This window comes from Odontesthes bonariensis, chromosome 3, assembly GCF_027942865.1.
Source record: "Odontesthes bonariensis isolate fOdoBon6 chromosome 3, fOdoBon6.hap1, whole genome shotgun sequence".
Taxonomy (NCBI): Eukaryota; Metazoa; Chordata; class Actinopteri; order Atheriniformes; family Atherinopsidae; genus Odontesthes; species Odontesthes bonariensis.
Window position 1 is genome coordinate 29,135,729 of NC_134508.1, and position 60,948 is coordinate 29,196,676.

General features: G+C 39.3%; 1 protein-coding gene across 1 annotated transcript; it reads left to right on the forward strand.

Moving 5' to 3' along the window:
- The first annotated feature begins 8,525 nt into the window (after positions 1-8,525).
- On the forward strand, positions 8,526-60,742 carry nxph4 (neurexophilin 4). Its single transcript, XM_075462209.1, has 2 exons — positions 8,526-8,981; positions 59,356-60,742. Exons 1-2 carry the CDS (start codon positions 8,928-8,930, stop codon positions 60,157-60,159), a joined length of 858 nt encoding a protein of 285 aa, XP_075318324.1. The 5' UTR covers positions 8,526-8,927; the 3' UTR covers positions 60,160-60,742.
- Positions 60,743-60,948: the final 206 nt, after the last annotated feature.

The window sequence follows — 60,948 nt, forward strand, 5'->3', positions numbered from 1 at the left end:
TTCCCTGGCTTTTAACCCAGCATGAGACTCTGTTTCTAGTGTTGTTTTATTGTTTTTATTATTTTAATATTGTTGTTGTTTTTACATTGTTTTTGTGTTTTAAGCCTTCTTTTATTTTGTGTTGTACAGCATTTTGTTTCAGCCACAGCTGTGTTAAAAGGCTATATAATAAAGTTGATGATGATGATGATGATAAAAATACTGCAGTCCAAAAAATATGGCAGGGTTCCAGTTTCATCAAGCACAGTCGCTGCTTTGTCATTTTCTCTGTTTTCATCCCTTCCTCCTTCCTTTGTTTCACCAACCCAGAACACTGCAAAATATAAAATCATCACAGAAAATTTTAATTAAATCTATTGATTTGTGTCAATAGACACAATTTTCACTGATTTTCCTCTATATTTTGTGAAACTGTCCCATTTTGACCATTGCTTCTCTTTTGATGGGCTTAAAAGTCCACATTCTGAGGTCAGAGAAGGTGGGGATGCCATTGCATACCCAACTAGGTCAATAGGCCAAGGTTAGGTATCAAAAACAAGGTGGACAAGATTAGGAAAACATTATGGTTTGCATTCAAACTGAACCTGTAACAATGTACTGCATCAAAATATCCTCTTCCTTTATTACTGGCTGCGAGTCTCATCCCCCTGGCAAAACACACAACACATGCATACGACAGTACCACGGCTTTGAAAGTTGTGCAAGATGGGACAACAAAAATAAAGATTTAATCTCTATCACCACAAGCATGAAGCTGTCTGTTCAGTGAAAACTTTACATTTTACCATTAGACGGGGCTGGTTTCACCCACTGCTGCTCCTCTGCCTACTTGGTCCATCTTTACCTTATTTTAGTCTCTTATTTTGGTCCATCCACTTTCTGTTTATTCTTCCCTTGGTTCTAATCCTTTATTGCTTTTTTCTTCTAAATCATACTCAGTGGATTGTCTTTCTCCTCCTGCTATAAGCTCAATCCATCAGAAACCATCCATCCATTTTCTATACCCGCTGAATCTGTCGCTCGGGTCGCGCGGGGGGGGGACTAGAACTTATCCCAGCGGTCCATCAGAAAGCATTAATGCTAAAATGTGTACTTTATTTCTCCTTAGTCTTCACTGCAATTTGATCTGTTTAGTGGTATACGCCTGTTAATTTGTTTGCAAACACAGAGGTGATAAACACTAGGGGCCTATGATGAAACTTTCCCCCTGACATTTTCGGAGGCAGAAGAGAAATGATGTGAGGATGATATTTGTGAAAGTAGATGCACTCAGCTCTTCCTCAGAGCATGTTCATTCATTTACGTTAACCATGCAGCAACTGAGTGACTCGGAATAGGAGTGTCGCTGCTAAGTGGAACAGAGATGGGGAGCAGCTGGTCGAAATTCAGATGCCACTTCCAATGTGGATCAGAAATTGTGCTCACACAGGTAAACCCTCTCCAGCGATAGGGGGGGAAATTAGGGGAAACAGGAGAACAGAGCTTGCTGTGGTCATACAAATCACAGACAGTAGATTGAATGGAGGGCAGTGATGGAAATAGGAAACAGTCACATTCTTTAAGACCTGCTGTTTTTGATGGACAGGGTTTTATGGTCTACTGAAGATGAAGCAATGGGTGTAACACGCTGATTTACAGCAGCAAGAATATTGACAGAAGCCAAAAAAATAACTTACTCTGAATGGGTTTTAAGTCACAGTGAAATATTTTATTCTTTATGATTCAGGAATTTCGCATTAAGTAGTAGAAGTTTGTCTGGCACAGTAATGTTTTTGGTAGCAAACTGTTTAACAAAATACTTTAACTTGTTATTACATTTATATGCAACCCAGTCACCAGAGTAAATGTTTACCAGACATTTATTTAGCAGCTTTCGCAGCTGCCAACAAGCGAGAGGTATAGGAAACACCCTGGACAGGTTGTTAGTTCATTGGACTGTGGGAGGAGGCTGGAGTATGTGGAGATAAGCCACACATGGTCTATTGTATCACACATTGTATAACACCACTGGCTGAGAGCATGTTTTAGTTACCTACACGGGTTTGATTGCTGTGAAGTATATTAGTCTGTGAAACTAGAGAAGCAGAAAGGAATACCAGCATGGATGTACTGAGGTCAGCAACAAAATGTATTTTAGCCAGATGCAGAAATCAATATGTGTACACCATGTCTCAAATATTTGCTCCTCCTGTATCTTGCAGCAGGCAGCCCTTTCCAAATGTAACTTCTTCTCTTTTTCTACCTACAGTAATTCCCAGCCACCACACCGGAGCACATGTGTCGTTGGAGTACAAAAACTTTGTAATCAATTTTTTCTTTGTGTTACTGTGGGACTATTCATAATCTCAACACATTACTTTGTATCCCTTTGATGCAAACTTGTATGTGTGTCAGACAGCAAGGTAAAGTGGTGAAAACATTTGAAATATAGCTTTCATCTAAACCGACAGATGTTTTTACATGTTACCCTTTTTTATGTGCCTAAAATGAGTTTTGCTGCTGACGTTGTTCATAAGGCTGTGCTTCTAAAAACCAGATGATGTGCCAACTGTGAACTATTGTAAATGACTGATTATTGTACTCAAAGTCATACTATTTCTATGTGAAAGGAAACATTTACTTTACAATATTAGCTTCACTGTTTGTTGAATTGCCTGTTAGCCCAGCTGGAGGTATGTTTTGACAAAACCCAGCTTGGGTGCTCCTGCTCTCTGTAAACTATTGCTCTTTGTTAGGCCCCTTCACGATTTTGCTGCAACAAATCTAATTCCAGAGAGCCAGGTTCAACTTTTGTTTGGTCTTAGATGATCAATCATGATTCCAAAAACTGGTCGCCTACCTGCTTTGCTTTGGTATTTTCATCTCCTTATGCTTCAATGCAGTATTGCCAACTTTTTCTAATATAATGTACCAAAGGTCTACTCAAGAAGCGGCTAAATATCACTGAATGATAACATATGCTAAGTAGTATTTTGATTACATTGTTGTGTCACTTATACATTCTGCTTTGTTCCAGCCTTTCACATCTGTTTGCTTCTCTCCTGAATTCCCAGTAAAGCTGCTCATTCACATAGATTTCTGTTTTTGCTGTCAGGATGCAAGTCTAAAATGGTGGCTGAAATGCTCTCCATTAAGACTTGGTGTTCTGCCACAGGTGCATTGCTGCTCCTTCCAAACAAAAAAATCCCCCCCAAAAAATCCTGATTTTGTTTGCACAGTGTCTCACAAAACTGCTTATGCGCTTCAGTTAAAGACAGCATCTGTGGAGTGATTTCGGTTTTATTTACATGGAACATGATCACTCAGTGAGAAAGTTAGAAAAGGGAGAAAGTCTTTCTCTTTATGATAGATGTAGATCCAGCGCTCTGTATAAAATAAAATAATATAAAAATAACTGCATCAGATCGGATTATTGCGCAGATGATCCCTCACTTTAAAAGTTCTGCCAGTCTGTTTCAAAACTTGGTTCAATAATCAACATGTTTTCTCCTCTAACACCTTCCCTCTTTTCCGTGTTGTATATTCAGTCAAATCAACCGTTGCCGCACATTTTTTAGCTGTCCCGCATTTTCATAGAACCAATGTTACTCGCAGCAACTTTGAAGCAATGTGTGAAATACATCTCCAAATTGGGCTTTTAAACTGCAAACTGACGTAGGCAAATCTTTTGCCCACATAGGCCTAGGTCACTTGTGTAAGCCCCGTAAGCTCTGGGTCAATCTGAGGTTTAAGGTTTTAAAATTAGTTAGGTTTTAGCAAATAAACTGCTTGGTTATGTTTCGGCAAAGATAATTGTTTAGCTTAGATTAAACCTTTCAAAACCCTGGATGTTCCTGACTGACAAAGTTGTCAGTAATCTTAGGTGGGAGGGACCAGGCTCTTTCGCTTGAGAATCACTAATGTTATGCTTATCTGTTAACCATGAATACCGGCAATTTATTCTGCCAACAAGATAGGCTACAAGATATTCATCTCATAAACCATATTTAAATTTCTACCTAAATTATGTTTAAGGACAATATTTTCAGTATGAGGAAAAGTTGTTCATTGTGCACGATAAAGAGTTTGAAATGAATAACTTTGACACTGACTTTGGGGTTTGCACCCTCAACCCTGTGTGTGCTTACTGCTTAAATTTAAGTGACAAAAACTTTGTTTTCCCTAACTTTTGGGAAAGACTGTATGTTCCTAAACTTAACCGAGAATTTACACTATGACTGCCAGAGGGTATTGCTGGAAAAACTGAATATGTTTACAATAAATATTTGCAGATATGCCCATTAAGAACATTTTGCAACTTGTCAGATATGTTTAATAAAAGCTTCTCCACAATATAGTGATAAAGCATAGGCCATGTATTTCTCAAAATATATGGTTTTCCTAATTATTTGATATAAATATCATCTTTAAAGCAGGTATACTCTAGCTTTTACACTATTCTGATGACTTAAAGGAGAAGTTTGTGTTTTTTAAACCTGGACCTTATTTCTGGCATAAAATACGTTCATCTACTCACCGATAACAGTTTGGTGAAAGTCGACGTCCTTCGGAAGATATTTAGATCACTCGAGATCTGCGTATATCCATATAACGGGAGAGAACAGGGCATAGACGGTACAGTCTCAAAATAAGGCATTATCTGTCTTTATTTCACCAATACTTTAAGCTGAATGAATGAATGAACGCGTACTATTGCACTGTTAGCTCATAGCTGCCGTGTTGTTGTTATTGTGGGCTATCGGGGGCTTATGAGGGCTTTCTACACACGTGTCTAGACGCTGACTTTCACTGAAATGTTCTCGGTGAGTAGATGAATGTATTTTATGCCAGAAATAAGGTCCATGTTTGAAAAAAAATGTACTTTTCCTTTAAACTACTTGAGGAATGGAAATGTGATCTTTCACAGTGATTTTTTTCAACAATTTTCCACACTAGTTTAGATGCTGTGGTGCTTTACATATTTCTGCTGGTAATTCTGGCGTGTTTTAGTAGCCGGCTTTATGACTAACCATGCCAGCAGGAATAATGTCTACATGTGTCAGCATCTGACGGCTTTCCAAAGACTTGAAATCCAGACTAGTTGAAGAGGAGATGCTGAGGATGTATGGTGGGAGCAAAAGGGAGAGAAAGAAGAAGACCATTTCATTAATTTGTCAGGAATGTGAGATCACTGACAAATAAATTATACAAGCTTGTAGTGCTTAACCACAAATATCAAGATGTTTTACTGAGACATTGTTGCAGGAACATAATGCGAACTCCATCGCCTTATTACTCGGATCTCAAACTATATTCTCAGACAGAGACTGCAGACAGAGCTGTAAAATTAAAGGAGAAGGGATTGAAGTGCTCATTAACAACAGATGGTGTAATCCTGAACATGTCATTGAGAAGGAGTGTCTATTCACACCAGATATCAAACCGTTGGCAATGGGTTTCTGTCCATGTTGTTTACTGGGAAAAAGCTGTATTTGGTGTCATCACCTCAATTGAAAACAAGCAACAAACACACTACTCCAATGCATTTGTGGTGATCTCTGGAGATTTCAACTCTTAGCAACATTCCAAAAGTTTGTCAACTGATTTGTATTTAGCATTATTTATTTGTTCAATTTTTCCTCAGTAATTCATACTGCCATGATAAAATTTCCCTTTGGGGATTAATATAGTATTATTCAATTTCATTCAATTTGCACAGTTTAATTTTCAGGTGTCACTTCCTGTAGAATTGATCTGCGGTATTAATGTGCCCTGGAGTTCAGTCTCTCCGTGTATCTTGCCACATTCTTTCTAAAAGGGATGTCATATGATAGGTCAGTGTCTAAAATGATCCTGATCTCTATGAATCTTTTTCTAACTGCATTTCCTCCCTCGTGAAATCAGGGAGCTCAGTGGTTGAATCCTCTCTCTGTTTGCCCAAGTGTGCAGTGACTCTGTGGCTCACATGGAGGCAGTGCTGTGTCATCCACACAGTGATGAGAGCCATTGAAACACCACAAAGAGCCCGCACTACTGAGCAGACTGGTCAGACTGATAACTGACTGATGATGTACAGTCTACAGATTCGCACATAATCACACAACTGCTCATTTTACAGAGACACCCCTCTTTACCACTTCTGAGCCTCAGCATGATGTGCACTTTGTTTGGCAGTGCCAGAAGCTGGCCTTGTCATGTCTGAGTACAGCACACACCACAGTTGAGGAGAGGTGTTCTAAATCTAAGAAAGAAAGTGTAGTTATCCCAGTGTTTTGATATACCGACTAATGTCACTGTGGTCAGGACCAAAAAATGTCACCTGTTGTTACGGAACAGATATATTTACAACATGGTAGACAGAAAGAGAGGGGAACCTTGGAGAGTCAGGCGGTTTATCTGGGACAAAGACAAGAAACTACAAGAGCTGGTGGAAAGAATATGTACTGTCAAGTGTGCTGTAAATGTTTGGTAAGCTATGAGCAGAGAAGTAGATTGAGGAAAAACAAGAAAAGTGTTCAAAAGTGACATTTGACAGTCAAGAGCATACACAGAAAGTCAAGACAGTCATTTTGCCTCAACAGACACACAATCATTGACAGCATTATATGATGCTACACATACAGACAGACTAATAATCCAGCAGACACATATTTATTTCAACACAAACATGCACAATAGGCAGGAAAACACTGTGCATCCCAGGTCAATTCATTTTGAGGGTGGCAGACAGCAGCTGGTACTGGCTGTGTGAGAGAGAGAGAGAGAGAGAGAGAGAGAGGGAGAGAGAGAGAGAGAGAGAGATCAGGGGCCACACTGCCCCAAAATATCCATGCAACATTAATATTTCAAAATTGTTTTCTGGGAATTTACAGTCTGTGTAGCCTGTGCTGATGGCCTCCATCACACAACATCACAGTCATTCAACAGTAGCAAACAAGCTTTGTTTTTTGTGGAAATTAGTGCTTCCTTTCCATTAACTGCGGTTAGGGTAGAGACATTAAGACATGTCTCAGAATATTTTCTCTCTTTAATCTCAAGGGCACAATGTAGAATTTTCCCAGACATAAATGTAAATGAACTAATTTAGTGTGATTATATTTTTGTCGTGATGTTCAAGGTTACCGAACAAGAACAAAAGAGAAAGAAAGAAAATTAAACTTGTCTAACGGTGAAGTGATACAAAGTCAACATGTACCTTACAAGGTTATGTGCCGAACCTTTGGAGAACATTGACCGACTCTAAATGTTTCTTGTAGCCATCTATTAGCTTCTTGCACCTGTCTGGTGGTAGTATCTGCCACCCCTTTATTTCCACTCCTTCGTGCTTTTTAAAGGACTCTCTTTTGCACTGAAGGATTTCAGTTCTTTCCAAGGTTCTATTTTTTTCTTGAACAGGATGTAGGTCAGGTCTCATTACTGACCATTTTAAATCAGTCCAGCTATCCTTTGCAGCCATTTTCTGTGCTGTTGAATGAGTGTTTGGGCTTGTTGTTTTCCGTTACCAAGATAATATATTCTCCTCTCAAATAATTTAGTAATAATCCGATTTTGGGAGCTTTCCCCCTTTAACTCAGCTTTCTGTGCATTCAATTTTTTTTATAAAGTTCAAAAGCCTTTTGTCCACATTAAAGGGAGTTTTTTTTCTTGCCCACAACCTCTGATGAGTCTGAAGAGCATCATTTGTGGTGTTTCTTTCTCTTGTCTATGACATCACCATGAAACATATTTGCATTATGACTACATGAGCAGAGTGGGACTACTGGGACAGGGGTCTTAAAGAGACAGGAGCTAAAACAGTCTGTTTCCAACATAAGGGGATGAAAAATATGCTTAAGGAATGTGCAATATGAGAAAAATAATATTTTATAACACCGAAGCATGTAAATGTCTTTTATAGTAAAATTTCATAGTAGAATTCTTACTCTAAACAAAGATTATGTGGGCTCTTGTACTATTGATGTCCTTCCCAGAGAGGTCTACTTTGTTTTCCACTGACCATAGAACATGATGTCGGAAGATCTTGTGTTTTTCAGCTACAACAACCATTTTTGCAGTTTTCTCACATTAAATATTATAATCTCAAGCCATATCCAATATGAATTATTCCCCATAAACTTGCGGTACAAAAAAGTAAATATGATACAAAGATAGTATGAAATTAATATAGCTGATGGCGAGTAATGCGTGAAATTCAAAAGAAAGAAATGAATACAATGATTTCCCAGAATCAAATAAGATATTCATAAATATATATAAATATTTGTTTTGTGCATCAAAACAAAAATATTTTCGACTATGACACATGGCAAAGAAAGGAAGGTAACCCTTACAAAAACATTCTCAAGCTTGGACATCATATTAGATTATAACAGTATCAAAATATCATACTCGCAGTATTCTCACTGGTTGCATCGAGAAATGTAAATTGTCACCTCATTATCTGAACACTTACTCCACTGAGTGATCAGCATGCAGTTGTGGTTTATGTGGTTTCCAGTAAGCGAGAAGCTGTGCGCCGTGACGCGCGCATGGACAAAGAGGAGAGGTAGAAAGAGGGGGTGTACCACAAATCCTCTTTCTCAAAATCAGCCAGTCAGTAACCCAAATTACAAGCAGCGCTCGTTATCTTCAAACAATCCACCTCCCAAACTGACTTGGTCTCCGTGCGAACTTCTAGCTGACGCTCCAGCATGACCAGCGGAGGAAAACACCATGGATGCGCCACATGAGGCGGACAGGAGAAACTGAAACCACCGCTCAAAGTTTGACCGCATAGACCGCTGTGACACTTAAAGCAAACACGCAACTTTTACTGTGTTTTCTGCTTCTCTGACACTTTTCGCACATCGCCTGCCACTTGGAATTGCTTGGATTCCGCGGTGTGTCTTTGTATGTGCTACCGGAGAGACGTATAGTTTTTCGGGGTGGTCCGCTATTTGGAAGGTGACATGCAGGTGCTCGGTTGGACCATAGTTCTCCTCTGCCAGTGGATCCTACAGAAGGTGAGATACAATTATTAATCGAGGGGGTGGGGTGTATATATATATACACATATATTTATATTCATCTGCTGAGGTTTTAGGTGCAGCTTTTGTGGAGACACCTGCCTTGTCCTTAAGGATTTCAATATTCAAGAAATAATCCTAAAAGTCATTTGGTTTCACAAAAAGATTATATGAGAAATTACATCAAACACGATCAGTGGGAATAATTTGTTTTGACAGAGCCGTTTTCTAATTGTATACAAACCCTGCTCGCTGGAACTTGGTCCAAAGTTGGTATATCTTCACAGCAGATGTTAAGACATTAACAAACTACAACAGTCTTGTTTTTGTAGCATAAATTTGATTTAATTGCCCAGTCCAAATGCGTAGATTTCTGCAGCCTGAGCGTTTCCCTTGTATTCCCAGTTAACCAGCCCTTCTTATCCATTTATCTATTTGCGCTCCCAGCAACTTCCTCTGATTTTTCTTCAGAAGTTAAACACGCCCGTGGCTTGTTTTATTATCTCGTCATCGCTATGGTGAAGAGTTTGTGCGCTCATATGGCTGTTGATGCTATGCGTGGTTAATTTGCGCGCGTGAGGACGCACACGCGCATGGCTATTTCCGATTTATATTAGAGTTGCCTTAAAACCCTCACATGAACTGTGATGATGCTTGACCTCCACAAATATGAGGATTCCGACACAGCACAACAGAGTACAATAGAAAGGCTAACTATCCCAGCAGATACACTCTGTTCAGTGTTTCTTTGACCTGAGTAAAATCAAAAAGATTAAAATTGGTCTGTTCACCAGATTCCTCATTGTCACCTCAAAGTTCGGTATTTCCCTCTTGTTTCCTGCTTCTTTCCATCTCTACCAATTTAGAGCTGTCTGCCACTTTTTTTTTTTTAAATCAGTCACTTATTGTACCTGGATGTATTGCTATATTTTACTGACTTTTTAATCCGCTACTTACTAAAGGCTTAAACTGCAGCCCGAGATGTAAAACAAGTCTTATTAACATAAAAATGTCTCTTGATTCAAGTGACAAAGTGAAGCATTACAGACTGTAATGAGCTGCGGGTTCGGGGAACCTTCACTACCAACAGTTCTGCTTGGTGCACACAGGCAGTAGATGCCATTCTCATATAAAAGAAGGGGGGGGGGGTAACTGCAATGTTATGTGTGTGATGTTTTAAAAACAGTGTTGGCTTGTGGCAGATTGGGGTTAGCTTGTTTTGTGACAGGTAATAACATGTACGCCTCTCTTGAAGATTGAATGCAAATCACTCCCCCAGCCGAGCAGGACTGCTCATCCGCATGAAAGTGCAACTTGGGTTCAAGCGTTAGGATTGACTCCATATTAGATTATATTGGCCGTGCATCTCAGTAATGTGCCAGCTGAAACCGTGATGGAGCTATTTTCTTAAGAGATGAAGGAGGACAGACTTGTTGGTTTTTATCGACCCCCGTGGTGTAGATGACACAGTTATTTTGGCTGTGATTATAGGACAAATTGCATCCTTGGGAGAAATATTAACTTGAGTGATTAAGAAGGATGCTGTAAAGAAGTGAAAGCAAGTGGAAAAAATGGGTAAACAGAGGAGGCAGGAGGGAGAGAAAAGAAAAGGCTACATTTAATCTAATTTGATCATCTCTGAACTAAACTCATCCATAATGGTCATTTAGAGTAACATAGAGGCCTGTTTTCATGCACGTGTTTCTAAGGAAATACAGGGGGACAGAGGGGAAATTAAAAAGGAAAACCTACTGATTGTTTTACAATTGTCTTTAAAATTGACATTTTTTTAATCTATTTGGTGGGTTTCTTACATTCATAAGTAATTAAACAGCTGCTTTCCTTCATGTATTTGCATGTTGCGTTTTTTTCCACCGTGTGCTTTGAAATGATATCTACAGTAACAGCACTACAGAAGAAGAAAAGATGTGTGAAAGCTTCTTCGCTCTTTTATGCTCCCAGTAGAAACAATAGCATTAGCCAGCATCTCAACCTGACAAAATCCTCTTATCTCCTTTCATAAAACAACTAGCTGTATACCCCAGGGATATTACAGCAACTGAGTCACTTTAATTTCATTGTATATAGCCCTACTTCCTTTGCAATCAGGTCTCATATATTCTGCATAGCTTTGCATTTCAGCATTCTCTGTGTCTTGATAAAATACAGCCGACTTTGTTTCCATGCATGCCTCATGTCCCTGCCCACATGTTATGCACTAATGCACGCCATTATGAAGGGGGAAAAATTTGGGCTAGCAGTAAAAAACAGGATCAGATGTTTTGAGCGAGGTTGGTTGGTGGTTTCCCTCCAACTTGTTGCCTTTTTGTCCATCCATCTGTCCATCTGTGAATCATTTTAACTGTCAAACAGCCCTGTTTCAACAAGCATTAGGCGCCATGCTCTGTAATCTGTGCAAATTATATTCTCTATTCACTGATTAGATGTGTAATCTGTTGAATCATGATGACAAAAGCAATCACATTACTGCTATATCTGTTGTCTGAAATTGCTCTCGGATATCAAAGACTTCTTAAACCTAAAAAAAGCACAGATTCATACAGTATTTTAATCAATTCTGACATAGTTTGCTGGAGGTTAAGCAACAATCCATTTAATTAAATTGTTCCCCCTTTCTTTGCCACAAGCTCCCATTTTTGACAAACCATTACTTGTGAAATGACTCATCCTTCGCTTTGTGCAGTGAATTGTTTCATTTGAGGCTTTGTATTAACCTTAAAGAAAGAGACTTCAATGTAAATAAGTAAAGATGGTGCAACTTTTCTACAACTGTATCAAAAAATACTCAGGTACAAATCCAGGCGGGTGAGAAGTTAAAGGAAAAACCTTGGTAAGGTGATGAGCCACCACATGCCACCAGAATGGCTTCTGTGATGTTAATTCTTTAAATTTGTCACTCCCATGTCAAACACTGGCTATTGCTATTTAAAGAGTTAACCCTAACCATAAAGAGAATGAAATTGGACTGGAAATGTATTGGTGCATTAAAACATTGAAAACATGAAAGAAGAAGCATTGATTAAATTCTGGATGATTGCTTCAGAACAATGAAACAAATACTGATTAATATTGCCAAAATTCAATTACCAACAAGGCATGCACCCTTTTTTGACTGACAGTTTGACTGCACCCAAACTAATGAGAAAGAAAGCATTATATCTGAACTTCCTGATAAGATAATGGTATTACTTCTACAGCACAAGAGAAGAGAAACCTAGAGCATATTTGGGAGTTTGTAAAGAGCTGCTGTTCTCACCGTTGTGTATGTTTGTTTTTTTTCCTGCTTGAGTGACATCTTTATGCTTCAGGTGCAGGTAATAAAGATGTTACTGGGTCAAACATTCAGCTACTAAATATGCATAATAAATTCATATCAAATGTTTCAACAGTGGAAAAATATTCAGATATTTCCTGAGAAACTCGTGAAAATATATCAAGTTTCTCCCCTGAATGCATTACTTAACTGTATGTGTTGTTCTTAGCAAGAAAAAATAGTCCCTGGTGCAAATTTCTGTCATGTATCAGAATGTTGTCACATCATTACCGATGCATTAATGTGTAGGAAGAATTTTACTGCTATAGCTGCTTAATTGGAAGCTACTCTAACCCAAACTATTTTATAGACATTCAGATTATTTTAACCTATTCATCTTATCTGCATCCTTTTTTAAATTGTGAAAAATGTTGGAGGGAGCATCCTACCACGGGTCTACTTCGCGGGACACCTTTCTTTTATTGAGTGGAAAATTAGATCAAAATTAGATCAACATATTTTACTGGAGAAACACAGTGCAGCTAACCCTGACCTGAAGCTTAGGAGAAGTTGTTTCTTCATGTAATCGTAACTTGTAACTACAGCTGCAATACAAATGAAATGTAGTAAGAGGTCCAACGTTGGCTTTCATGACTATGCCCTTTCTGTCTGGAGTTTGCTCGTTCTCACATTGGCTACATGGGTTTTCTCCAGGTACTTTACCTGGTAGGTAAAACCATGCTAGGTTAACTGTTGATTTCTAAATGAACTGTAGATGTTATATCTGTTTCCAATGGATGCATTTCTGTGACAGAAATGTGGATTTTTGTCACTGGGGGGTCAGAATTGTTCTTTCAAAGCTACAGACAGGACAGTAGAGAAATGTTCTAGTTTTGAAGGTACAGTATTTGCGTCCTATGGGGTACAAGTAGTGTCAAAGCACATCTACCATTTTAGGATCCTTCATGTGCTCTGGTTTCTTAACTTGTCAGAGTTGATTATTTCAAGTTTTGTATTCAGTGCTGTTTCATATTATGATCTTGTCTGGTCCTAAAGGCAAGTGAATTTGCATTCAAACATTTTTATAGCTTAATTAGCTACAGCTTTATGTTTTCTGTCATTTACAGTGCATAGGAAACAGTGGTGGTACACATGTGTGTTTGGTGTGTCTTCCCACCTGTCTCATTATTCTGTTCTTCTGCAACCTTGCAGTTTAAGAGCACTTTTGTAAAAATCACATGTTTTAAAAGATGTGAGAAGTATATAAGATTGAGGGCAAAAAAGGAAGGATAAATCTATCAATGATGTCAATTACTTACTTACTGCCAGCTTCTTTTCAGCCTGTCTGAAACAGATGTGTCTCATGTTTAAATGCGGACATATATCACACTTCTTCGAGCAGAACAGAAACACCTGGAAAAACTGGGGGCTGAAGTGTTTTTTTAGTGTCTCATGTGAAACTGGCTTTTGGGATTCATTTTAGTGAAGGTGTCACTAAAGGATTTTAAATTAAGATCCAAATTAGAATTTTGTTGTACACTGGACCTCCTGACATGTCAAAAACACGTTTCACTGCGCTTTGGAATGTGAGCTCCTATTGCAGGATGTACTGTTTTGCACTAAAGAGGATTTCAAGTTTCCTACTCCTTACATTTAGGAGTAGGCCTGCAACCCCATTTCCAAAGATGTAAATTAAAAACTAAATGCAATGATTAGGAAATCCTTCAAATCTAAATCCTTTAAAATAACACTAATCCTACATACAAATACATAATAATACTAATCCTAGTGTAAGAGTGGTTCAGGCAGTAGGAGACATCCGTTTCACACATGGATTAGTTCAATCCTTAACCCCACCAACAATCCTTGGAATGCTTGAGAAGACTGCACAGAGGTCTGACCCTCCCACCATCAATATGTGATCTTTACAAAAAAATGCATTCAAATGTGGACAGAAATTAATGTTGTTTCATTGCATAAGTTTAACAATAAGCTTCATCATTTATATATTTTTTTGGATAAGTCAATGAAAGCCAGCGCAATGCAGAACATTTTGTAGATTTTTTATTTTATTTTTTTATTTGTTTGATTGAACTCTTTTTGTCCCTCTTTTTTTTTAGGAGATTAGGAATCCTTTTTTTAGGAAATAACTAAAGAAAAAAATATTTTTTCAACCTTAGACCTTAAAGGATAAGACCGTTTTTTTGACATTGGGCCCTTGATTTCACATTATAACATGATGTTCTACTCACCCCTGCGTGTTGTTGAACATTTGGAGCTGTTCCGAAGATATTCGCGAGGCGTCTGGCTGCTCTCTTGAGATATTCGGCCATGAAACGGTTTCCTATGGGCAAGCTTATACAGGCACAAACAATGCTGTTTATAATTTATTAATTACTGTACACTAGCACTGATAACGTGGAGGTGCGTCGCTTACTTAAAAAAATACGGGTTACTAATTTTGAATTTTAGCCGAATGAATAAATAGGCAGCAGGTCTGTGGGCTGTCTGTGGCAGTAGCACGACGAGGACGTCAGTAACACCCACTTTACGACAAAAAAATCAAAATTACAATAACCCGGATTTTTTTAAGTAAGCGACGCACCTCCACGTTATCAGTGCTAGTGTAGAGTAATTAATAAATTATAAACAGCATAGTTTGTGCCTGTATAAGCTTGCCCATAGGAAACCGTTTCATGGCCGAATATCTCAAGAGAGCAGCCAGACGCCTCGCGAATATCTTCGGAACAGCTCCAAATGTTCAACAACAAGCAGGGGTGAGTAGAACATCATGTTATAATGTGAAATCAAGGGCCCAATGTCAAAAAACCGATCTTATCCTTTAAGGCTGCTAAAGAATAACCACAAGAACAGGACTTGGCTAATGGTCATAAATCTTAAATTATCTTAATGACATCTGAAATATAACATAAAAAACATATTTAAGCAATGATGTTGTCTTTTATGTATTTCTCCTGCTCTGAAAACTATTTAAGAGAAGCATGCATAGGTCTTGAAACTAACTTTAAAAGCACAAATGAATTAACTTCTAGCGTCAGCAATTGTACAAGCTCCTGTAAAACAGAAGTTTCGTTAGCTCAGTAGAATAGTTTCTTTCACAGCTAATTGCTGTAAGAACTTAAAGGTTTTTGCATGAAATAAAGATATTTTTTCCATTTAGTTAGACAAAGTTGCCTCCAGCTGTCAGAAGAGTCTTACTTTGATTTGGACTGATTGAGTTGTGAATACCAGATGGTGTGTTTTCACTGAAGTGCAAATAATGCAGGCAACTGGTGGAAGCTTTGACTTTGGAAATGAAAAATAAAGGGTAAATAAATAAGAAAAGGGGAGTAAATCTGAAAAGCTGAGGCACACACGTCTGATAAACATCTCCTCTCATCTGAGTCTGTCAGAAAGCTCAACTTGAATTCAAATGGTAAACAGTTTATAGTATCATCACAGCAATCAGATACAGCTAAATGTGCTTCTACTTGGTGGCTGTTTGAAAAAAATGTTTTCTCTCATGTGAAAGAGGTAAATGAGACAGACGGATTTAGCAACAACTTGTATCTTGTTGGATACTTATAAACCTATAGGAAAGATCTTGCCATAGTATATGGTTATGTACTATAAAAAGTAGCCAGTAACTATGGATGACAAATACATGTGATGAATATATTTCTACTTAGATTATAGGGAAGAAGACAATGTGCAGAATTTTACATTGTGTTTCCTTATTTGAAAAACAGTATTATAAAGAAATCTAGAGGTGAAATTGGAAGGTTTAATGACAGTCATAAAGAATATGAATAATAAGATTGCAACCATTTTGGCAAAAAATAGATAAATAGATAAAGATGGGACTTGAGGCGGGGTATTGAAGTGGAAAATGCAGTGGAAGCAAACACAACTAGGTGACTGGTATTCCAACAGTCACTGCACAGAGCGAGCTTTAACGTTATGACCTGCTGCTGAAGAAGAAATTTCTTGAACTTCAGATAAAATGCGGCCAAACAGAGAAGCAGAACACTGGGCTCCACATCAGACCATGCGACCCAGGTTTCACTGCCAGGATGATCTGGAAAAGAAGGCCTGTGGACAGCTGTTGCTTGAGCCCCACAAGGGTCTCATGTCTCATGGCCTGAGCCGCCCTCCACCCTCCGACGCAGATCTATGAGAAACTGCCAACTTTTAGTCGTGGAGAAAGAAGAATTTTTTCCTTGGGCTTACATTGATCAACAGCAAATGGCATACCTGATTGAAAAATGTTTTGATTGCTCTGTTATCTATATGTTTTTCTCCCAGTTCCTTTTTTTATTTCTTTTGTTTCCTGTGTATCATCCATTTGCTCCCTCCGTCTCTGCTCTGCTCTGTACAGAGGGAAAGGAGGATGAGGGCAGAGCGGACAAAGCACATATGGAGGTCCAGGTCAAGACCACCTGATCTTTCTTGAACTAACTTCTACCCACACTACAGAACACACACTCACACAGCATTTTAATGCATCCCTGCCCACCTCAATGGATAGGCTGCCACTACTACAATAGTCCTGTGTATGAGTCACCAAGTCTTGTTGAGTGACTGTGGAAAATTGCTCCCTGAGAGGAGCTGGTGGGGGTGGAAAGGGAAATGTAAGAGGAGACAATAACACTGGAAAAGGAATCTGTTTCTTGTAATGTGTTTGCGCTAATGATATCTGACACAGACGTGCATGTATTCAGTGCATGTTGACATGAATTATCCCCGAGCACAAGCATAAACCCGTTAACAGCTGAGTGATAAAATTAAAGAACGTAGCCTCCTGATTACTTTCCATTGTCATGATCAAGGTGGGTTAGACAAAGAGCTTATTTATCACACAATTACCAAATGGGTACATTGGCAGAGAGAAGAAAATGAACACTAAGCGGAAGTCGTTAAAGTGACACTACAAATGGGCGTGTCGTGGCCCTGTACACTGTGACAAGAGGACAAACATCAATCACTGCACACAGTACTGAGCAGAGGAGAAAGGTAAGAGGGAGCTCCACCACTTCATCCATCTCACTTCCATAATATCAACTTTGATTTTGAGGTAAAACCAATATGTTTGAATTTTGTTGTTTTAAACTATTGAGCTTCATTTATTTAACACAAAAGTTCCTTTTTGATACAAACTGGCCTTGACATATGATGCCTGGCCATGAGATTTGCGAACTTCTTCGAATTATTAAAGGACAGTTCAAGATTTAGATTGATCATTTGCAATTTGTACGCTTTAATGTGAAGATCTAGTATGACTTTTGTTTTTAAGCCATGCAAAAAAATTATATACCACACTTGTGTACACTATATATCTATATATATATAGGTTTGTGTTCCCCATTGGACATATTCTAAAGACTTCCATTTCTTCACCTTACCTCAAGAACTGTCACAAGGCTGGCATATCCTGTTTTAAAAAGCCATCCCAACTTTTTGATTTATTTTTTAATTATTACGAATTGCACACAAATTCATGTCTGTCCCAAGAAGGTTTATAATCCCATTGATGAGCTTTTGGCTTTTAATAATCAAGTCTTACATGTTGACATACTAAAATAAAATGGTGAACATGGCACATATCATACCAATATCAACTATCAGAATGTTCTCGTTTTTTATTGTGTAGCACCAGCTTTTAAGTACTTTGCTATGTTGAGCCTCACAGAACTGTGACCACAAATATGAAAATCTTTTTTTCCATCTATTTTTATTTCCTAGTATAGCAACGAGGCTGAGACACTGTCAGATCTCACCTACATGAACATTTTTGCAAAAAAAAACAAGAATAATGTTACTTTGTTGAAAAATTTGAAAACTAAGTGATAAAAAAAATAATGTGACTCAGTGAAACGGCAGCACTGTCATGTCAGGACACTGTATTAGCTTCATGTCCTCGTTTCTTACTTATTTTCTTACTCCTCTTCTTCTCTTAATGCCAATGTAAAAAACATGCTAAGATCATTCACAAATATTGCCAGCTTTCATTTTCGACAAGTGTATATTAAAACTTTATGATGTGTGAAGAAGGAGTTTTATCATAAAGTTATTTAACTATAGAGTTAACAAGAACTTACAAAAGATGAATATATGCATTTTGCCACTTGATGTGCATACATCTAGTGATTTTTATATTCAAGAAACCCATCTATGACAGAGGAGGACAGCATGAACGAATTCATTTTTTTTGTGGGAAGTATGCGTTAGTGGGGTGTGTTGTTTGTTTTACTTGGAAATGTTTTCTGTTGTTTATCTGCATGATTCTCCACAAGGGTTTCACTGTGGTTGTTGTCCTCTTTTGCATGAATTAATAAAATAAAGAGACAGAGGGAGGTTGTGGGTGAAAGTGGTCAGCCCTACTTTGGATTGGGCTACTCCTATTGCTCCACTTTGAGAGGTCCCCAGTCATCTTTGTGATGTGAGCAGTGTGTTAATCTAACTCTCCCTCTCTTTTTCCTGGCTGCGTGGAGCACAGTCGAGCTTTGGAAATAGATCACATCAGAGGGGACGCTTGGCTCCCGATGACGGGCACCATGTTTGTTTTATACATCCATGATGAGTAGCTCAGCTCTCTGCGGGGGCCACCAGTTATGGCATAACACCGCTGCCCGTGGTCAATGTGCTGCCTAGTCTCAGCTCCCCTGGGAGAAAACACATGCAGTGTTTTACACTTTTGCTATTTGATACAGTGGTGTGCACGTGTGTTTACTGATGCGAGAGACATGCATTTGATCTCACACAGAGTAGTGAAACGTCAGAAATCTTAAGAAGATAGCAGATTGTAAACGGTATGTGATTCTACTGAAGTGTTGTGGTTTTTGTACAAAAATACCAGTGCAATTACCTGTAAGTACACTCAGCAAGCGCTTTAAGAAAACCCATCTTAAGCAGTACAATACAACAGCTCAGCAACACTTAATAAAGCTTATAGTATTGTTAGCTTTTGTTGACAGAAAGGGGATAATTGTATGTCCTAAAATTTTTCCACACATAGCCACTGTTGTTTGGCAATGTTTGGCAGCCCATCTCATGATTAATAGTGACACACCTGGGGGAGATACATAGAACAGGATTTGTGCATGTAATGAAATATTAAAGTGTAATCCCAGTGACACCTAATATCATAACTCATGATGCAGATGGCGGAAAGTGCTCAGGGTCAGCTCAGTGTGATGACCCTGCCCCACGTGGGAGTGTGGTGAAGGGATTGGTTTTTATCCTTTTTTAATATCTCAAGCACAGCTTGTAATGCATTAATTCAGACAAGCATTGAATTTATTGGAAAACTAAGGCAGTGTGAAATAGGGGGAAAAAAGACCCCGGATCACTGCTAGATTGGTGGCCCTTTTGGTAAGCCTCAGTATGCACTGAAGCTTGGAACACACTATCTTAATAAATAAAAGATTCGGTGTAAATCCACTGGACATAGAATATCTAGGATTTATTGTGTATGTGTGTGTGTTTAAAAAAACATGCAATAATGGAGTCTTGTTTGTATTTCTTTTAGTCCAGGCAGGATTTCAGGAGCTCCATTTATACTGATGCATTATTGAGATGAAAGAAGGACAATATCCTTGTATGTTATGTTTTTGCGTTTGTTTCCAGTGGATTGTTTTCCTAAGGCAAAACATTCTTTATATATTGTTTCCTGGATCCAAGCTTAATGGAGAGTGGTGAGGAGTTCTCCGCAGAGATCCGAGCACTCTGCAGAACCATTTGGTCACAGATCCCTTGCTCATCTCTCGGTCTATTTCCCTGTCTTTCTCTGTGGCTGGCTTTCATCTTACACCTCCCTCACCTGCCACCTGCCTGTCAAAACCTTCACAATCAAGCCTCTATCTTTCACTCTGCAGCTCCATTTCTCCTCTCGCAGGCTTCCCCACTTTAATTTTAGTCGTGTCCACCTTGCAAGTGCGTCCGATTAAAATGTGTCCTTGTAAGAAAGAAAAAATCTAAAGAGAATTTCGTAGTTTCATTTTCTGTTTTTTTTCGTGCTCTTGGTTGATAGTTTGATAGTAAATAGATTTATTTTTTTTTGTCCTCTCCTGGTGGTTTCTGGCTTCAGTCACCATGTTTCTCTCTGGGTGTTTCTGAATCAAGACATGGCAGTTCTTGTTGCTGAATTATATAAAATCTCTGCTTGATTTTTGGTTAATTAACTCAAGCAACGAAGAAACAGAGGGGATGGGGAGATTGATGGCAATGGGGAAGAAATCATGTGTATGGAGGTGGCGAGGGGAGACTCTCCCTCCTTTAACCTGGTCCAAGTTGGCCCAAAGGAGGCTACTGAGACACGAGTCTAGGTCAGGCCTATGAAGGCGAGGAGAGCACAGCAAACTGAACTTGGGGCTGTGTGGGCAGAAGACAAGATCAGAAAATCCTCTCACATCTTAACTGCCCTCACACTGGCAAATTTGATTATGTGCTTCGTGCACGGCTTAACTGTCAGCATGACTTAGAGGTCCTTCACAAGCATTTTGTGTATTTTTGACAATATAAGAATGATTTCTACAGACTGTGGCAATCAGTGAATATCTTACGTGTCTGTAGCATTAAAGTTATCCCTTATTTCCACCGGATGTGGTTGTACTTTGTTCCAGCTTCCAAAGCTGTCTTGTTCTATTTAAAATAGGGAGCATTTCAGAAGCAGAGCACATGCCTTGTCTAGAGTGACCATAATCAACTTTGGCCACTATGTTGGAGTTGCAGTACATATCGACTAAAAGTGGAATCAAGAACCAAAGACCAGAGTTTTTCTAACCATTTTTCTCTTTTTTTTTCACTTCCCACTCACTGTTTACCTTCAGTTTGACTTGTACCTTTGATTAGAATTTAGCCATCTAAACCCTCTGGTTAGGTAAATGTGCTAAAAAATACTTGGTCAGGGTTAGGATTCTAGGGAAAGTATGGCTTACCTTAAAAAACAGTCAGCATGATTGAGGCTTGACTGGGTCATTTAACTGGACCATTGTCTTTGTACCTGTATACACGCATAGGAGCAGAATCGTGTTATTGACTGAAGTTTGTCCAACGCCGCAACATTGTGGACCGTATGAGTAATAGGTTGAATATATTCTACTACTTCTAACTTTCTTTTTAGGAGATCATCATTCATATAAGTATAGTCGAGCTCTCTGCCCGCACGATGTCTTTAAGTTACTTGGATGGTGATTTTGTCAGATAACACTGATTATGAAATCAGGTCTAAATCAAGTCTAAATTAGAGCAATGTAACAGTCTTTAAGTTACCACAAGTTGAGATATTGTCTTAATGGGCTGATCTTCAATCATTATTTCTTACGTATTTAGACATCTGATAAAAAAGAAACAGAATATATGTTTGAGAGCTGCTTTTTAGGGATTTGGCCATATTTGAAATTCATTTCTTAATACACAATTCATGTCTACACAAATAAGAATTTTGTTCCATGCCTCCTTTCCATTATACCATGAGATTGGCCTGCACATCTCCAGTAGATCTACTGCAAGAGGCATTCTGCTTAATTGCACTATGAACAAAGTAAGCAGGCATATTACTATTACTACTGTTATTTTCAGGCCACAACTTATGAACTTATGCTTCCACTAAATGGAGCATCGCGTTAGTTCTGGCAGACCACGTAGTCAACGCGCCCTTTGCCTATTGGCTGACGCCGACCCAACCCCTATGGCTCCACAACCAGCTGCGCTCAATGGGTAATCAGCTCCTGCTCGCAATTGGATGCTGGCATTTGGGGCACTTCATTTAAACTTGGTTTGCTGTCACTGCTTTTTTTTGCTTTCTGCTTGCACCCACCACCTTCCCTGCTCCACCGATTTTTCATTGCCAACAATATCATACTGTTGTTCATTGTTGCTTGCTCTGTTCTAGAGGGTTTGTTGCCTTTACAGCAAATGGAAGGCACTCCACTTGAGGATGCTGCTGTTCCCTGTCTGGCTTCCATGGAGCTCATGGAAAAGTTGGGAACTTCCTCCGAACAGAGCCATACCGCCAAACATAATTGTATGCATTCAGAATAAGCTTCTGAAATTCATCTCTGTTTCTCGTCTCATTTTGACGAGAGTGGTTCTGACAGAAATATCATTCAGTTTTAGATGTCTTGAATTTACTTTTTGGGTGAGTTTTTATTTTGCTGTCAGCATTTGAAATTATTTCATGCAGCTTACTTTCTTATTGCTTAGCTGTTTAAAGGTATAGATAATGTTGGTGTTGTCTTGTAAATAGAGATTTTTATTTAAATAAAAAATTATTATTATTTATAATTATATAAAAAAGAAAAGCCTTTTTAAGCCAGGCTGTCTTTGTCAGATACATAACTACTTTTGTCTTTTGTGTGAGCAAATTCTCACTTTGTGTTGTTCTGAAAAGCCACATGTTTAATGTCAGGATGGATGTATGGGTATCAGACTTTATGGGTATGCTTTTAAGTTAGTTTTAAGTAATCAATGTTCCTCCCCGGAGTGGGAATATAATCAGGAAGCTCATATGTTTGAATCGCTCTGGTACTTTGAAGACAAAAAAATTATAATGTTATCTCTGTATTCACCTCATATTAATCCATGGTCCACATTAAGACCCTGTTTTCAGAATTGTTTTCAAAATGGTGCTTGAAAGCTGACAAATTATTGGCCAATAATGAGCTGATATCACTGTAGCTTTAATTTAACTTTTCTCTTTTAAAATGTTTTACTCCACTCAGTCAGAGGATATATATGTATATATACTGTATGTGTGTTTTTAAAAACACTTTCTTAGTTTCCTGGTGAAATAACTACAGATAGAATCACATTTCTGAAGCCTCAATTCACTCTGCTCAGCAGATGTCACCCTCCCCTAAGCAAATACTTGGACCAGACCCCAAACTGCATGTAGCAACATGACCAGTCAGTGACAGTGACATAATGTGGCACCTAGAGAACCAGACAGACAGACAATGAGGGATAGGAGGTGATAGATAAGGAGAGAAATGAAGAAACATTCGCACATGTCCCACCAGTGAGAAGCCGGACACCTCTCAGCATGGGGCCGTCCTTCAGTATGTTCAGCTGAAGAGAGTGTGAAGAATGTAATGGAGCTCATAGAATGAGGGCAGAGCAGTATATTCCTTGAAGAACCAACCTGGAGATTGCTGAGCATACTCTTCTTTCTGCCCTTATGACCCTGAGCAGAGAGGCTACCATGACCTTAACAATAAACTTTCTGTGTATGGACACTGATGAGATGCAGGAAGACTTTCCAACTACAGTTTTAGGATGAAGTCACAGGGATCAATAAACTCATCCTATATTGAATGCAGGACTTTAGACGTCATAATTTATTATAGAATGATTCCTGTAACAAACTTTCCAGTTATGAGCAAATTACCTTAATTTGTTTGATTTAATTCCATTTAATTTATTTTGCAACATTTCACAACAGAAGTCATCCAACAGCAATTTATAGAGAAAACAAGTTGTTGTATGGTGACAGTATGGATTGATATTTAACTTTTAGCCCCTGAAATCAGGTAAAATGCCACAGGTTGTGTGTCTGCACGTAAGAAACATTATTATCAGATGTGCTGTGCTGTTTTACAATTAAGGAGGCAATTTTATACGATGTGTTCGTGGTCTATTTAGAGAGAAGTTATTTGAGAGTATTTATCTATTCAATCCGGAAAAAATCCCTTTCTTTATCTGATGAAAAGCTACTTCCCTCTATCTAAAATAACAAGAATGTGCATATACAAAGTAATATTAAGAACAACAACCAACACTTTTATATAAACAATAACTTACAAACAAAGTAAAGCCTCACTTAGTCAATTAGTAAAAACTTTGTAAAGATGATTAACTGTAAACACTTTCTTGAGTCTAAACTTGAGCCAGTATTGATTGTTCCTTGAATTTGTGTGCACAGTTTCCTTGAAAATAAAATTCATGAATACATGTAAAATACTGCCTGTTAGTAAGTATTATGTAGACTAGATTTTGGATTTTGAATTAGCTGATACAACGGTTCAGTATTTATTTTCCCCAACATTATAATAGGAATAAAATCAATTAAAACAACAACAATATAAAACATCCTAACATATTATGCAATCAGTCAGAGACTGCTAAAAAACTGTAAGGTCAACAATTTTGGTTGAACAAAATCTTGAACAAATTCTCTACTGTAACTCTACCATTTTTGAGAAAACCAGAATCAAGCATGACACCCATTATTCTTTTGGATCATAGTAGTAGTAGAGCAAAAACTCCCCTCTGTCCTTCTGCATCTCTTCACTGCCTCTTCTGAGTAACAAGTTGTATTAAATCACCACATTTCTGAATTGCTTTGTTGCCTGACATCATAAAAAATATAAATGGGAACAGTTTTATTGGGATTTCAGCTGTGTTGAAATTTGAGCTCAAAAAGTGCAAGATGATAACACCAATTTGAAGCAATAAAGCAGAGATGATGATAATGGTGGATGATAATGACATAAATTTAGTAATCGGTCCATTACGTTATCTGATGACATCAGTGACATGACAGAGTATTAAAGCTGTTGTGTCAAAACCATAAACAAAGACTGATGGGTTATTGTTTGAGTCACGCTTTGGATTTATCGTGACTTCAGTGATTTTCCAACTTCTCTTCTGCCATGATTGATTGATGTTTTTAACTGAAATTTAGTTTTAGACAATGTAACAAGCTCCATGTCCTTGTTACATTGTACACATCTGATGGATGTCTTTAGTTTTGTGATGACATTATGTTAGCACACTTAACATGACATCATGACATCTTTGATTATTACCTTGGTCTTCTGAGCTGTGTCTTCCTATTGATGTTGGATTAGTAGAAAGGTGTTCACTTTGGTATGTTGTCAATTAAACTGTTGTCTATGACCATTTGATTCTTTTAAGACAATGAATGAATAGACTAATTCTGTTGCCACCAGATAAAAAGCTTTTTCACAAGGCATTGCAAACCTTTTCGTACTTCTGTTGTAGAGTCTTTATCCTCAGCTAGCGTTTCCTCTCACGTCGTTTAATATTTTCTCACATTATCCTGTCCCAAAAAAAAACTCCTAAAAAAAGATCTGCTTCGCTTCGAGGGAATATGTGTTCCCACCATATCTTTCCTCAATATTAGTTGTATTTTTCTGCTTCCTTAATATTGTAACTTTAACCCACATCTGGCCAACATAGTAGCTTGTGTAACAAACATTCCCCAAAATGAAGGACATTATCAGCAGTGCATGTTTGAAGTGAATGAGTTATTAGGGACCTCACAGCAAGGAGGTTCCCCATTGGGGCCTTTCTGTGTTGCTGTGTTCTCCCCGTGCATATGTGGGTTCTCTCTGGATACTCCGACTTCCTCCTAGATCTCATCATCCTCCCAGACCATCCTCATCAGACCTGTAGTTAGTGGAACAATTAGAATGCGAATGAAGTGGCTGCTGCTTAAAATGATGATTGATGAAGATTTTCAACACATTCTCATTACCAACTCATCACACAATGAAGTTTGGTAAAAAAGAAAAACTAAAAACAACTTTCATGGGAGTTTTAAATGCTTTTTACCCTTTTATTGTCACTTTTGGACACAAAGGGAATAGCAAAATATTGCCAGCTATCCTTTTGCAGTGGTAACCGATGCACCATCTGCGTCAACAGGAGACATAACGCTAGTGTTCAGTTATCAGTATCTCGTACTGCACAAAGAGGTCAGAGGAGAGGAGGGGAATAAACAAAAGACTCAAAAGACTCCCAAGCATGGGACTTTTTCTCCAGACCAGCCTTGGAATTGCTGCTTTTCACGTCCTTTCTTTTATACCTTCCGTCTTTATTTCGACTTCTGTGGCTCTTTGGCTATTTTTGTAGTGCCCTGAAAGTATTTGATAAAGGTTAGAAAAACATTATGGTTATGTATTGAAATTTGTATTGAAATACATTGTATTGCAGGGAGCTTCACCATCACTTTTCAAGCTGCTGGGGCACCGCTTCTGTTGTATTACCAATTCAAAAGATATTTCATGTTCAAAAATGTTGCTTTCGGGGTTCCCTGTGTGATGAAAAAAGACGCAGCATGCTCCTGGCCAGCTTGTCAGTATGTGATGAGTTGGGAGTGAAAATTGGTTGCAAAATTTTGCTTTTGTCTCTGTTTGAGATGCTTTGCCTGCACATTTGGGGGAAAACAACTGTAATGATATCACTTTCCAGGGCTGTGAGAAAAGTTGCATGCTTGCCTTACTATTTAACAGACCAGGGAAAATGATTCATGAGAGCGAATGCCTCTGGTTTGTCATAACAAGTGGCTTGCAAAGCAATAAGACAAGTATGTATATTTAGAGTATATTCACAATTACCTTTACCTGTGTACATATATAACTTGTATTGTTGTGTTTGTATTTTTACATGAAATGGAGATTTGTTTTTTATTTATACATTTTCTTTTATGAATAGTGATGTGTAGAAGGCATTTTTTAGAGAACAAAGGAGCAAAAGAAGTATTTAAGTCTGCCTGCATACATGTGTACTAGAACCTGGTTTCACTCTATCTCTAGTCACCCCTGTTCCCACCTTCTCTACCTTCGAGGTTATCCTCACTCTTCTTGTTTTCTGGGTAGTCATTTCCTTTATATTTTTCTCTGTCACTCTGTGTGGTGGGATATTTTTGTGCAGTCTAGATAAGAAGGCCAGGGTGATCTCACGTCTTGCTACATCAGGCAGCAGAGTATTGAGAGGGCAGCTTTGTGTCCCTATGGCCTGCTGAGCCACATAAATCAAACACACACACAAGGACAGAAAGAAAGAGATTAAAAAGATATCTGTGAGAGATTGACCACTCTGTTACCTTGTAAAACAGAATGGCCAAAAAACATACTACTATATATATATTTTTATATGAGTCTAGCGTCAAAAATGCCTGTCTGAGACCTTGAATGAGTAAACCCTGACTTCGGGAGTGACACCCGTCCAAAATTTATGCCGTAACATAACATAATTCTTGTGATCGACTTCAGGGCTTAACCTTAAAGTAATATTGAAAATGACAAGTCCACAAATTGTGCTCCCTCATAATTGCATGCCTCAAGGTTTATCACATCTAACAGAATCTCATCAGACAAAGCAATTTCTGTTTAACTGGATGTGCTTTATGTGGAGATTGCCACATTTACTAAATGGAGATTAGAATGAGATTTACAAATGAATGTTGTTGATAAATGTTTTGTAATTTTTAATCCACAAGGTCAGTCCTTCCTAAAGGCCTCACTACAATGCTCATCTTATTTTTCTACATTTTTTTACATTTTCATATTAGAAACACCACTGCATGCAGTTATTATCTTTCATCGGGCTTACATTACAAGGAGCATTTACATTTATTGTGTCCTCTTTTATAAAATGAGTTTTAAACCTTGTTGTAACCATTGTGCTTCAGCACCACAACACCTCTGATGTCTTTGTGCACATTTCCTCCACAATGATTTCTATTTTGGTAAGAATTGATTTTTTTATCTGTGACAACAAATGTTCTTTGTTGAGATATCATCCCACCCTCCCATTTTCATTTACTACATCTGATGTAGCAAGGATTAGATTCCGTTACCAAATGGTTTAGTTGATGATTTCATTCTAGTTCTTCACTGAGATATCAGACTCCACTGTCTCCTTTTCATTTACACCTCCAATGCTGTAGAAATTTCACTCTGTTGTCAAATAATGTCTTGTTTAGTAGATCAAAGAGATGTCTGTTGCGATGGATGGAGTGGTGGCAGTTCTTTAAGTTGACAAAAAAAAAATTCTGTGTGTTTATCCAACTTTGAAGTTGTGGTGTACTTGTTACTCATAATTCATATTCATATTAATTTGGTTTTCATGTTTTTTTTCTTCGCTCTTTCCTCGCTCTTCCTCTGTGTCATTAACAAACTTGACATTGTTGTTGCGTATAAAGTATTATTCAAAGCATAGTAGAGAGTTTTAATAAAGAAATCTTGTCGGAGGAACTCTGAAAGAACCTTTTTTTTTTTAGTTTTTTCTACATGGTGTTGCTATCTAAATTACAGAACAAATAGAAACAGCTACATTGCAGAGGCTGTCATTTATTTTTAAGAATGTAAGATAATCATAACTGATCATATAAAACACTAATAATTATGATGATGATGATTTTTCCTTCTGCCAATATTGAGCTTTGTCATGTGTTCGGAGAGCATTTACTTGATTTTTTTCAAAGAGTTTTTCTAATCAGAGCCCAGAACCACACACCTCTGTTTTTCTTCTTTTTATATTTAGTTTGGCAAAGGCTTTTGGGATGATCATTGTCATAGCTTAAATGTATTGTGAATTAACAAGTGACTTGACGTGGACTGTAAAGATACCTCACGCTCACTTTAGGTTTCCCTTACCGTCTAATTGGGATGTTCCAGTGAGGATGTAAGCAGCTTTAGCAAGACCACAAACAAATATATAAATAAAGAGTGAGCTGCTGGCTGTATTGACTTGAGTCTGTATTGAATGGAGTGTTTTTTGGGTTAATTGGCCACTTGACTCTAAACCAACTGTAATGAGAAAATCTGAAAATCTCAGTCCCTTCTGACTGAGTCGCTGCTGGAAAAAGTGATAGTTATGAGACAATTGAGATAGTGTCAACATTTTGAAGACGATGTGATGGGTAGGATTCACATAGTTGGGTTAAGAAGAGGAGAACGATATGTCTTCGTTTTGACTGAACAGATTTCTCTTTGTGGCATAAAATGCCTTTACTGATATACTTTTTCTGAAATACTTAGTATTTTATGTGACATGGATCTGTGCTTGATTACATTTAAGTATCAAATCGTTTCACTCATTTGTATTTATGGGGCGGCTACAATTGCTAGTTAAGTATCAGATTAGAATTTAAAAAACCTACAATAGCAAAGCATAATCAGTTAAATTACCCTCCTGTAGATAAGATGAGTTGAATTAGGCCCTTCTCAGCCACATACTGCTCACATAATTCATCAGAAATAATGATCCAAACTGTTAATTTAATTTCACTTGCATGATGGGTGCATTTAATCACCATTTTGATTAAGTACTTAAAGTTTTTTGTCTGCTTTCAAATCTTTGTTGCATCTATCTTTCCCTTATTTTCCTACTTTCAAGCAAAGAAAAATACACTTTTGGATGCCATTTTTTAGCCCTAGCCTTAGGAAATTCATCCCCAACAGATGGGTGAAATGAAGCATATCGGTGTCAAATATCTCAATACCCAAGCAAACAAAACTGCATCATTGTTTTCAATTAAAAATGAAATCTCAAACGCAACTGTGCATAAATGTGACAGAATTTCCACAAAGGCTGCAATATACCAAACAGACAAATGGATATCTATGATATAAGTGTCTCCCTTTTCCAGGCTGGGTGCGGTAAGAGCAAATCCAATTGCTAGAAGTTAGTGTTTGCTTTGCTGAAAGCTTCAGAGTGGAAGACATATAATGCCATTACTGATTTAGTCAGCAGTGGGGGTTGTCAGGAAGGATGGAGGGAAGGCAGGGGGGTGCAAAGAAAAAAAAAACTCACTAAAATTAAAAAATGCCACAAAATGAAATAAAGATGAGTGCTCCACTGAGCCAGAAACTGAATAGAAAAGACAATCCTGTGAAATATACATGGCTGGCAGCAGAGCTGAGCAGAATGCTAAGCTCCAAGCTCTACCTGTAACCCTCAATACGGGCCCTGATCGTGAGCCTGTTGATCACCTAAAAAACATTTAGAGATCACACCAACGGTTGTGATCTGTCCAATGGAGATGTTTCCTCATCACCTAGGCAACAAGAGACATGAAGACATGGAAGGGAAGAGACCATCTCCCATATTTAATAAGACTGATGTTATTTTTCCCTGTCTGTAATGCTTTTATTATTGCAGATCGGCTTAGCGTGTGAAAGGTATTGATTGTGAGCCAGAGCACCAGCTGGGACAAAGGGAGGCAGAGAGGGGAGGTGTGGGTTGTTAATAGCAGGTGATTTGTATTTGTTTAAAAAGAAAAAAACATCTTCTCTCCCTGCCATGTGAGATGTTATTTTCCACCACTTTACTCAAACGAGGAGAGTGTGTTTATGTATTTGAATAAATCAAAGCAGTCGTGTTTCACTCCCTGAAAAGCTACCTCTGGAAGACATTTTTCTAACAAGACCTGTCATGCAGACAATCTAACAGTAAGAGAAGGTGTATGGAACTTGTGATAATATAACCAGTAAAAACTACATCTGTCTAGGAGAGGCAGCCTTAGAAAGAAAGAAAAAAGAAAAGGGGGACACTTTTATTCTGTTTTGATCCAATTCTGATAATGTTAACACTTTAATTATACTTAATTGAGAGATGCCTGTTGTCTTGCTTGTATTCAGTACCACTTAAGCTTAATTTCCTAAAGTGAGATACTTAATTGTATTATCTTCTTCGGCAAACCCTAAAGAAAAATTCCCAGAAGCAAAGATATATGGAGATGATGTGTGAGGGATTGTTTTCATGTTCCTATTCTAAGCCTCGCAGTGGGGAAACAGGACTAATGATTCTTCCTAACCTTAATACTGAGCAGTCAAGGTCAGCCCTCCTCTGACGTATCGTGGGCAAGGTGTCCTGAACGCTGAGGAGTACTGCTGGATTGAGTTTGTTGCAGGTGTTGTTTCCTGTGACTTTGCCGCAGAATTTATTACTGTTCCTCCTGAAGGAATACAAAAAGCTACAATCACAGAACAAGCAATTCATCCAGCGGTGCAGCTTCGAGGGAACCAGCAGCACTTATTCCACAAGCCAATTTGTCACTGTTTCCCCAAGTTATGCATTGATTATTTCACACTTATGCTGATAAAGAACTAGAGTGACAAGTTTTGTGAAACTTAGCGGGGCAGTTTTTGTGTTACCGTGGTGATGACAAATAAACCAACAAAGGTCACTGAAATCTTACGCTAAAGCTTGATTTTAAGTTGACGACTTAAAGCGAAACAAATAAAGGATCCAAGATCTTACAAGAGGCAGATACAGGCTAAACCTCAGGAATAGTGTAATTCAGCATCATTCAAATCACTAGATAATAGATAAACTAGTGTAGAAAGGCACTCTTTCATGGTTCCAATCTCAGCAAAGGCCAGTTATCTCCCACATATGACCAGGAAAATGTTTTATCTATTTTGGACAACTTTTTCAGAATTAGTGCTGCCCTCAAAACACGGTCTTACCTAACTTCAGCCACAACAGCATCAGCCGTTATTTTGCAGATGACTGATTTTCATGCAGAGGAGCTCTCTCCATTTTCCTCTTGTGAATGTCCACTGCGTCTGTTGAATTTTTTTTTCCGAAGGGGTCTGTTTCCAGCTAGAACAATCCATATGTAGCTAGTGATACTAAGCTGCCAAGTTTATTGGCTTTAAAACTAATCTTTAAAGGAAACCTGTTGCATGCACATTTCTTTTTTGCGACTTTTCAAAAGATCGCTTTAGATTTGCTTTAATATTTTGAATGGAAACCCAATTATTTTATTTTCAGTTGTTGGTTGATTAAGTTTAGATACAAAACAATATGGTATTGTTTACAGAATACTTAGAGTTGGTCAAATATATTTGTTTTAGGAAAGCTGAGGATACCTGGAAAACACCTGGAAAACTCGATTTCTGTCCTCTTCTGGATTAGTACATTTTTAGATTTTTCAACAAAGTGCTCAGATTATACCAACATATGTTTCAGGATTTGTCACCTTTGAAAACCAAAACCACTGGACACCCAAAAAGTTATGAAAACAACTTCACAAAAAAAAACAACTTTACAGTTAATAGAGGACACCGTCTTATAATGTGCCTCCACCACATAATGCAGAGTTAATAGTTCATGCTCATTTCACAAATATCTATGTGACCAGATGGATGGGTATTGACTTTCTCTTAGAGATACTAATGTTGGTCAGTAAATGTGAGAAATTAACAAGTTGGCAGGAGTGGTTGCCACTGGCCTATTGAAGGCAGATAATTTGGTCTTCAGAGATTTGTTCGTCAGCACACTCATCAAATGATAACAGTCTTAAATCTGGACAAAACTTTGGTTGAAAGATAGAATTATTTTAGAGTTTAACCTGTAATTTAATGACATTTGATAGCTTAGATTCATTAATGTTCTTCATGTTCTTGTATTGGCAGGTTTACAAGAAAAGGGAAACTACCATCTTCCACATGGTTTAATCTTATGCCAGAATATGAATATGCATATAATGCTAACTCCTCTGAAGCAAAAAAGCAGGTTGTGTTTGCACATCATTTCTGGAGTGGTTCTCTCACCTTGGTCTTGAAAGAGCAAAAAGAGCAGAGAAAGGAAGCCAGTGCAGACGAAGATGCAACCGTGGGGAAGGCTAAATGTTGACTGGCGGGAGGGAGAGTCAGGCTGTCTCACTTGCTTGGATCATTAATTTGTGTTCTAATTAGCAGGAATGCCACAGTTGGAATGTGACGCCTGCATAAGGACGATGGGAGTGTGTGTGTGTGTGTCTGTGACCTGCCCGGGCTCCAAGTCTCCTGGCTTGTTAGAAATGACAGATTGACGCTTTCCTGCACCCCCCACCCAACTCCTCTACCCAACCCACCCATCTGCTCTGGGTAGATGCCAGATCTTTCGACCTGTCTTGTGTTTGTGCCATTTGGGTTTTTGTGTGTACGCATTTCAGTCAGTTCAGTTTTGTCATTATTTGACTGGTTGGACCAGCAGGGGAGAGTAAAACAATTCCAGTCATGCTTTAGTTACATCCATCATTTTTGCTGCTGTGAATCCCAAGGCCAAACTGTCTTTTTGTCCTGTTTTGCCTTTTAAGTGCATATTGTTCGAACGGATGTTCTGCCACACACAGCCCGTCACAGGCATCTTTCAGTTAATCATTCCCCATCTTTGCTAAAGATGGGGAATATTACAAGTCCTTGGATGTAAACAAGAGAGTGAGAGCTGAGCGAAAGATTAACTCACATCCCTCTCAGTTCTATGAGAGAGCTGGAATTGACGGCGTAGGTCACTGTTCATTTCCTGTGTTTTCCCATTCATTGTGAATAAATCGCTCCAGCCAAGCTTTTCATCAGCTGTCCCCTGATTTTTAAAGACCCAGACGGTGCAGTGAGCCTTTGGCTCCGCAGGGCCTGAAAAAATTCATTTAGATTGTGCCAATATCCAATCTTCTACTACGTTTCTTTTGGATATATCTTTAAGGAAGAAACCAGAAAAATGTATCAGTGTTCCTATCCTTTGGTCAGTGACATCACATTTATTAAGGCTGTGTTTGTCTGCTCTGGGGTGTTTTCAGTGTGTCTGTGTGTTAGCTATTCCAGTGAAGCATCTAGCCCAGGGACAGAGGAGTTCTGGTCCTCACTGTAATTGAACCACAGATCCTGCCAGACTGTTTGTCACATGTCTCGCTCTGTCCAGAACCTTTTATCGTTGTTGAATCAACACAATCTGTGTGAACGAGAACAGGATAGTAATAAAAATGTGGCTCTCATAGATGGCAATACCACTTTTCTCTTCCCCCAAGTCTTCTACTTCAGTTTCTCTCTACCACATAAAAACTTTTAGAGTTTGTCCTTTCTTTTGTAGGTGCAGGGAAATATGATTGTATTTGCTACATTTTGCTACAAGAAAATATCAATTTTGGCACAGATTTTGCTGCATTTACCAATAAATCCTCTTTTCCACTTCTTTTCCCCACTGAACAGCACTTCAATTTGTATATAATGATAGTAATAATGTGTGTTAGCTCACAAGACAGAATTTGGATTTGGAAGATATTTTCAAGGCAAGATAAAAATATATTTGTTTAAGAACGCTTAACCATTTTCCTTTATGCATAAATACACTACCAGATCCACAAAGAAAAGTAGATAATGACAACCCGCCTAAACAAATAACATGTAAATATCTAACTTGATCATGTATTTGCCTACTTACATAACTGTGAGTGGCAAAATCATGTGGCCCTTTGCTCACAGTATCTGGTTTGGTCTCGTTGTGCAACAATAACTGCAAGTAAACAACTGATTTCTAGTAACTGCTCATCAGTATTTCATTTCAGTTTGGAAGGATTTCAGTCAACTCCTCCGTGCAAAGCAGCTCCAACTCTGTGATGTCTGGGGGTTTCATCAAATGAGCAAGCCACACCAGATCCCTCCACTTATCTGTTGCCGTAAGATCACGACTTTGACACAGCCATCATAGAACATTAACTTTGTTCCTCTTTATGTCCATGTCTATGTCGGTGTCAATGATAAAATTATTCATAGAGCGCATTAAAATCAATGGGAGTTGAAACAAAGTGCTGTCCAATAAAATGAAATAAACCAAGAACAGGAGAAAAGCACTCAATGAAAAAAAGAGTACAACACAATGGCTAGAAACAATAAAGATAAAGTGAAATCACCCAAGATCAATAAAGTAACATTCCATAAAAATCCAATAAAAAAAAGCTAAAAACCCAGTGCACATTAGCTCAATGAGTGTTTTTGTTTTGCTGTTATGAAAAAACTGAATCAATCAGCCAGGCACATTGCTGGTTTTTGAGACAACAAATTGTTTGTCTTTCTAATTTCCAGATTATGTCAGAATATGAAGTAATTTACTTAAGCTGTGACTGGAGTTTATTTCCACAAAAGCATATTTGAAGCTGATGGTTTGATTCTGCTTTAAAATATTTCCATAGTAGGCCTTCTGCAAGAAAATTGTGTCTTTTTGTATTTACATCTGTCCATAACGAGCACACTTGTGTTCAATTTCTATGTTTACGATCTGAACGCCGATAGTGACAAAGTAATGACCGGCAGGACTCAATGCTGCATGTGAGATGACCTGAGCTGAACCAGCTTGTCCACTCTGCTATAAAGTAGAGAGCAGTACAGCTGTAATATTTTTTGCCAAATGAAAAGGCGACAGCCACACAGCCAAAGGATATATGAGCCAACTTACACCATTAGATAGCATGACAGAAATAACCGCAGTGGACAAGATTGTATGTGAAAAGACACTCTGGTGTTTCTCTTTTCTGTCCACATATCTTCTTTGATATTGGACCTTGGAGTGTGAAACCAAGTTAAATGATGGAAAGCCACGATCTCGGGAGGAGGGTGAGTGGAGAGGACAGAAAGAGGGAGCGAGTGTGTGGACGAATATGTCGAACTGTTCTGGATGAGCAGAGACGTTGACAGCTTCTATCTGTTCTTTTTTGCCTGTCTGTTTCTCTCGTTCTCATTCCCCTTCAAAATATCATCACACTCCTCTACATCCCCAGATTGGATTTTAAATGAAGTCCACATTCACTAAGCAGTTGTTGAGTTGATTTGGTTTCTATCTACAGGATCTACTCACCCCCCATCTTATAGTTCATCCTCAGGAACAGAATGAGAGCAGGGCCGTTGGTCAGCACTCTGATTTTCTGCATCCAGATGGTAGATGTGAAAGATCCCAGTAAGGGGTCCCAATGCTGCGTCCTTGAAGCTGGTGATTTATACACAGGCAAAGGCATCCAAAAGGCAGCTGAGGAGAAAACTTACTATACATTGTGCGCTTGTATGAGCTGCATCATATCTTAATGTGCATTTTGTATCATTTGTCATTAAGAATTCTTGTTAATTAAATCATTTTTGCAGAGTAAAGGCATTCTGGAATGAATCTTGTGCTTTGTGTTCTAATATTAAACAATCACTGTCACTTCAGTCTCAGCAGCAGATGTGTGTTTCTGTATGAGCATAACCTTGAAGGGAACAGGGGAATGTCGCTGTGCACTGCAGCCAGCATCTCTGAGGGGTTTTATTCACTCGCACCTCCCACTGTTTTCTCTCCAATTAACTCCACCATCAGTGGCAATAAAGGCGGTTTGCCCCATGCTGGAGTGCCATGTATCCCCCAACAGGCTTGAGTTTTGACCCCATTCAGTTCCACTCAGCTTAGGTCCCACACATATCGAGAGCATCCTTCACAGCAGGGGAGGAACAGACATGGAAACATTTAGCCTTTTCATCTTTTCATCCTATTACATCCCAAAAGCCATCTGATTCCCAGACCAGAGAGCAGTGACTGGGAGGCTTTCGAGTCTGGTAGCAAGATGAAAGGAAGTTAAGGAAGGAAAAAATAAAGTGTGAAATAATAGAATGATGAAATATGTAAGGATGAGATTGAAGAAAGAGTGGAAAAAAACTAATGAAGGAAGTCAGCCCAACTCTGGGAGTGGGGACATGAATGTATAGATGGACAGTTGAAACTGGGGTACAAGAAAGGGATAAGTAATATACATACTTTATTTAATATGCTCTAGACATAAAAATGAAACAAGAGGATGAAAAGATAGGAAAGGATGAGAGTCATCAGAAAATTAAACAGGAGCACTTTAAGACTGCATACCCCAGCCAAGGCTAAATTAAAAAGTTCCTGAATCCAGATTTGGATAAAGCTGAAATGTCAGACTGAAGCAGAGCCTGAAGGGGGAGTGTATATGTGTGCATGTTTGCTTGTCCACTGTGTATCAGAATCGCTTTACAGATAGATCCCAAAAGACCTAGTTGATGTTGGGGTTTCGGACACAGCTTCAAACAACGATGACTGAAAACGAATGAATGCAGTTTGAAATGAAATGCAACTTGATCTAGGCAGCAGGACTGCAGGTGGTTGGCAAAAAAAGAGAAGCCAATGAAATGAAAAAGAACAAGTCTTTATTATGGTGAGTAACTTTGACACGCTTACGTTGTGCCCAGTGCCAGTCCATCCGTCATCCAGCTCTCCTACTGATGAGCACTGGAAACAAATCTGAGGAACCCGAGCTTTATTTTGCCGCCTGGGTGACTTGTCTGAGTCGTCACAAGCCTGTGTGTCCCTGTATCCCTTCCCGACTGACGTCTCTGAGGCTCAGTTTCACCCGCTGGGAATCTCTGCCTCTCTTCTTACTGCTTCCCTCCATCTCGCCTATTCGTGATGCAGATAGTTTTTTTTTTCCCCTGCCAGTACATCGTGTTTATTTGATTTTTTATTTATATCAAATGTCGCTGCTGTTTATCTGTTTGCAGAGTGTGTGCGTATATGTGCTCGATAAGTTGCGAAACATAGAGGGCATCAATCACTGTCACTTAGCTGCTCAACATGTCGTTCATGCTGACTGAGCCCTCCTCCAAACCTTTCCTGTTAAGTCTAACCTCAATGAATGTCCAACTCCTTCAATACATACATTTACAAGGGGTAAGAAAGAGTGAGAGACGAGGTGGGAGAGTTGGATGAGGACAAGCACTTTTGTGCTTTTGCAATCTGAGCCAAATATATGTTTACAAATTCACAAATGAGAAATCCAGAAGCACAGTGTCAGTTCTCATATTCTCCGAGCTCATGGCAGTCTGCCTTGTTCTGCGGCCCCTCCTTTAGCAGACTTCTGCAACAGTTATTTAGATGAATGATTAAAGTTAAAGCACAGCCAGCAAGAGTCTCACTATTCTTATTTAAGGAAGAATGGGCAAGCTGTCATCTCTTGATGCATTGCCTGCTATCCTGCATGCAAACAAGATATACTCTCTCCACCGATGCTGCCCTACTCCACAGTGCCTTCCTTCATCTCACATATACGTCCCCAAAGACCTGCCTTTGTGATTGATCAGGTGCTACTGAGGCATCATTGAGGACATGTGGGAAGTCTTCCCACCCAGAGAACCAGGCACTCCCGCATGCTGATCTGATGTGATCAGTGAGATAGGAGGAACAAGGGAGGACTGTTCACAGTTGATCTATGGCCACTGAAATCTGGCTCCTGAGAGGAAAATCTCCTAAAGGTTTTATAGATAAGGCATACAGTGGTTTGTATTAACGGCCTCCTTTGTCTAACTTTGAGCAAACTACATGGTGAGATGTCAGAGAGAAGTTGAGAAAGCTGCTGTTGACTCACTACAGATTTCATATAATTTCATGTCCTTGCAAAGCCCATCTTTATAAAAGTTTTGACATTGTGTAAAATGGAAATTAAACAGAATTATGTGATTTCCAAGTGATTTCACACTGTATCTAAGTAATAACGGCGCTGAAACAAGTTCCAAAGTTTAACCAAAACAACTAATTTTCATATATATTTTGAATTTGATTTCAGCAACTCTTTTAAGTTGGGATTGAACAAGACAAAAGACTGAAAAGTTTGAGTCATGCTAAGAGGGGGGGGAAATTAAACTGGTAGAACATCTCACAACAGATTAGAGTAGAGGTTTTCAAAGTGAGGTGAGTCTCCCCAGGGGGGCTCCACATTGTTACAGAGGTGGCTCAGTGAATTTAAATGAGGGAATATTAAATTAGTTATCAAAAAAATAACTAAAATTGTTTGTGATTTGGTTGAAGAGCCCATATATATTAGTTATGGGGGAATTTAACTGTTTTTCCTATCTTGGCTCACTTGCTTTGTGTATATGGGATTAAACTATATAATTGTGATCCTATAGGCATCCAGGAATTGAATTGTTTGAAAATTTCTTAATTAAAGTAACTGCCAACAGGTCGCTAACATGAAGGAGTATAAAGAGAGCATACCAGAGAATCTGAGCCCTTGAGCAGTAAAGACATGGTCCAGAGAACATCCTTTGCAGGGAAGATTTTGCTTTGTTCAACAAGACAATGCAGACCCACATTCTGCAAATATCACAGCCGCATGACAGCGACCCAACTACTGAACAGTTGAAATCTTATATCAAAAGTGTAACAGTTGGTCTCCTTAGTTGCCAAACCCTTCAAAAGTAAAAAAAAAAAAAAAAAAATGCAATACGAGCATCAAATTTAAAAGTTTGCTTGTATTTTAGTTCAGTGTCTCAGTTTCAACATTAGAATTTTGTTCTTGTACTCTTTTTCATTTTCTTACCAACTTGGCTCAGGTTAGCAACAGAAAAAAGGAGAATCCACAGAGATAAATTCAGAAACTCAATTTGAGCTCATTTTCAATAACAAAACAACCTGAGATGGGATGTGGAAATGTAGTACATCAATAGTATACTGCATGAATGGATGGTTGTAAGTGTGTGTGGGGGGAATGTTGTATCAAAATGCCCACAACACACTGACAAACTGTTTGAAATGTAGAAAAAGAAGAGCTGCCGAGAGAGAGAGAGAGAGAGAGAGAGAGAGAGAGAGAGAGAGAGAGAGAGAGAGAGATCAGATTAAGCTGGTTTTAAAAATTTTAACTCCTCCCACCTCCTAGGTGAAGCCAGTTATTTACAATCCAACCAGGAAATTTCCATGAAAATTAGAGCAAGAAAAAGAACCCAGATTGTGGGGCCATCACAATTTAGATAGATGTTTTATATCATTTGCAAATCCCTCCATTCTTATATTTTACAATGCATCCCAACGTTTTTGGAAACATGTCTTTAATGAAATATCATCTTCTCATTCACAGACCAATGATTACTTTTTCTTCAAGAAAAGTCTTTATACACATGTCTTATGTAAGAGAATGTTTTTGTGCGTATCAGATTGAATTGTCTGAAAGGCGTATTTCTAAATGCTCAAGCAGATGAAATAAAACAAAGTTTGTTAGAATACAGTCTCTTCTGTAGTAGTTTTATGTGTCATTTAAAAGTAATAGTCTGACATAATATAAGAAAAAATGCCAACACTGATTTGGCTGTGGCTCCAAAACTCCCACAGACGATGCTTGGCTCTGATGTCCATTGTGTTAATAATGCTGTATGCTTATTTGGCATTGGTAACCGTGCAGTCTCATGTGTTAATATCTTACATTGCTCCATAATCCCTCTGCATTTTATAAAAGATGGTGTTACAAGAGCAGAATACTGTTTTTTAGGGCAGTTAATCTTCAGGAGTACACATCTTTTATCTTGTCCAGGAGGAATATTATGAAAGCAAATAAGGAAAAATAGTCCTTCTGTCATATCTGCAGCTTTTGACTGATTGGACTGGTTTAGAATATGGTAAAAAAAAAAAAAGAGAAGCTGCTTTTTTAACAACATGGATCCTAATGAGTATTCATCAAATGGATTATGAGCCGGCTGTTGCCTTATATTTAGCACACAGATTTGATAGCTTTATTATTCTCACATACATGTAATTTGTTTCAAGAAAGCAGCAATGGATTTTTCCCGCTGAAAAATTAGTGCAGGTTTGGGTTTGAGGGGCTGTTTCGGGATGTTCTCTTTATGTCTTATTAATGTGGTCAATTTATTTTTTAAGTAAGGAAAGATACCATGAGTCTTAGTGTGAATATTAGCAATACAATTCCTATATTCTAGATATGGTCCTGTATGCTAAGAAAAAAAACAGCAATTTGATTTTTTTCATCATTTTTTTAAAAATTAACATTTAGGGGCAGTCTGTGGCGTAGTGGGTACATCAGACGCCCCATGTACATAGGCTATAGTCCTTGTGCAGCTGGCCCCGGTTCAAATCCTGCATCGGACGGCCCTTTGCTCCGTGTTATTCCCCCTCTCTCTGCCCCCTGCTTCCTGTCTCTCTTCACTGTCCTATATAATAAAGGCATAAAAAGCCCCAAAAAAATTTTTTAAAAAGAAGAAAAAAAAAAACATCTTTCTAAAAATATGGACAGTGCTTATCTGACCACTGATTCACTGTCTGACGTTGCTTCCCTTCAAATGTAAAACTAGTTGAAGCTAAATTCTCTTGTTTTTGGCTCAATGGCATTTTCACTGTTCAATATTCTTCTAATCAAGGTATTTTTTTGGCATAATGCAGATGTTGTCTTCTTTGCAAACTGCACTAATGATATCATAGATGGTTTTAAATTGCGCCAAAAGTCGATGTGATTTCGACCAACCTCATATCTGTCTCTGGATTTCTGTTGAAGACTTTATGCCAAGACATATTCTTCAGCTGAAATTGTCATACGTTTAGATGTTTGTTAAGCTTGAACGACTATGTCAAACATTTCCAGAGAATTTGAAATGCAGCAGTTGATCAATTCAAGATAATAGTGAATGAAATATAAGACCCAGTAGTGTGATCTAAGAGGAAGTTTGGGGTTTGAGTTCTGGTTGGACGGACCACTTACTGCTTATTTATTTCTCTTTCTGTCAAGATTGTCATCTCTATGAATCAAACACTGTGCAAATTACACAAAGGTATAACTATTTTATATGTAAGTAATGTTGCTTCACTGAAAACTGCATGGGCAACTAATTTATTACCATTTCTATTTTTTTTGCCACTGTTATTCCTATATCCCGAATATTAAACAGAAAAATCTTCCAGAACAACTACTTTGCTGAAACAAGCTGTGAATACATAGCCCACTGTGCGTCAAGTCGTCTCTTTGACGGTGTCGCATACTGGGTGGCATTAATACATCAAGTGAATAAAAATGCAGCACCATGTAAATATATATTCATGAGTATAGTTTATTGACTCATACCTCCATGTTACATGTCTAAATTAAGTTTTGGGATGATTTATAAGTGACTTGAAATTGAACAACGTTTTTTGTTAATAAATAAACCATAAAAGACCTGCTTCTAACTGCATAGCAAAATTCACACAGGACACACGAGTAGAGCGATATGATGCCTTGTGTTGGACAGCGTCCACTTTAACCACCATCTACTGAGGCCCGCTGCTGAGTCGTTGAAATAAAAAGTAAAACACTACAGAGAGTGAAACTGTTGGCTCTCTGAGCCAAAGCAGAGACGTAAAACTGTCAGAACAGTTGCACATTTTAGTTTTCTTTGGAAGTGCTGGGGATTTCTGAATTTATCTCTCCTTTCAAAAATCTGCAATATATTTCACATATTACACTTAAGCCAGCACGTCTTATCCTCATATCTCTTCTATTTTCAGTTGGAAGAGTAAAGTATCTTTCTTTGTCTTTGTTTGTTGTATCTTTGTGCTCCAACCACATGTTTTTTAAAGATACATTTTCACTCACTGTCACCTAAATACTAATACATTTGTCTTAATATGGATAAAGGTTTTATCCCCTTTTGTAACTGAAATTATTTTATAACTCAGCTGGTCTTCTTGAAACAATATTACAGATATTACTTCTGAAGAAACCTCTGATTATTCTCTTTTGGCTGAAGTGGTTCTCATTTTTGTCTTATTGCAGTCATAATCTCACTGTGTGTCGTATATATATTGTCTTTTTACCTTTTCTCTCTTTCTTTGCACTTTCGCCTCATATTGTCTTACAGACCTCTGCTTTCTCTACACTCGTTCTCTTATTCGTTTTCTTTTTCTCCCTTGCTGTGTTATCTGCCTCAGCTCCATTTCCTTGCTCCCTGATACTCCCTGACTCAGTAGCTTTCATTTTCATGATAATCCAGCGACACCATTGGACTGCGAAATCACTTTTACTGCCTTTTCTTTTTCTTCTTGGGCCCCCCACCCCCTTCCTCTTTCTGTCTCTCATGCTCACTTTCTCAATTTTCCCCCCACTGGTTTATCTTTTTTCCTCCTGGCTTTCTTTTGCTTTTTGTAATTAAATGTCATTTTCAGCTTTCCCATTTTTTTTTTTTTTTTTGAAGGGGGGGTTGTAAAAGTGAAAAGTTTCTCTTTTTTATTTAATGATTATTGTCAAAGCAGAGTGAAGTTACTGCTGGTAGAGGCTTTAAGCCCAACAAAGACAGCATCTTCATTGTATCTGTCCACCAGCATGTCTACATTGGTGCTTAGTATATTAATATTCATTTTTCCACTGTTCAAATTTTGATCTGACAACCAATACAAATTGTCTGTTAGATCATCTTTATGGCATGTATTACGTAAGGGGGAATCTCATTTTATTGTAAGTTGTTTGTTAAAAAATTTGCATCTTTTTAGAAAGGCTGTGCATCAAAGTCACTGAATTTATTTGAATTAATATGATGTAAAATACAAGAAAAGCATGAACAATATTCAATGTGTTTTGGTTGTTCTTGTGACAAATACCCAATATACCTAATAAGGTCACTATACACAGTAATATAGATTTGATTGATTGAACTGATGAATCCCTGTTGATTACCAATAATAAGATGCAACTGAGCATATGAAATGCACATTCACTGAGGATGACCATATGACCTGAAACATGGAATACAAGCAGACAGTGCTAAATACAGATGTGATCAGTTTCAGAGATGCTCTGCAACAGTTGTGATCACATTCTTGTCACAGTGTGGCCACAAATCCATCCTGGGTCACAGTGAGGGACCACTCACTGCTCTGACGTGACTCCATGCAAGCAGCAGAAATTCCACATGGGTATTTTCTTGGACATACAGTTTCTGGTCATATAGAAAACACATATTCTATAAAAGGAAGTGTCCAAACTCACAGGGTATCATCATTGAAAGAAAATATCTTGCTTGTCTTAAAGGTCCCATGGCATGAAAATTTCACTCTCAGAGGTTTTTTAGCCTTAAAATGAGTTCCTCTAGCCTCCTTAAGTCACCCCAGTGAGTAGAAATTGCGAAATGTATTCACTGAGCAGTACAGGCATTTCCTCCGTGTTTTGAATAGAGCGCCTCCAAGTGTCTCGTTGACTCAAGGCTCCTGGTATGACGTCATGCCAGGATAGAGCTCATCAAAATTTCCCACCCCCTCTCTCCGCCACGCCCTCTGTCTCCACCCACACCTGCATTACCTTACCCGCCCAACTCATGTGGAGTAGACCGAGACTCGCCACGACTGAAGACAGTCACAGAAGATACAGCAATGGCTTCCAAACGACTTTACCATGCGAAATGTACTGTGCCAGGATGTGAAGATGAAGAGAAGAGTCTGTTTGCGCTTCCATCCTCTGTCCCTTTGAAAACGGAATGGCTAATTTCATTTACGAGGGACGGGTGCCCATGCATGTTCCAAAGAGCGTCAGTGTTTGCGCGACACATTTCAGAGGAATGCTTTTACAACTTGGGACAGTACAGGGCAGGTTTTGCCCTACACCTGAAGTTGAAGCCTGGATCAGTGCCAAGCCTTGCCGGTCCATCAGCTACCCACACCGATCAAGTAAGTCATAATTATTTGCTAGCCGCTAGCACTTTATGGGTGCCAGCTAACTAGCCAACATTAGCTGTGGAGGTATTTATCCATGAAACCTACACTGCGCTACAAAACCAATACTCTGTTAAACTGGTTAGATTTGGAAAATTGGTTGTAAAACAAGACATTTGTCTTTTGACCAAGTACCTTACGTGTAGGGGACTACATACAGCATGAATACTTAGGTAAGCAAGTCTAGTTATGTTCTGCGGCTAGATACGTCTGTTACACGGAAAATGACGCCCGACGAAAACAATTCATATTTTGTACGCCTTTCTTTCGATTGGTGACTTTATATTTTGTAAGCATTTGTTACGGTTTGGTGACCTTTTATTTTATTTTTTTTTTTGTTTACGTCGAGTCGTTTCTGCGTCTTTCGTGTGGGATACGCGATCGGGTGTTGTGGCTAGGTGAAGGATGTTTAACAAACGTTTGCCGACTACCCTCGAACATACACCATTATGTATCTGTCAATTCGAACACAGTTTTGACTTCAAATCTGTCGTGACTCGTCAGTTTATCACGAGTGTAATGCTCAGCTTTCGAACCATGAGATGTGTGCTCTCTGTCTGCATCAGGTTCACTCTTCACTGGCCAGCACATCAAGTGCTCACGTCCAGACATCCCGGACCAGGGATGCTGCCTGCCAGACTGACCCCATTGTCAATAGGACTGCAGCCACACCGAAGAATGTTGTCTTTCTCTATATTGGAATGCTTTGCAGGTGAGATGTTTTACCTTGTAGTTGTTGAAAGTTTTTGTTGTCTGAAATGTCATTATTGAGCCGGGTTTCTCCAGCACTGTAAGGCACAAAACACCTAGACCAGGGGCCTCATGTACAAAGACTTGCGTGGATTTCCTACTGAAACATGGCGTACGCTCAAACCCAAATGGCCTCCAACGTCGGATGTACGAATCTGTGCGCACGCATTAATCCAAGCACATTTCGTTTGTACATCCCAATCAACGTGGAATTGAGCGCACATGACGGAGCACCCGACTCCTCCCTGTCCACACCCCTACTTAAATACGCAAATCATATTTAAATGAGCCCTGCACCTGCGATTCCCCTCTCTGCACGATCAGAAAATAAAGAAAAAAGAATGAATAAGACGGAAAAAAGAAGAACATCACGGAAAGCGAGATGTCGGTGCTACTTTCTGAAGTGAAGGCCCGCAAAAATGTGTTCTTTGGCACACTGTCCTCCGGCAAACACAAGAAGAGTGTGTGGGAGAGCCTGAGGCTGTCAATGCTGGGGGGTCTGAGAAGCCTCACAAGCAGAAGTGAAGAAGTAGTCCCACATTAAGGTGGATGTGAAGCGGAGACTGGCTGTCCACCGCTGCAGTGTGGCCAAAACAGGCGGGTGGGGGGGTGACCGACTCTGTTTGAACAGAGAGTCGGGGCAACAATGGGTGACACTCTCTCTGGGGTGGTGGGAGCTCATGTGGGTGACTGATTACCCCCAAGCTAAATACCGATGTTTTTGTATAACTCACAACAACGTGTTCATACAGTAACGTGCAGAAGTGCGCCGGGGAAAAGTCGAGGCTGATTAAGACATTTCACACTTTACGCACGGGGTTATTAATATTTGCCCACAGAGACGATCAGGGGCTTGTTAGAAAGATCTTAAACTGAAGTTTAACCAGCAAAAAAACAGAAATAAACTAACTTTAACCACCGACTAATAAATATAATATAATAATGATGCTGTGAACACGCGTCACGGGGAATAATATTAGGACAATTACAATAATGAAGTTACTCACCGAGAAGCCACCCATCACGCACAGTGCCACCCTATAGTCTGTTCCCAACGATGCTGTTACTCAGAATGTATGAATCGTGCGTTGAACCAGGCCACCTCGCCACAATGTTGGTTAATTGCATTTACGCATCACATATGATCTGTACATCGATCGAATGAAAATGTTCCCTGTTAACATACAAATTCATCATGTGATGGCGCTTTTATAGCAATGTGTGCGCAGTCGATAGCTCCGATTACAAAACCGGCTCTCGCTTCAAATTGAGCTTTAATGTTGGCCTGTTGGGAATTTGATATACGTGGCTGAGATGCGGTTAATTCTGCCCCACGCGGCTGGCATGGCTCGGCTCAGGGTAGACTGGCACACTCCCAATCGGTTGGCCAGCTCCCTCTGGAATGCCCCGGTTGGAACCCCAGTGTGCCCATCACCTGTGGGCACAGGCAGCGCATGGCTCCTCGCTGTGTTGCGCTCCAACGCCGGCCGCAGCTCTGCGCACAGTTCTAGGAGGATTTCCCTCAAAACGGCTAATGAGTCGCCATCATGTGCCAGCAAATTCTCTCTGTTGTAGTGAACACACGCTCTCTTTGAATTGCACCATTTGCAAAGTCTTCTAATACTTTTAAAGCAGCCATTGCACCACTTTGCGCTGCTTTTATATCCACTCGTGTAAATGGAGACACATGGGTGTATTAATTGTTTATCAGTATTAATTGTTCATCTATCTCAAATGTGCACATCACAGTCTGAGGACTAATTGTTTTCACATTTATTTATTATAACAGTTTCCCAACATCACCTTAGGTGTCGCCAAACAATCAACAGCTGCAGAAACGTGCGTACGCCAGCCCTGAAGCTGCCGTGAGGCACCGCACATTTCCACGGTCTTTTCGTTCTTGATACATCTGATCGTTGACGTGAAAAGGTGCGTACGCCACTATTTTGTGCGTACGCACGCTTTGTACATGAGGCCCCAGGTCCCCTGAAAAGATTGTCTTGTGAATGTAATTTATATTTGATTTACCAAAAAATGTATACTTTTAGGGGGTTTTCAGATCATAGTTCCTATGAAACTTCACAATATATGAAAAGCTTTTTCCAAAATGCTTTATACCTACTTTCAAAAATGTTGTTTTGTTACTACCATTAAAAGCAGCATTTAAATGTTTCAACATGTTATGTAAATCTCAGCTAATAGCACTTTTCCTGATGCTTGAAATCAGATTTAAAAAAAAGTAATGAGAACAGCTTTTATAGCATTTTGGAAAAGAGCTTTTCATATGCTCTCCCATGATGATGCATGTGTCTCTACCAGCTAACCCCCACCACCATGACAAATGAAAATTCTGTGGGAAACACCGTTTACAAATTGTTTCTTGTACTTTCAGACTACTTGGCGGCAATCCACTTTAATGACAATGCGAACCGACCACAGGCCCAGACAGCAGACGGTGTACCTCTCTTCAAAATCTCCTTTCCCAAATCCAAGAAGGGAGAGTGCAGTCAAACATCAAAAGACTAAGCCAACCTTTGGTAAGACCTCAAAAGTTCAAGAATTCAAGTCCAACTACTTTTGCCTTTATCAAATTTACTGAGGTTAATTCCAACAAATAGGAATACAAAAAATGTGAGAAATAAATATATAGAACATATATAAATATATAAATAGATATAAAAATAAACATTGAAATGTACAAATGACTACTGAAATATACAAATGTTGTGCATGTGCGTGTGTGTATGAATGTTCTGTGTGAAAAGGGTATGTGGATGTCCTGATGGACCTAATTTTTCACACGCGAGGCAGTCTAAACCCGGTGCAGTATCCTTCATCATCGGGGTACTCGGCACGGATACGCAGGACCACACAGGCAGGAATGACCACTCTGATCCGGCGACCCAAAAAGCCCCAGCACCACGCCACAAACTGCCTGTAGGCCAAATACCTGAAGTGCCTGGAAGAACAGATAGAAAAAATGACACTTGCAGAGAATGTTGTTGTTCTTCTGTTATTGCTATGTTGTACATATTTACATATTCCTATGGATTATTCTTGATTGTGTTTTAATAATGTCTTGTAAATAAATCTACAAACACTCTTCATACTGTCTGCATAGTTGAATTATCAGGCTCAGGGTGGGTATACTGTAAACTCTATGTATGTGGCTATGAGTAATTATTTTACAACGCTTACCGATGCGTTCTTCTCAGGCGTAAACTGCCAAAATGGTGCCTGTAGACTCGCCCAGCGGTTTGTAGCGAATATACATTGAGACAGACCGGCTCAAACCCTGGATGATCCAGCATACATGCTGGCTCTGCCGCCACTTCTCCTAGTAGTGCTGTGACCAGAGATTAGAACTACACATGGTAAGTGTCATTTCAGGAACAGGTAGATTGAAATGTTTACAGTGTTACCTGAGGGATCTCCATACAGCATCTATTCTCCCTTTCTGTGGACATTATCTCGCAAATTCCACATTGACACCTATTATAAAAAAAAAAGACAGTGTAATGATATTCTGTTTTCAGGTAATGCCGGCAAATATAACAATGAAACGTCTTTAGTGGCAAGTAAATGAGTTAACAGGTGAGCATGGAGAATAATTACATGCTGGTCAGAATACTATCATGTTTTTTGCGTGCCATAGGCTACTGTATAACTACATGGGCAACGAACAGCTGGCTGTTCCCAGTGAAGACAGGCTACTAAAAAGGTGTACACAGAAATCTGTAGCATAAGTTTCACTTCGTGTAGTTACACTTTGGATCCAGCACCTGGTCAGGATATGATGAGGTATGTTTTTTTTGTATATTATAGCATGTAAACCTTTTTGTCTAGAAAACTTGGTTATAAATCGCTCCCCTTATGTCAACACTGGGTGGAGAATCATTTGCCAAACAGGACAGTGTTTGTGGGGGTAATTGCAATTGCAATTTTCATGAAATTACCCACCGGCGTTTATTACAGTTGTTTTTCATAACGTTGGCAATGTGTACTATGGGAAATACTTTGGCAGTGTTACTGTTGTACAATGCAAGGCGACATTGAGAAAGTTACTTGGTGTAGAGACTGGAGATGCCAGCAGCCATACTCACTAATGTTAGCACTGCAAATACGTGCCCACATTGCAAAATAAGTTGGGAACTTATACGCTTTGTAAGCAAAAATAATATTTTAGGTAGTCCTGATGTAGTGACTACAATTTCTGCTCTAATTAGGCTACCGTAGGCTAAGTGGTTCGGACCGACCCAACTATAAACGTTTCCAGACATAACATTTCAAACTCACCATTCTGAGACGTTTGTTGCTGAACTGCCTGCGCCTCGGCTTCAGGGTCCGATTCCGGGTCGAAGGCGTTTGCTCACCTGCCATTTCTTTTTTTTTCTTTTTTTTTCCTACTAGCAGCTAACATGCGCGTAGCCAAAACAGAGAATCAGACACGCCCCCATTCAGCCATGACACACCCCTCGCGCTCCTCCTTGCTTCTCATTAGGAAAACAGGGCACTGGAGAAAGCGCTGAAATGCGGCTTTCTTGTAAAGGGCGGATTATAGTTCTGCGTCTATCGTCTTGACGTGTTGCTTTGCTCTGGTCGCGAACCACTTTTCATGTTATGGTTCTGCAACCTCGGTCTGGAATTTCTCGGGACGCACAGCAGTTTCCCCTCACGAGAATTTCGGTGGGCGGTGACGAGAACTTTCGGCGGCGCCGGCGGAAGTGTTTATCTTTCAAAAAAAAAAAGTGTATGCAAGATATGGATCTGGAGTTGCTCGACATCGAAGAAGGACAGCTTCTTTTATTGCAGTTGGCGAAAATGCAAAGGAGGAAGCCACACAGACAACCGGAAAGGCACACCGAGGACCAATCACAGCCGCTTTTGTCTGCGCACTTCCGTTGGTGGTCTGCGTGCGTCTGTCGTGTAGGCAGGATTTTTCTGAGGTGCACGACAACGCGCGCAGAGCCTCTGCGTGGGGGAGTGGTCAAGATTTTGACGCTCGCAGAGGCTCTGCGTCCGAGCGTCAGAGGCTTTGCGTCTGAAGCATAAATCAGCCTTTAAGAGGCCAAATTTGCGTTTTCCGGGTGAATTTTGAGAACGCCTGGGGGTACAACATCCTGAAGCCTCCAAAAGCCCATTTACAGTGCCGCTACTATACCATGCCATGGGAACTTTAACTGTCCATTTCAGCAGCAGCTGAACAAAGCAGCTGTAAACACACCACCAAAGCTCCAATCTGTCCTGTCGGCTTCAGTTACCTTTTAACGGACCAGGTTTTACTGCCACGTGTGAACAAATGTACTTTGTGCTGTCCAGCTGTGATCAGAACACCCATAATACATGGTAATGCTGTGATTACTTTCCAAAGCAGCTGGATTCTTGTATGATTTGTGAGTTCATGAGAGACCCCATGTTGCCAGATTCTATATGGGGTCAAAATATCAACAATTGCACCTATGAGCAAGTTTTAAGAGTGACAATTCACCGATAGCACCTTCAAAGGATGTTGACTTGGATGCTCTAAGCTGTCAGTTATACCGGAGTTGGAGGGTATGTCTTACCTGAAAGAGAAGCAAACAGCAACAATGAATGCTTTTCATAGTAGAAAAGTTGTTTTCATTCTATTCCCATCTGAATTTAGTAGGAGTATGATTTCATAAACAGGCTCTACTTGAATTGATTTATTAGTCCGAATGTCTCGGGTTCACTCATCACCGCTGGTTATAGACAGATGGTCCATCTAATCACCTACCAAGTATTTTTTTTCTGTAGTATAACTGCCCTTCTCCAAACACTGGGTCTGGATTAGCTGGCTGCAAGTAGAAGTGATGATGACCTTCAAGGGAGGAGGTTATAACTTGGTTTAGTAATTCAGTCTTTATATTTGCTTTATATTAACTGTTAGATGTGCATTAGATTAATCTAAGCATATTTATCCCTTTGTGAAACAAACAAACAAAAAAGACCTCAGAAATATGGAGGGATTTTTTTATCAGTTAAAGTCTCAGATTCAGCCAATGAAAGTTGCTTTGGTTGTTTACAGAACAAGAAACAATGTGGTCTATGTGTGGCATCAATGAAGCACCACAGTGTGGACACACAGATCTCATCACTGGGACTGCGAAACCCATCTGTTATGAAAACAGCTGGAGCACCCTGGAAATAGGGATGTGGCTGAAAAGAAGAATGTGCGAGCTTCTATTCTTTACCTGGTGCTGCCACAGCAGCAGAGCTGAGCTACCAGTGATAATGAATTGTCTTTTTTGTTGAAAAATATTTGCAAAGTATAACTCTACATAGTGGGCTGTACGGTGGTTAGCACCGTTGCCTCACAGCAAGAGGGTTCCAGTTTCAATTCCAAGCCGGTGCCTTTCTTTGTGGAGTTTGCATGTTCTCCCCGTGTATGCGTGGGTTCTCTTCGGGTACTCCAGCTTCCTCCCAGTACCCAAAAACATGCATGTTAGGTTAATTGGTGACTCTAAATTGTCCCTTGGAGTGAGCTTGAGCGTGCATGGTTTTGTGTCTCATTTGTCTCTGTGATGGACTGGCGACCTGTCCAAGGTGTACCCTGCCTCTCGCGACCCTGAGTTGGATTAAGCAGGTATAGAAAATGGATGGATGGAACTCTACATAGTGCTAACTGCTACAGTAATAGTACAGTACAATTACAAGGAGACAGAGAAAGCTGAGCTGAAGGTGCTGATTTAGAGGCGCTGTTTACTCTTTACTGTCAAGCCTGATTTATGGTCGTCTACAGAGCGCGTGCGTCGGCCAAAATTCCTATCTATCCGTCGAGGCGACGGAGACTGGCGGAGACCGCAAGGGTTGTGATTGGTCGGCTAACAACATCATTTCCGGAATCACTTTTCCGGTTAGTTAGTTCTTTCCTGTGGGCCGGCCAACATTTGGTCAAAATTATTTGCATTCAATATCAATAAGCTCCAACTTCAAACAAAAGTCTTTCTCTCTCGGTCGCCATCGTTCACTGTGAGGGGTGAAACGGAGCCGGAAGGTAAACAATCAACGACTTTCACGATAGACGTCGCGAGATTAGATCGTCTAGCATAGCGACGCCTACTGATCGGGAGGGGAATTGCCTTGCGTATCCGACATCCCGAAAGAGAACTTCGAAAGGTTTAAAGCCTCTCCGTGACCACGGAGTTGGATTGACGGATAGCGACGGAGAAGCATACCGAGGCCTTCATGGTTTTGGGTTTTTAGATTATTTTGAAATTCTCAGTTCTTTTGCCCTTTCTGTCACTTTTGCACACATTTCCGAATTTCAGTTTGAAACTCTTTAAGGTATCTTTGCTTACTTTTGTTTTACATCTATGTTGCTACCTGATTATCCCACATCTTCAGTCTTTTAGCCATTACTCTCCTTGAATATATACTCCCAGGTTTTCATCATTCATTTGACGGATAGTCTTAATGCGCACACATATAGGTATTTTTCTTTGTGTTCAGTATTTCTTCATGACTCTTGACTGTTTATAGTTGCTGTCATTTTACTCACCCTTGATAACTGTGCTTGCCTGGCTACTTAGTCTTTGAGGTATTTGAGGTACTGACTTTAATCACATTCATAGTTAGATTAAAGAGTTAGAGTTAACATTAAAGACACGGCAGTTCAAGAACTTTCCAAAGCATACAGCTTGTGGCAAGATAGTTTTATAAATGTAATCTCCAACGGTATAAACTACAATAAGACAACTGTCTTTATTTTGAGATGTTCTTACTGGCACAGAATCTCGTTTTTTTGCATTTGCCTGTTTTAAAAATGTTGGAGGCCCAATGTAGACGACAGGAGCTACAAATGAAAACTGATGTACCTTCACTTTTGCAACATCTTATCCCCACTTAGTGTGCTGTGACTGCTGAAAAGTGCGGTAAACCTCTAGAAAGAGAAATATAATCAATAGATTCAGGGCTTGTGGTTTGCATTGCGGTGAGAGTGGAACTGTACATTTGGTTCTTCTCTGTGACAGCAGATCAATGCAGCCTGGAGCACAGACAGAAATGAATTGATTGTCTCCAATAAAACTCCAATTAAACAAAGGAACAAGATTCAGGGAGAGCTCAGAGACAAGCAGCTCTCATCTTCACGTCAGTCCTTTATGGGGGGGTGGGAGTCGGATGTGGGCTGGGGAGCCCGTGAGTGTTGTTCATTTCCTCTGAATTCTTTTGCTATCAAGGAGGTGTGGAAGTTACAGATGAATGTTAGAATGAACAAACTGAAGATAGGGGATCAGATATCCGTTCGAGAGAGTACAAAAGAGAGCAGAGACAGAAGTGCACCAATTGATCCAAAGTATCCTTAATGATGAAAAGGGAGCTTAACTGTGGTGACATGTAATGCTTATCAAGTTTCAGCAGTCAACTGTAGAGCTCATTTGAACTCATTTGATAAATTAGTATCTCTTTCCCCCACTAATCCCCTCTCTATTTGCAGGAAAGGGAAAAGGGAGTCCTGTCACTTTTGTGTTTATATCTTTGCTGCACTTGTAGTCTTCTCATTGAACAATTCCGACATTTCATTCTTGCATGTACATCTGGGTACATTATAAGTCCTCCATCTAGGAAGCTACTAAGTATGCTTTTTGCTCATATGAAGCTCTATCAAAATTAAGTTAGAAGATGATTCATGTTCCCCTTTCCTAGAAAATGCACAAGATCTCCTTACTCTCCCCTCTCATTCCTCTACTTCTTCACTAATAACATTTTCTTTACTATATTCCTCTATCTCCCAAGCTCTGTAATCTGATTGTTCTTTCTCCGATTGTGCTGTTATTGAGTTGTCTGCATCATACATATGTATAAGTCCACCACAACACTTTTTCCACCTTCTGCTGTTATTTCCTCCAGCATTCAGCCAAACAGGAATATCTACTCTAATGCTATGTTAACACATGTAAAGCTTCTCTTCATAGGGGAGTTTACAGATAACCTTCAGAGGGGACTCATCCTATCCACTCGAGCTTTTATTAACATTTGCCTTTAAATCATGTCTAATGGATTTGAGGGCTCGATGTGCCTGTGTGATCAATGAGCTGTTTTCCTCTGCAAAGTTTAGCCCAGTTGCCAGAGTAAAAAATGTTGCCATTATAACGTTTTCAAGACTACTAAAGTGATTCAACCTCAATGTTTTTTGTGTCAAGGCATCAAGTGAGAATTTAAGTTAAAAAAAAAAACTCATCAGAATGGAAAACTTTGTTAAACAAGGAATCACAAAGTGAAAAAAAAACAAAGCCCGTTTCTCAATACCCAAGTACGCAAGTCCGTACGCGTGTGCTTACAAGTATGGACTTGTCAGAAGTACGGACTTCTGAGCACACAAGTAAGGTCATTGTGCATTTGGAATGGAAGCGTCATCATCGCTCGTGCCGTACTGCTTTCTGGGATAGCAAGCTGTCTGAAGTCTACACAAGTCACCACAGAAGCAAACTCGATAAAATGGGCGGAGCAAGCACACATCCGGGAATGTGGAGCGTACTTGTCTGGATGAGTACTTTAAATTGGAACAGTACTTGGTCCTTCGGTGATGACGTTTCAGAAGTACACGAGTACACAAGTACAGACAAGTACGCATATTGAGAAACGGCCAAAGACTCTCACTGGTTTCCTTGACAAATGTCATTTGACAAACCACTACCAACCCTTAAGCCTCGTTTGTCTGGCCATGGTTCAGAACCTTTTTAGCCTTACTCCACTGGTTGTCCATATATTTTAGGATCCATCTCAAAATTCTTTTACTTGCTTTTAAATCCCTAAATGCTCTTGCCCAGCCCTATCTCTTTGAGCTGCTACACCTTTATATACCCTCCTGCTCAGTCAGGTCAGCTGATCAGTCGCTCCTGAAAGTGTCTAAAAAGTAAACATAAGCTCAGAGGGGACTGTGTCTCTTCAGTCAGTTTTTAAATCCCTCCCGAAAACCAATCTCTTCTTCTTGGCTTTCGGCACCCTCTAACTTGTTGACATGACTTTATCTTTTTTTTTTAACCTTTATTTTGGTATATTTTACTGTTTCTATTGTAGAGGAGCTATTTTCACTTATATTTTATGACTTTTAATTAATCTATTTCAATTAATTTCTTCTGCACACATTGGTTTGTTTGAAAGTGCTTTATACATAAAGCTAGTTTGGATTGGATTAGATTTGTTGTTTACAAAGTAACATATTAATGCAGGATAAGAGCCCCGACAAGGTACCAGGGATAGAGCAGAAGCATTTGCTGTCCTCTTGTTTCCCAAACTGTAATTATTTTGGACTTTAAATACCCCGGTCAACATTTTTAATCAGTTTATGGTCTCATTAGTCATTACCAAAAAGTTTTTAAACACTATGCTCTATTTTCACAAATAGACTAAATGTATTTAGTTTGGTGATGCAAATGTGACAAGTTTTATTTAAATTATCACAGTGATAAAGTGCCACAACTACTTTCTCAGCGGAGTGCGCAGCCACCGATGAATTAGGTGTCTCTATCATCTGGCAGTGCCTATGTGTATAAAGACCACAATATATTTCTAAATAAGGCAATGTTTTGATTATGATATGAACATGAGTTTCAGATAGGATATTCCACTCATATTCCTGTTTACATGTTGCAAAGCATTTTGAATAATGACTCATGCCCACATTACATTCCCCATGTGAAAGAGCAATATTTGTGCCCATCCTAAGCCTTTATTACATACATATTATTTAAAACAAAGAGCATTATCAATGCCAGTGATGTCTGAGCCTTCTGCAAATCTGAATTACATATTTGTTTTACGTAGGCAGCCCCACACAAAGTGACAGGGTTCAGATAACAAATAGATGTGCTCAAGCACATAAAAAAAAGTGTTTTTGTCTTCATATGTCCCCTTTAAACTTTCAGTTCAATTCAATTTTATTCATACTGCACCAAATCAAAACAAATGTCATCTCAGGGCACTTCAAACTTGAGTCTACAAAATATAGATAACAAACTCATGTCATTGTGGCTACAAGCATCTATTACATACAGTTTATGAATTCCTGATTTTGTTCAAGGGATAATTGTCCTGTTGTAGAAGCCTTCTCAGTTTCACTTCTTGACTGGCTGGATGACATTTACGGTTATCAAGCTCTGAAATTCCCAATTGACCATTCCAAATGGCCATTCTTGGCCCGTCTTATAAGTACAAATGAGCCAATTAAGGCCTGTTAAGTAAATGAAATAAAAAAAAAAAAAGAATGGTTCATATTTTGGGTTCCCTCCCTCAGTTCCACTGTTATAACGCTCCCACAAATCAATAAGGACACAGAAGGCCACGTCTTTTGTTAATGCACAAGAAAAGGTATGTTTTGTTTTTTCTTTACATTAAACCATGTGAATATATCCTGGTGTGAGCCTGCAAATGAATCCAATAAAGGATCTTTGCTAAACCTTTGTCATGACTTTTCCTTTAACTTCAACTAACAAGAAAATATTTCCTTTGCCAAGACTTGACAAAACGTTTGCATATAAATAAGTTTCTGTCAAAAGTAAGCTTTAAAGGATAACTGCGGTATTTTCAACATTAAGCCTCTTTTCTGAGTCGTCTGCAATGTTTTAGAACCCCCCTCACCGCTTTTTTGATGTTTACTGCTGTCTCCGGTATTTGCCTAATTTTGATTCATCTCAACCTGCTTCAGAATGGCAAGTCATGTGCATGTCCAAAAAGGTCCATAAAAGCACGATAAACGTCCGTTTTCAGAATCATCAACTCACCGGAGTGGTTACTGGTACTGGTAATCCACATCAAATTTTGTTGCGAAAAGTTGCTTCTGTCGTGTTTTATTTGACATCTTGTAAATCCCATATTACTCCTTCACCGAAACGAAAAGTCAGATTCAACTGCTGAGCTGAGTTTATCCATGGCTCTGAGGTGGCTAAGAAAATAGTTTGAGCATGAACGAGGTGCCAAATAAAACACAACAGAAGCAAGTTTTCGCAACGAAATTTGATATGGATTACCAGTGCACACCAGTAACCACTCCGGTGAGTTGATGATTCTGAAAACGGACGTTTATGGTGCTTTTACGGACCTTTTAGGACATGCACATGACTTGCCATTCTGAAGCAGGTTGAGATGAATCAAAATTAGGCAAATACCGGAGACAGCAGTAAACATCAAAAAAGCGGTGAGGGGGGTTCTAAAACATTGCAGACGACTCAGAAAAGAGGCTTAATGTTGAAAATACAGCAGTTATCCTTTAAGCCTAAATGTGCTATGAGAGCGCCTCGTGTTTGGTTGTAGGAGTGTTTGCCTGTGTGCACCTGTGTGCATTTAGCTTCATCACCTCTTCATCATTCCGACAGTACCCCTCTGGCCATCACTCCTTAAGTTACTTTTCACTTATTGTAACTTAACTGAATAGCATCTGACAATGAAGAAAGGCATTAGGCTTTATTTCTCAAATCGTCAATCTTTCACTGGATGTGGCAGCCTAAAATGACCTTATAGCAAACATTTGCTGTTTCAAAAAGTCCATAGTTTATGGATTTCATGTCAGGAGAAAATATCTGATATTTCTTCTAACAAACACTCACCCTTTGAATGGATTTACTGTCAAGTACAAAAAATTTCATATTTATGCTAATGGTAAGTCCATCTATTTATTGGTTTCTGTTGGCATTTTATTACTTTCGTGCCACAGACGAAGAGGCCCTTCCTCCATACTCATCTTTTTTCCTTCAATCGATGTTTCTTAAAGATGCTGACTGTGAACAGCTGCTTTCCCCCTCCTCTTTAGACTGATTCAAAACAACCTCAGACCCCACCATGAAATATTTTTTTTTGCTTCATACAGTTCACAATGAAGGTTAGGTTGAGATTCATGTTGTGATCCTGTTTCAGAGAACGGTTAAAGATTATGATGATCATGCCAATTTGAGCTCTGTGCCATACACCAGAGAAATGATTAGGACTGCACCAGCAGAGTGTTACCCTGACAGATGGCAACACATGGAGCTAGCTGACAGCACTGCTGACAGCGCATTCACAGGAAGTCCCCATATTGCATGCACTGTGCACACTGTTTGTTGCCGTACATATTCTGATGTTTTTCTGCCATCAACTGAAGCTTATTCCTGCCAGTCAATGCCAATGTCAGCTCAAATCACATAGTCTCCAGCTTAAAATTGCAAGACCTGTGCATAGGCCTTCTGTCGTGGCACCAAGGGGAAAAGAGGTGTGTTAAAAAGCTGCTGTGGGACATTATCCCAGTCACTTGTCATTTATCAAAACCTCTCTCTTTGGCAATTAGTTCTTCCAGTGGTCAATAAACTTTCAGTTATTTTCCCTCCAATCAATCTGCTTAGAAATCAGCTCCCCAGCTGTGTTAATGAATGGCCAGCAGAAATGGAGATACTTTAATTGAATGACTGAATACATTAGGTGCTGTATTGAGTGCTGTACCTTTACTTCTATGAATAGCAATATGTGGGAGTTATTAGGTTGATTGATGAAAGTTGAGTTTAGTGTTGGCAAAAACCTAACGGTTACACTGTCCTGGATAAGAATGATTGAAGACAGAAACTTTCCTTGCATGACAACACACAAATCTATGATCCTATAGTAGGACTGAAATGCTATTTCGTGTTTGTGTGAGTGAGTGTCTTTGTGTGTTGTCGGGTAGCCTATATGCTTGTTTATCACCCAGGAAAATTGTTTCAAACTCCATCCAAATGCGTTCTCATGAGAGGCGCACGTAACCCCTCTCAATCGTTGTAAAGCCTCTCATTGTCAATTTGTAATAAGGACTAGCTTGAAGTCTGTGTGTGTGTGTGTGTACGTGTTTGAAAATGTGTGTTTGGGTATACATGTCTGCATATGGAAGGCACTGGCTGTGATGTGATTGATGAGACATGAAAGAGAGCAGCGAGATTTCCAGTCAATCAGCCCTGTGAATAACCATCTCAGCTGTGGATTAAAGGCAGAAAGCTGTCTGAACAAACAAAGACTCACATCCATTACTTATATACAGAGATGTTTTGCTCTCTGGAGCAACTCTGACTACAAAATTAAAGTGTGTTAACAAAAATAGATGGTTTTGTTTTCCTGCATTCAGTATATGAAATGCAGCAAGATAGATAATCTATTCTTTATCTATCACTTGAACAAAAATATGGACATTCTTGTGAATTTGCCTAAATTAAAAGCAGTTTTACTTTTTGTATTCCTTTTTTAGTTTAGGTTGTTTTTTGTTTCTTATTTCAGGGAACTGGGTCATTCTAAGGAGAGAGCACCTTGACAACAACTGAAATTATTGTGCAAATCATTGGTAAAATTTTCCTCAAATTTCTTTGTCTTCTCCAGGTCCAAGGGTTGGAGAAGCAAGTGGACCTCTCAGATTTGGGGCCTGTGGGGTCAGTGATGAAGACTCTTCCATATGGAATGGGTGGAGGCACAGCTGGAGGAGTTGTTAAGCCTCCTTACCAAACCCGCATCTTCTCCACATCCATCGACCAGACGCCCATGAAGTCCAAGCCACCCACCTACAGTTTCTTTAACCCGTATGATGCGGGACGGAACCAGTCCCTGCTTTTAGACCAGACAGGCTATCGCTCCAAGCGCAAGCCCTCACTAAAGACAAACATGAAGACCAAGAAGATCTTCGGTTGGGGAGACTTCTACTTTAGTGTCAAAACCGTGAAGTTCAGCTTGTTGGTGACTGGGAAGATCGTGGACCACATCAATGGGACTTTCACCGTTTACTTCCGCCACAACTCGTCTAGCTTAGGGAATGTTTCAGTCAGCATTGTACCCCCGACCAAAGTGGTGGAGTTTGAGGTTCTTCAGCAGCGGCAGAACCCCCACAGCCAGCAAGATATCCAGATCCAGGACACACAGCAGTCCACCATCGACCCCAAGGAGGGAAAGACCCTTAACTGTAGGGTCGAGTATGAGAAAACCGACAGATCAAAGAAGTCCAGACCCTGCCTGTATGATCCGTCTCAGACCTGCTTCACAGAGTACACCCAGTCCCACGCTTCCTGGCTCTGTGCCAAACCCTTCAAGGTGATCTGCATTTTCATTTCTTTCTTAAGCATTGATTACAAGCTGGTTCAAAAGGTGTGTCCGGACTACAACTTCCAAAGTGAGCGCCCTTATTTCGTATAAGTAAATGAGACTCAAATGAATTGACAAAAAAGAGACAATGGTAAAGAAAACAGTGATGAGTATGATGATAATGATGAAGATAATACTCATATTGATTTTAATGAAAAAGCAGGGGACAGTTTTTTTTGCCTCTGAACTGCTGTGAATTGTGGATTTAAATCATGTTTAATCGGAGTTATGAATGATTAGGATATGGCTGATTCTCTGATATATTTTCCAACTTTGTATTTGTTAACCGCTGTTTGTCTTTTTTCTTTTCTGTAAATAATGTACTAAACTTCATGAGACTTATTGTTTTTAGATATATGTTTCTCCGTGTTATTACTTTCTGCAGTTGGAGAATTCAGTTAAAAACAGCTGGAATCTGTATCGTGTCCTCCGAGTACAGAGTGAGCCTCTTAGGCAGCTGTGCTGTGCCATTACTGTGTGGCAGATGTAATGCTATGGTAGACTGACTGTTAATCATTCTCAGCTCTACATTGCAAACCATGGCTATAAGAGAGTTATATGTATGAGAAATGCTATGCTGGATATGCATACAATATACTGTATGAACAAGCACATTAAAATCTCTTTAACTGTCTGACTTTCACCGGGTGGATGTTTTCATTCAGAGCTTGAAGCACGATTTCAGGGCGCAAGCTGTGCAGGGTAGTCATGTTATCTGACTCTGCAAGGACATTGTTATGAATTAAGTCACATTTTCTTCTGATAAGGATTTCATACTCAAGCCTTAGAGATGATATGCACTATTCATTTTCTAAAATGTATTGGAAGAGAAGTTTGTTA

Excerpts from the sequence above, each read along its gene's own strand:
- nxph4 (XM_075462209.1), top strand. The coding sequence starts at position 8,928 with ATGCAGGTGCTCGGTTGGACCATAGTTCTCCTCTGCCAGTGGATCCTA. Across the intron at positions 8,982-59,355 it reads GCCAGTGGATCCTACAGAAG|GTCCAAGGGTTGGAGAAGCA; the intron begins GTGAGATACAAT and ends TGTCTTCTCCAG.